The sequence below is a fragment of the Cherax quadricarinatus genome, chromosome 61, assembly GCF_038502225.1.
Source record: "Cherax quadricarinatus isolate ZL_2023a chromosome 61, ASM3850222v1, whole genome shotgun sequence".
NCBI classification, from domain to species: Eukaryota; Metazoa; Arthropoda; class Malacostraca; order Decapoda; family Parastacidae; genus Cherax; species Cherax quadricarinatus.
The window spans coordinates 5,202,450-5,274,538 of NC_091352.1; the positions used below are offsets into that span (position 1 = coordinate 5,202,450).

General features: G+C 40.9%; 4 protein-coding genes across 7 annotated transcripts in view; 2 read left to right on the forward strand and 2 right to left on the reverse strand.

Annotated features, from left to right (window-relative positions):
* Window positions 1-22,129: 22,129 nt before the first annotated feature.
* On the forward strand, window positions 22,130-29,721 carry LOC128699508 (apoptosis regulatory protein Siva). Its single transcript, XM_070098176.1, has 4 exons — window positions 22,130-22,359; window positions 23,915-24,087; window positions 25,891-26,057; window positions 26,717-29,721. Exons 1-4 carry the CDS (start codon window positions 22,242-22,244, stop codon window positions 26,757-26,759), a joined length of 501 nt encoding a protein of 166 aa, XP_069954277.1. The 5' UTR covers window positions 22,130-22,241; the 3' UTR covers window positions 26,760-29,721.
* Window positions 28,000-33,257, reverse strand: LOC128699419 (transmembrane reductase CYB561D2). The gene is made up of 2 exons (XM_053792112.2): window positions 32,794-33,257; window positions 28,000-30,682 (listed from the first exon to the last, which is right to left on the reverse strand). Exons 1-2 carry the CDS (start codon window positions 32,911-32,913, stop codon window positions 30,188-30,190), a joined length of 615 nt encoding a protein of 204 aa, XP_053648087.1. The 5' UTR covers window positions 32,914-33,257; the 3' UTR covers window positions 28,000-30,187.
* A 1,551-nt stretch (window positions 33,258-34,808) lies between these two features.
* Window positions 34,809-56,084, forward strand: LOC128699418 (ribosomal RNA-processing protein 7 homolog A). Its single transcript, XM_053792111.2, has 7 exons — window positions 34,809-34,862; window positions 36,627-36,766; window positions 37,932-38,057; window positions 38,623-38,746; window positions 49,764-49,920; window positions 51,050-51,174; window positions 55,770-56,084. Exons 1-7 carry the CDS (start codon window positions 34,826-34,828, stop codon window positions 55,853-55,855), a joined length of 795 nt encoding a protein of 264 aa, XP_053648086.2. The 5' UTR covers window positions 34,809-34,825; the 3' UTR covers window positions 55,856-56,084.
* Window positions 56,085-70,897: 14,813 nt separating this feature from the next.
* Window positions 70,898-72,089, reverse strand: part of LOC128699417 (uncharacterized) — a 162,160-nt gene continuing 160,968 nt past the window's right edge. For all 4 annotated transcript variants that reach the window (XM_053792106.2, XM_053792107.2, XM_053792108.2 and 1 more), the window contains exon 2: window positions 70,898-72,089. This exon is cut by the window's right edge and continues 5,308 nt beyond it. The gene's annotated coding sequence lies outside the window, so the exon portion shown is untranslated.

The window sequence follows — 72,089 nt, forward strand, 5'->3', positions numbered from 1 at the left end:
TCTACAACTCAGCAGTACCACTTATCAACAACTCAGCAGTACCACTTATCTACAACTCAGCAGTACCACTTATCAACAACTCAGCAGTACCACTTATCTACAACTCAGCAGTACCACTTATCAACAACTCAGCAGTACCACTTATCTACAACTCAGCAGTACCACTTATCTACAACCCAGCAGTACCACTTATCAACAACTCAGCAGTACCACTTATCAACAACTCAGCAGTACCACTTATCTACAACTCAGCAGTACCACTTATCTACAACTCAGCAGTACCACTTATCTACAACTCAGCAGTACCACTTATCTACAACTCAGCAGTACCACTTATCTACAACTCAGCAGTACCACTTATCAACAACTCAGCAGTACCACTTATCTACAACTCAGCAGTACCACTTATCAACAACTCAGCAGTACCACTTATCAACAACTCAGCAGTACCACTTATCAACAACTCAGCAGTACCACTTATCAACAACTCAGCAGTACCACTTATCTACAACTCTGCAGTACCACTTATCAACAACTCAGCAGTACCACTTATCAACAACTCAGCAGTACCACTTATCAACAACTCAGCAGTACCACTTATCAACAACTCAGCAGTACCACTTATCAACAACTCAGCAGTACCACTTATCTACAACTCCATTGCCAACTCATTGTGTTTATCTTCTTTAAATCTAAATTTCAGTCAATAAGATCAACCAAATATTAATCATCACAATTGATCTCGTGTACGTCTTAGATGACGGAATGATTTTCCAGTTAGAAATCAGATTTTCCAGTTAGAAATCAGATTTTCCAGTTAGAAATCAGATTTTCCAGTTAGAAATCAGATTTTCCAGTTAGAAATAAGATTTTCCAGTTAGAAATCAGATTTTCCAGTTAGAAATCAGATTTTCCAGTTAGAAAACAGATTTTCCAGTTAGAAATCAGATTTTCCAGTTAGAAATCAGATTTTCCAGTTAGAAATCAGATTTTCCAGTTAGAAATAAGATTTTCCAGTTAGAAATCAGATTTTCCAGTTAGAAATCAGATTTTCCAGTTAGAAAACAGATTTTCCAGTTAGAAATCAGATTTTCCAGTTAGAAATCAGATTTTCCAGTTAGAAATCAGATTTTCCAGTTAGAAATCAGATTTTCCAGTTAGAAATCAGATTTTCCAGTTAGAAATCAGATTTTCCAGTTAGAAATAAGATTTTCCAGTTAGAAATCAGATTTTCAAGTTAGAAATCAGATTTTCCAGTTAGAAATCAGATTTTCAAGTTAGAAATCAGATTTTCCAGTTAGAAATCAGATTTTCCAGTTAGAAATAAGATTTTCCAGTTAGAAATAAGATTTTCCAGTTAGAAATCAGATTTTCCAGTTAGAAATCAGATTTTCAAGTTAGAAATCAGATTTTCCAGTTAGAAATCAGATTTTCAAGTTAGAAATCAGATTTTCAAGTTACAAATCAGATTTTCCAGTTAGAAATAAGATTTTCCAGTTAGAAATCAGATTTTCCAGTTAGAAATCAGATTTTCAAGATAGAAATCCGATTTTCCAGTTAGAAATCCGATTTTCCAGTTAGAAATCCGATTTTCCAGTTAGAAATCAGATTTTCAAGTTAGAAATCAGATTTTCCAGTTAGAAATCAGATTTTCAATATAGAAATCCGATTTTCCAGTTAGAAATCCGATTTTCCAGTTAGAAATCAGATTTTCCGGTTAGAAATCAGATTTTCAAGTTAGAAATCAGATTTTCAAGTTAGAAATCAAATTTTCCAGTTAGAAATCAGATTTTCCAGTTAGAAATCAGATTTTCCAGTTAGAAATCAGATTTTCCAGTTAGAAATCAGATTTTCCAGTTAGAAATAAGATTTTCCAGTTAGAAATAAGATTTTCCATTTAGAAATCAGATTTTCCAGTTAGAAATCAGATTTTCAAGATAGAAATCCGATTTTCCAGTTAGAAATCCGATTTTCTAGTTAGAAATCCGATTTTTCCAGTTGGAAATTTTGTTTTTCTGTTAGAAATCTGGTTTTCCTGTTTAAAAACTAGTTTTTTCCTACTAGAAATCAGGTTTTCCTGATTATACAAGGCAGGGTGGAACAGGGATAGGTCACTCACCACCTCACTAAACCCACTCACTAAACCCACTCACTAAACCCACTCACTAAACCCACTCACTAAACCCACTCACTAAACCCACTCACTAAACCCACTCACTAAACCCGCACACTAAACCCACTCACTAAACCCACACACTAAACCCACTCACTAAACCCACTCACCCACTCACTAAACCCACTCACCCACTCACTAAACCCACTCACTAAACCCACTCACTAAACCCACTCACTAAACCCACACACTAAACCCACTCACTAAACCCACTCACCCACTCACTAAACCCACTCACTAAACCCACTCACCCACTCACTAAACCCACTCACTAAACCCACTCACTAAACCCACTCACTAAACCCACTCACTAAACCCACTCACTAAACCCACTCACTAAACCCACTCACTAAACCCACTCACTAAACCCACACACTAAACCCACTCACTAAACCCACTCACCCACTCACTAAACCCACTCACCCACTCACTAAACCCACTCACTAAACCCACTCACTAAACCCACTCACTAAACCCACTCACTAAACCCACACACTAAACCCACTCACTAAACCCACTCACCCACTCACTAAACCCACTCACTAAACCCACTCACTAAACCCACTCACTAAACCCACTCACTAAACCCACTCACTAAACCCACTCACTAAACCCACTCACTAAACCCACTCACTAAACCCACTCACTAAACCCACTCACTAAACCCACTCACTAAACCCACACACTAAACCCACTCACTAAACCCACTCACCCACTCACTAAACCCACTCACTAAACCCACTCACCCACTCACTAAACCCACTCACTAAACCCACTCACTAAACCCACTCACTAAACCCACTCACTAAACCCACTCACTAAACCCACTCACTAAACCCACTCACTAAACCCACTCACTAAACCCACTCACTAAACCCACTCACTAAACCCACACACTAAACCCACTCACTAAACCCACTCACCCACTCACTAAACCCACTCACTAAACCCACTCACCCACTCACTAAACCCACTCACTAAACCCACTCACTAAACCCACTCACTAAACCCACTCACTAAACCCACTCACTAAACCCACTCACTAAACCCACTCACTAAACCCACTCACTAAACCCACTCACTAAACCCACTCACTAAACCCACTCACTAAACCCACTCACCCACTCACTAAACCCACTCACTAAACCCACTCACTAAACCCACTCACTAAACCCACTCACTAAACCCACTCACTAAACCCACTCACTAAACCCACTCACTAAACCCACTCACTAAACCCACTCTACAACCCACACGGGCCCTCATGTACACACAGCAGATGGAACTATCTGAAGTCAGTGGAGTCATGTTTGTCGTTCAGTAAATTGTTTCAGTACTATCAGTAGATAAAAGGTTATGATAGTCAATGATAGTAACTGAAGTAGAGAGTTGTGATAGTCGTGGCTGAACCAGTGGTAACCAGAAGTAGGACTACTGTGAGTGACAGTAGTTAAGATAGTAACAGTAGCAATTAAAAGTGGTTGTAGCCCCGCACATCTACCATCCACTTCCATCCCTCCTTCAGTTCCACGATATTCTGCAATATGGTAGATTTTTACTGTTTTCATTCTGGCAGTGACGAGAGGGAGTGGAGGATGGGAAGAGAGTCTTCTGCTTTACTACCCTTGACTCATACAATGTAGATAGTACATGACAGCCCTAAATTTAGATAGAAGTAGATAGTTCCCAGTATAGAAAAGGACTTCCAGGTCTTCTGCTATCTGTTTCTCCCAAGTATTTCCATATACTCCCATGCACTCCCACGCATTCCCATGTACTCCCATGCACTTCCATGCCCTACCACGTACGTCCACGCACTCCCACGTACTCCCATGTATTCTGATCTACAACTGTTCCGTGGCACGTCATACCTTGTCCATCTCTAACGTCAGCCCAGAGACCTGTAGACTCCTTTAGTCCTCCGTAAAGCTTATTTCCACTGCCCAAATCAAGCCACTCAAATCGTGTTAGAATCTCTCTCCCTGACCACTCAAACTTCCACAGAACGTCTACCTAACCATCGAAATTTCCCTAGAACTCTTCTGTAACCCATAAACACTTTTCTCAGACCACTGACATCGTTTCAGAAATTTCCCTATCCAATAAACCCTTATAGACTCTCCCCAGTTACTGCAATATTCTCAGAAATATTTTCTCAGGTTCCAAAACCTCATTTAAACCTTTCTTTAGAACAACTAAACCCTCTCCTACTCCACCCTCAAAAAAAAAAAACTCAAATAACATGGGTCTTACGTTCTTTTTTTTTTTTGGAATTACTGCATGTTTTCAGCCCATGGTAACCTCCCCCAGCAGCTGTCTCCATCTCTTGGACCTGTGGTAATCTCCCCAAGGACTTCTCCCAAGATATATTCATCTCAGCCCATGGTAACCTCTCCAGCAACTCTCCCAGGGGCAAAAATCCCCACCTGTGTGCCGTGGGCTGGCCCACTAGGTCGTGTGTGTGGTCAGGATAGCGGTAAGTGGACGGGTCTGGCTAGGCTAAAGGGCCGCTAGCCATTCATCTGGATGTTGTCATCTTAGCGGCCACAAGAGCCGTCCAGGCGGCTGGACGAGCCTCGCTCCCTCAACAACATCCTCCATCCCTCCATCCCTCACTCCCACACATACACACTACAGACGACTCTACATAAGCTGTGAGATGGCCACTCCAGGCCGCCTTCAGGTAAGCCCAGCTCCTCCTTTGTGGGCCATGTTTCCAGCATATTTTTAACTCCTTTCCAGTGAGGATTTCTTACGAGGTGCACAACAGCGTCTTTAGTCCCCTACCTGTGACCTTTGCGAACTCTTGAAGCTCTTGATCGTAACTCCCCTTCGTTACAATAAACGTCTTCTCGGACCTTGCGTATGTAATGGTATAACGAAAGGAAAGAGTCCGTTTGTGACCTAGTCTGTTTGTGACCTAATAAAGTCCACACAGTGGACTTTATTAGGTCACAAACAGACTAGACCCCACCCTAACAGATATATAAGTTTATGATGCAATAAAGTCCTTTGCGTGAGCGAAACGTCGTCAGTAAAATGTTCCATATAACTGCATTTGCGTCTTTACTTTTCGCAGCCCTCGCTGTTTTTCCAGCAACCTGTGGCGATCTAATACTCTCTCTTCATTGTTTCTTCAAGAGTTTCCCAGGACTGGATGTTGTTCCAACAATATCTCAAGTGTCTGGTCCAAAACTCAATATTACTCTGGTGTTAAAGAAGTTTTCTATAATGCTTCCTTCTTTCTAGTAGATGTTTATTTAGTAAATAATTACTAGTACCTGCTAGTTAAAAGATTGGTAAAGAGGCAAGGGAAGAAGAATGTAAAGAAAAGAAGAAGGAGGAGGAGGAGGAGGAGGAGGAGAAGAAGAAGAAGAGGAAGAAGAAGAAGAAGAAGAAGAAGAAGAAGAAGAAGAAGAAGAAGAAGAAGAAGAAGAAGAAGAAGAAGAAGAGGGGAATCAGATTAAGAAGAGTTAGAAGCCGGCGGAAGAATAGGAGGAATGTGGAGGTGATGGTTAGTGTTGGTCCGAGTGATGGTAAACCTTGGTAATAGTGTTAACCAATCCTCTTATGTTCACCTCTCTCTCTCTCTCTCTCTCTCTCTCTCTCTCTCTCTCTCTCTCTCTCTCTCTCTCTCTCTCTCTCTCTCTCTCTCTCTCTCTCTCTCTCTCTCTCTCTCCAAGATCAACAATGTAAATCACTGTAACAGTTTACAAGGTAAGAGATGCTGTAATACCTCGGCTCATCTCAAAGTTGGTCTCTGTAATCTATTGAAGAGATAATGTGTACCTGCTTAATAAACGTTAATGTGTACCTGCTTAATAAACATTAATGTACCTGCTTAATAAACATTAATGTGTACCTGCTTAATAAACATTAATGTGTACCTGCTTAATAAACATTAATGTGTACCTGCTTAATAAACATTAATGTGTACCTGCTTAATAAACATTAATGTGTACCTGCTTAATAAACATTAATATGTACCTGCTTAATAAACATTAATGTGTACCTGCTTAATAAACATTAATGTGTACCTGCTTAATAAACATTAATGTGTACCTGCTTAATAAACATTAATGTGTACCTGCTTAATAAACATTAATGTGTACCTGCTTAATAAACATTAATGTACCTGCTTAATAAACATTAATGTGTACCTGCTTAATAAACATTAATGTACCTGCTTAATAAACATTAATGTGTACCTGCTTAATAAACATTAATGTACCTGCTTAATAAACATTAATGTGTACCTGCTTAATAAACATTAATGTACCTGCTTAATAAACATTAATGTGTACCTGCTTAATAAACATTAATGTACCTGCTTAATAAACATTAATGTGTACCTGCTTAATAAACATTAATGTACCTGCTTAATAAACATTAATGTACCTGCTTAATAAACATTAATGTACCTGCTTAATAAACATTAATGTACCTGCTTAATAAACATTAATGTACCTGCTTAATAAACATTAATGTGTACCTGCTTAATAAACATTAATGTACCTGCTTAATAAACATTAATGTGTACCTGCTTAATAAACATTAATGTACCTGCTTAATAAACATTAATGTGTACCTGCTTAATAAACATTAATGTACCTGCTTAATAAACATTAATGTACCTGCTTAATAAACATTAATGTGTACCTGCTTAATAAACATTAATGTGTACCTGCTTAATAAACATTAATGTACCTGCTTAATAAACATTAATGTACCTGCTTAATAAACATTAATGTACCTGCTTAATAAACATTAATGTACCTGCTTAATAAACATTAATGTACCTGCTTAATAAACATTAATGTACCTGCTTAATAAACATTAATGTACCTGCTTAATAAACATTAATGTACCTGCTTAATAAACATTAATGTACCTGCTTAATAAACATTAATGTACCTGCTTAATAAACATTAATGTACCTGCTTAATAAACATTAATGTACCTGCTTAATAAACATTAATGTACCTGCTTAATAAACATTAATGTACCTGCTTAATAAACATTAATGTACCTGCTTAATAAACATTAATGTACCTGCTTAATAAACATTAATGTACCTGCTTAATAAACATTAATGTACCTGCTTAATAAACATTAATGTACCTGCTTAATAAACATTAATGTACCTGCTTAATAAACATTAATGTACCTGCTTAATAAACATTAATGTACCTGCTTAATAAACATTAATGTACCTGCTTAATAAACATTAATGTACCTGCTTAATAAACATTAATGTACCTGCTTAATAAACATTAATGTACCTGCTTAATAAACATTAATGTACCTGCTTAATAAACATTAATGTACCTGCTTAATAAACATTAATGTACCTGCTTAATAAACATTAATGTACCTGCTTAATAAACATTAATGTACCTGCTTAATAAACATTAATGTACCTGCTTAATAAACATTAATGTACCTGCTTAATAAACATTAATGTACCTGCTTAATAAACATTAATGTACCTGCTTAATAAACATTAATGTACCTGCTTAATAAACATTAATGTACCTGCTTAATAAACATTAATGTACCTGCTTAATAAACATTAATGTACCTGCTTAATAAACATTAACCTGCTTAATAAACATTAATGTACCTGCTTAATAAACATTAATGTACCTGCTTAATAAACATTAATGTACCTGCTTAATAAACATTAATGTACCTGCTTAATAAACATTAATGTACCTGCTTAATAAACATTAATGTACCTGCTTAATAAACATTAATGTACCTGCTTAATAAACATTAATGTACCTGCTTAATAAACATTAATGTACCTGCTTAATAAACATTAATGTACCTGCTTAATAAACATTAATGTACCTGCTTAATAAACATTAATGTACCTGCTTAATAAACATTAATGTACCTGCTTAATAAACATTAATGTACCTGCTTAATAAACATTAATGTACCTGCTTAATAAACATTAATGTACCTGCTTAATAAACATTAATGTACCTGCTTAATAAACATTAATGTACCTGCTTAATAAACATTAATGTACCTGCTTAATAAACATTAATGTACCTGCTTAATAAACATTAATGTACCTGCTTAATAAACATTAATGTACCTGCTTAATAAACATTAATGTACCTGCTTAATAAACATTAATGTACCTGCTTAATAAACATTAATGTACCTGCTTAATAAACAAAGATGTTAGAAATATTTTATTTAACATTAGATTTCCATCTAATTAAAAGACATGAATATAAATATAAGACACAATAAACATTAATATAAATGGTAGTGAATATAAGCAAAGAATTTTATGCAGCTGCGACACACGTAGTGTATATTGCTAAGCTTTCGTGCTTACTGTGAAAGACATCAGCTTAAAGCTTTCAAGGATTATGTGTAGCTCGCTTAATGGGGTAATACTTCCACGGGTTCGTATTGAATACAAACGATATATTAATTCCACGTAGGTAAAAAGCTTGTTTAAGTGGATTAACTTGAACAACAAGTGACAGAATCATTGTGTGTGTTTTTAGGATTTATTAAAACGTGTGTATGAGTGAGCCGGGTCAGTAATGTATGATCCACTCGTTGGTATTACTTCCTGAGATATTACCTGTAACTTTTACTCCAGCTTGGCAGGCGAAAACAGCCAGTGTGGTGTATCAAATTTTGGTAATAGTAAAAAAGTTAAATCGTGATGTTATTGAGGTTTGAGAAGACGCTGGTGGCGCCTGGCGAGGCTTGGAGAAGCTCCTTGAAGAAGAGAGAGGTCACCCCTCCCTCCCTCCCTCATATAAAACCCTTCTTTATATGACTTGAGGATCTTTCATAGCGTTGGAACACGTCCTTGGGATCAGGTCGTGTCCGTGGGTGTAATCCGGGGCATGTAGGGAGAAATATGCGAGAGCAAAGGCGGCTGTGGCACACTTAAGTGTAGTGTTGTAGCATAAGCCGAGTGCGGCACTAGTCGTAATGGACGCATCCAGGCGACACCCTCCCAGACTATACATGTTAATAACCTCTGATTTCTTGTTACGTGAGTTCAACTGACCGGGAGGAGAATTAATGTCCTGCTTGAAGGTTGACGCGGCGTCTTGTCGGTTGTATAAGTCTGCTGAATGAGACTTTGGACTCAAGGAAAGAGTCATTGAGACGCCGTTCAGTAAATCACCTCACACACAGCGCCGCTTGCTACAGCCAGTCAAAAAATGTGCTTCCACGGTAATTTTTTTTTTTTACCTCTCTCGTTATCCATTTTGCATGGCGTTCCTGCTCATGAGTTGCCATGGCAGCAAATATGAAGTTAGTGTTTAGGAAGGTGTATGTATGTGTGTGTGTGTGTGTGTGTGTGTGTGTGTGTGTGTGGTAATAATGGTTGAGGACGCAGGAAGAAGGTCTGCAGGAAGGGATCTGGCGCACTACCCTTCAGGAAGGTCGTCTTGGTGCTAGTGAAGAACTGGTGTTCCAAGGACCGTGACCTACCCTTCCCTTCTCCAAATAAACTGTCACAATTCCCACCAGGCTCTATATGATTCTTACAGGTTTAGCGCTTCCCGATAATAATTCTGACTTAACACGAGGCTGTTATCCTGAGATTATTGGGGTAATCTTAGGATTCCCCCGAGTATACTAAAGGTATCCTAAGGACCTCTGCGGTACACTAGAGGTATCCTAAGCACCTCTAGAGTGCACTAGATGTATCCTAAGCACCTCTGGAGTACACTAGAGGTATCCTAAGCACCTCTGGAGTACACTAGAGGTATTCTAAGCACCTCTGGAGTACACTAGAGGTTCCTAAGCACCTCTGGAGTGCACTAGAGGTATCCTAAGCACCTCTGGAGTACACTAGAGGTATTCTAAGCACCTCTGGAGTACACTAGAGGTATCCTAAGCACCTCTGGAGTACAGTAGAGGTATTCTAAGCACCTCTAGAGTGCACTAGAGGTATCCTAAGCACCTCTGGAGTACACTAGAGGTATCCTAAGCACCTCTGGAGTACACTAGAGGTATCCTAAGCACCTCTGGAGTACAGTAGAGGTATTCTAAGCACCTCTGGAGTACACTAGAGGTATTCTAAGCACCTCTGGAGTACACTAGAGGTATTCTAAGCACCTCTAGAGTGCTCTGAGGAGGTTGATCGTGCCTCTGGCTTCCTCCCGAGGATTACACTTTCTCCACCCATCACCTCACAGGCTTGTGTGTGTACTCACCTATTTGTACTCACCTATTTGTGGTTGCAGGGGTCGAGTCACAGCTCCTGGCCCCGCCTCTTCGCTGATTGCTACTAGGTCCTCTCTCTCCCTGCCCCATGAGCTCTATCATACCTCACCTTAAAACTATGTATGGTTCCCGCCTCCACTACGTCACTTTCTAGGCTATTCCACGGCCTGACTACTAGAAGAGAGAGATAAGATTTCGTTCGGATTTTTAACCCCGGAGGGTTAGCCACCCAGGATAACCCAAGAAAGTCAGTGCGTCATCGAGGACTGTCTAACTTGTTTCCACTGGGGTCCTTAATCTTGTCCTCCAGGATGCGACCCACACCAGTCGACTAACACCCAGGTACCTATTTGCTGCTAGGTGAACAGGACAACAGGTGTAAGGAAACGTGTCGAAATGTTTCCACCCGCCGGGAATCGAACCCGGGCAATCCGTGTGTGAAGCGGAAGCTTTAGCCACCAGGTCAACGGGCCACCGGGCACCTACTCTATGACTGTGTGTGTGTGTGTGTGTGTGTGTGTGTACTCACCTATTTGTGGTTGCAGGGGTCGAGTCACAGCTCCTGGCCCCGCCTCTTCGCTGATTGCTACTAGGTCCTCTCTCTCCCTGCCCCATGAGCTCTATCATACCTCGCCTTAAAACTATGTATGGTTCCCGCCTCCACTACGTCACTTTCTAGGCTATTCCACGGCCTGACTACTCTATGACTGAAGAAATACTTCCTAACATCCCTTTGATTCATCTGAGTCTTCAACTTCCAATTGTGACCTCTTGTGTCTGTGTCCCATCTCTGGAACATCCCGTCTTTGTCCACCTTGTCTATTCCGCGCAGTATTTTATATGTCGTTATCATGTCTCCCCTGACCCTCCTGTCCTCCAGTGTCGTCAGGCCGATTTCCCTCAACCTTTCTTCGTAGGACAATCCCCGTAGCTCTGGGACTAGTCTTGTTGCAAACCTTTGCACTTTCTCTAATTTCTTGACGTGCTTGACTAGGTGTGGATTCCAAACTGGTGCTGCATACTCCAGTATGGGGCTGACGTAAATGGTATACAGAGTCTTGAACGACTCCTTACTGAGGTATCGGAACGCTATCCGTAGGTTTGCCAGGCGCCCGTATGCTGCAGCAGTTATCTGATTGATGTGCGCCTCAGGAGATATGCTCGGTGTTATACTCACCCCCAGGTCTTTTTCCTTGAGTGAGGTTTGCAGTCTTTGGCCATCTAAACTATATTGTGTCTGCGGTCTTCTTTGCCCTTCCCCAATCTTCATGACTTTGCATTTGGCGGGGTTAAACTCAAGGAGCCAGTTGCTGGACAAGGCTTGTAGCCTGTCCAGGTGTTCCTTCTTTCTTATGTAATGTTAAGTTAATAACATCAAAGTGGATCACCACCTTCCTGGATCACTGGATCACCACCTTCCTGGATCACTGGATCACCACCTTCCTGGATCACTGGATCACCACCCTCCTGGATCACTGGATCTCCACCCTCCTGGATCACTGGATCACCACCTTCCTGGATCACTGGATCACCACCTTCCTGAATCACTGGATCACCACCCTCCTGGATCACTGGATCACCACCTTCCTTGATCACTGGATCACTACCTTCCTGGATCATTGGATCACCACCTTCCTGGATCACTGGATCACCACCCTCCTAGATCACTGGATCACCACCTTCCTGGATCACTGGATCACCACCCTCCTGGAACACTGGATCACCACCCTCCTGGATCACTGGATCACCACCCTCCTGGATCACTGGATCACCACCTTCCTGGATCACTGGATCTCCACCCTCCTGGATCACTGGATCACCACCTTTGTGGATCACTGGATCACCACCCTCCTGGATCACCACCCTCCTGGATCACCACCTTCCTGGATCACTAGATCACCACCCTCCTGGATCACTGCATCACCACCTTCCTGGATCACTGAATCACCACCTTCCTGAATCACTGGATCACCACCCTCCTGGATCACTGGATCACCACCTTCCTGGATCACTGGATCACCACCTTCCTGGTTCACTGGATCATCACCTTCCTGGATCACTGGATCACTCCCTTCCTGGATCACTGGATCACCACCCTCCTGGATCACTGGATCACCACCCTCCTGGATCACTGGATCACCACCTTTGTGGATCACTGGATCACCACCTTCCTGAATCACTGGATCACTGGATCATCACCTTCCTGGATCACTGGATCACTACCTTCCTGGATCACTGGATCACCACCTTCCTGGATCACTGGATCACTCCCTTCCTGGATCACTGGATCACCACCCTCCTGGATCACTGGACCACCACCTTCCTGGATCACTGGATCACCACCTTCCTGGATCACTGGATCACCACCCTCCTGGATCACTGGATCACCACCTTCCTGGATCACTGGATCACCACTCTCCTGGATCACTGGATCACCACCTTCCTGGATCACTGGATCACCACCTTCCTGGATCACTGGATCACCACCTTCCTGGATCACTGGATCACCACCTTCCTGGATCACTGGATCACCACCTTCCTGGATCACTGGATCACCACCTTCCTGGATCACTGGATCACCACCTTCCTGGATCACTGGATCACCACCTTCCTGGATCACTGGATCACCACCTTCCTGGATCACTGGATCACCACCTTCCTGGATCACTGGATCACCACCTTCCTGGATCACTGGATCACCACCTTCCTGGATCACTGGATCACCACCTTCCTGGATCACTGGATCACCACCTTCCTGGATCACTGGATCACCACCTTCCTGGATCACTGGATCACCACCTTCCTGGATCACTGGATCACCACCTTCCTGGATCACTGGATCACTCCCTTCCTGGATCACTGGATCACTACCTTCCTGAATCACTGGATCACCACCTTCCTGGATCACTGGATCACTCCCTTCCTGGATCACTGGATCACCACCCTCCTGGATCACTGGACCACCACCTTCCTGGATCACTGGATCACCACCTTCCTGGATCACTGGATCACCACCCTCCTGGATCACTGGATCACCACCTTCCTGGATCACTGGATCACCACCCTCCTGGATCACTGGATCACCACCTTCCTGGATCACTGGATCACCACCTTCCTGGATCACTGGATCACCACCTTCCTGGATCACTGGATCACCACCTTCCTGGATCACTGGATCACCACCCTCCTGGATCACTGGATCACCATCTTCCTGGATCACTGGATCACCACCCTCCTGGATCACTGGATCACCACCCTCCTGGATCACTGGATCACCACCTTCCTGGATCACTGGATCACCACCTTCCTGGATCACTGAATCACCACCCTCCTGGATCACTGAATCACCACCTTCCTGGATCACTGGATCACTGTATCACCACCTTCCTGGATCACTGGATCACCACCTTCCTGGATCACTGGATCACCACCTTCCTAGATCACTGGATCACCACCTTCCTGGATCACTGGATCACCACCCTCCTGGATCACTGGATCACCACCTTCCTGGATCACTGGATCACCACCTTCCTGGATCACTGGATCACCACCTTCCTGGATCACTGGATCACCACCTTCCTGGATCACTGGATCACTGGTAACCTTCACTGATGGCTTCCATATTATTGGAACCTCCCTAAAATTCCTATTCCCACTTATTTTGACGTAGTCAACTGTCTTGTGACGTCCTATATAAAGTGTGAGTATAACAGATCGTCAGCAAATATTATTAATGTCCTTGATTTGTAATACACAGTGCCAGCAGCAGTTATCAGACTGCGTCTTGAAATATTTATATAGAGTCTTAGCCTACGGGGCGGGTGTGGTCCACGGGGCGGGTGTGGTCCTCGGGGCGGGTGTGGTCCACGGGGCGGGTGTGGTCCTCGGGGCGGGTGTTGTCCACTGGGCGGGTGTGGTCCACGGGGCGGGTGTGGTCCACGGGGCGGGTGTGGTCCACGGGGCGGGTGTAGTCCACGGGGCAGGTGTGGTCCACGCGGCGGGTGTAGTCCACGGGGCAGGTGTGGTCCACGGGGCGGGTGTAGTCCACGGGGCGGGTGTGGTCCACGGGGCGGGTGTAGTCCACGGGGCGGGGGGGGGCCACGGGGCGGGTGTAGTCCACGGGGCAGGTGTGGTCCACGGGGCGGGTGTAGTCCACGGGGCGGGTGTGGTCCACGGGGCGGGTGTAGTCCACGGGGCGGGTGTGGTCCACGGGGCGGGTGTAGTCCACGGGGCAGGTGTGGTCCACGGGGCGGGTGTTGTCCACGGGGCGGGTGTGGTCAACGGGGCGGGTGTTTTCCACGGGGCGGGTGTGGTCCACGGGGCGGGTGTCGTCCACGGGGCGGGTGTAGTCCACGGGGCGGGTGTGGTCCACGGGGCGGGTGTGGTCCACGGGGCGGGTGTGGTCCACGGGGCGGGTGTGGTCCACGGGGCGGGTGTAGTCCACGGGGCAGGTGTGGTCCACGGGGCGGGTGTGGTCCACGGGGCGGGTGTAGTCCACGGGGCAGGTGTGGCCCCCGGGGCGGGTGTGGTCCACGGGGCGGGTGTAGTCCACGGGGCGGGTGTGGTCCACGGGGCGGGTGTAGTCCACGGGGCGGGTGTGGTCCACGGGGCGGGTGTAGTCCACGGGGCGGGTGTAGTCCACGGGGCGGGTGTAGTCCACGGGGCAGGTGTGGTCCACGGGGCGGGTGTGGTCCACGGGGCGGGTATGGTCCCCGGGGCGGGTGTGGTCCACGGGGCGGGTGTAGTCCACGGGGCGGGTGTGGTCCACGGGGCGGTGTAGTCCACGGGGCGGGTGTGGTCCACGGGGCGGGTGTGGTCCACGTGGCGGGTTTGGTCCACGGGGCGGGTGTTGTCCACGGGGCGGGTGTGGTCCACGGGGCGGGTGTGACTCACGTGGCGGGTGTGGTCCACGGGGCGGGTGTGGTCCACGGGGTGGGTGTGACTCACGTGGCGGGTGTGGTCCACGGGGCGGGTGTAGTCCACGGGGCGGGTGTGGTCCACGGGGCGGGTGTGACTCACGTGGCGGGTTTGGTCCACGGGGCGGGTTTGGTCCACGGGGCGGGTGTGGTCCACGGGGCGGGTGTGGTCCACGGGGCGGGTGTGGTCCACGGGGCGGGTGTGGTCCACGGGGCGGGTGTGGTCCACGGGGCGGGTGTGGTCCACGGGGCGGGTGTGGTCCACGGGGCGGGTGTGGTCCACGTGCCGGGTTTGGACCAAGGGGCGCGAGTGGTCCACGGGGCGGGTGTGGTCCACGGGGCGGGTGTGGTCCACGGGGCGGGTGTGACTCACGTGGCGGGTTTGGTCCACGGGGCGGGTGTGGTCCACGGGGCGGGTGTGACCTACCTGCACCTGAGCGCTATAAAGGTACACGTGAAAGATTAACGAGAGTGTGACCTGTGAGGGAAATGATAGCTGGGTCACACAGGGGCAGCTGGGAGTGTCAGACAAGGTCAGCGTCAGGTTGTGACAGGAAGTGAGACTGGGTCAAGCAAGGTCAAGAAGGGTCAGACCGTGGCAAGAAGTGAGACAAGGTCAAGCAATGGTATTCCGAGGGACAGCGCCTCCGCGGCCCGGTCCATGACCAGGCGTCGCGATAGATCAGGGCTTGACCAATCATTCTGTTACTGCTGGTCGCACGCAAACCAACGTACGAACCACAGCCCGGCTGGTCAGGTACTGACTTTAAGTGTCTGTCCAGGTATACACAAATACAGTTACACAGATTATCATACATAGCAGCATATGTGTAGAGAACCTAGTATAACCCAGAAAAGTCAGAGTCACCCAAGAACCTACCTATTGAGGTCAGAGGAGGTCAGGACCTGGTCAGTACGTGACCTGGCCAGGTGTGAGGGGCGTCACCACCAAATAATGACCCGGATACAAAACATTATAATGTGTTTGTCGTATAGAGTAACATAGCATTTGTGGTGGCAGGACAGTAGGAGGCGTGGGGACCCATCCTGACCTCTCAGTTATCCTCCTCTGTCTCTCTCGACTACCTTCTTTATTGATACTCTTTTCTCCACCCTCTTTTGTGCGTCTCTTTCTTACATTTGTGTTAATGATGGAGGTGTCAAGCCCGTCTTTTTATTTAATTTTTTTTTGTTATACCAGTGTTAATGGGAGAAGTCCAGGTGTCATAGTTTAGTAGTAACAGCAGTAGTAGTACTAGTAGCAACAGTAGTAGTAGTAGGGTGGTGGCAGCGGTGGTGGTGGTGGTAACGGCGGTGGTGGTGGTGGTGGTGACGGCGGTGGTGGTGGTGGTGGATGTGGCGGTGGTGGTGGAGGTGGTGGTGGAACGGTGGTAGGTGGTGACGGCGGTGGTGGTGGTGGTGGTAACGGTGGTGGTGGTGGTGGAACGGCGGTGGTGGTGGTGGTGGTGGTGGACGGTGGTGGTGGTAAGGTGGTGGGAGTGGCGGTGGTGGTGGTGGTGGTGGTGGTGGTGGTGGTGACGGTGGAGGTGGTGGTGGTGGTGGTGACGGTGGTGACGGTGGTGGTGAATAGTGGTAACGGCGGTGGTGGAGGTGGTCAAGGCGTCGGTGGTGGTGGTGGAACGCGGTGGTGGTGGTGGTGGAACAGGTGGTGGTGGTGGTGGTACGGTGGTGGTGGTGGTGACGGTGGTGGTGGTGGTGAGGTGGTGGTGGTGGTGGCGGTGGTGGTGGTGGTGGTGGTGGAACGGTGGTGGTGGTGGCAGGTGGTAGGTGGTGGTGGTGACGGTGGTGGTGGTGGAACGGTGGTGGTGGTGGTGGTGGCGGTGGTGGTGGTGGTGGAAGGCAGGCGGTGGTGGTAACGGTGGTGGTGGTGGTGGTAACGGTGGTGGTGGTGGTGGTAACGGTGGTGGTGGTGGTAGGTGGTAGTAACAGGTGGTAGTAGTGGTGGTGGTAACGGCGGCGGAGTGGTGGTAACAGGCGGTGGTGGTGGTAGGTGGACGGCTGGTGGTAGTGTAGGTAGGCAGTGGTAGTGGTAACAGGCGGTGGTGGTGGTGGAGTAGTAAGGCAGCGGTGGTGGTAGTAGGTAACAGGTGGTGAGTGGTGGTGGTGGTGGTGGTAAGCGGCGGTGGGAGTGTGGTGGAACGGCGGCGGTGGTGGTGGTAACGGCGGTGGTGGTGGTGCAGCGGTGGTGGTGGTGTAACGGCGGTGGTGGTGGTAGTGAACGGCGGTGGTAGGTGGTAGTGGTGGCAGGCGGTGGTGGCTGTAGGTAGTAACAGCGTGGTAGGCAGTGGTAAGGCAGGCCGGTGGTGGTAGTGGTAAGCGGTGGTGGTGGTGTGACGGTGGTGGTGGTGGTGGTGGTAAGGCGGCGGTGGTGGTGGTAGGTGACGGCGGTGGTAGGTGGTAGTGGTGGTAACGGTGGTGGTGAATGGTAACGGCGGTGGTAGGTGGTGGTGGTGTATGGTGGCAAGGCGGCGGTGGTGGTGGTAGTAATGGCGGCAATGGTGGTGGTGGTAACGGTGGTGGTGGTGGTGGTGGTGGTGGTGGAACAGCCGGTGGTGGTGGTGATGGTGGTAAGCAGGCGGTGGTGGTGGTGGTGGAACAGGCGGTAGGTGGTAGTGGTAACGGTGGTGGTGGTAGGTGGTGGTAACGGCGGTGGTGCTGGTAGGTGGTGTGGCAGTGGTAATGGTGGTAGTAGGCTGCGGTGGTGGTGGTGGTGACAGGCGGTGGTGGTGGTGGTGGACGGTGGTGGTGGTGGTGGAGCGCGGTAATGGTGGTGGTGAACGGTGGTGGTGGTGGTGGTGGTGGGGTGGCAGCGGTGGTGGTGGTGGTGGTGGTGGTAACAGCCCGGTGGTGGTGGTGGTGGTGAACGGTGGTGGTGGTGGTGGTGGTAACGGTGGTGGTAGGTGGTGGTAACGGCAGGTGGTGGTGTAGGTGGCAGGCGGTGGTAGTGGTAGTGGACGGTGGTGGTGGTGGTGGTGGTGGTGGTGGCAGCGGTGGTGGTGGTGGTGGTGGTCAGCGGTGGTGGTGGTGGTGACGGCGGTGGTGGTGGTGGTGGCGGCGGTGGTGGTGGTGGTGGTGGCAGGCGGTGGTGCTGGTGGTGGTAACGGTGGTGGTGGCGGTGGTGGCTGCGGTGGTGGTGGTGGTGACAATGGCGGTGGTGGTGGTGGCGGTGGTCCGGTGGTGGTGGTGGTGATGGCAGGCTGGTGGTGGTGGTGGTGGTAGACGGCGGTGGTGGTGGTGGTGACGGTGGTGGTGGTGGGGTAGTAACAGCAGTAGTAGTAGTAACAGTAACAGTAGTAGCAGTAGTAGTTGTGGTGGTGGTAGTAACAGCAGTAGTAGTAGTAGTAGTAACAGTAGTAGCAGTGGTGGTGGTAGTAACAGCAGTAGTAGTAGTAGTAACAGTAGTAGCAGTAGTAGTAGTGGTGGTGGTAGTAACAGCAGTAGTAGTAACAGTAGTAGCAGTAGTAGTGGTGGTGGTGGTAGTAACAGTAGTAGTAGTAGTAGTAACAGTAGTAGCAGTAGTAGTAGTGGTGGTGGTAGTAACAGCAGTAGTAGTAGTAGTAACAGTAGTAGCAGTAGTAGTAGTGGTGGTGGTAGTAACAGTAGTAGTAGTAGTAGTAACAGTAGTAGCAGTAGTAGTACTGGTGGTGGTAGTAACAGCAGTAGTAATAGTAGTAACAGTAGTAGCAGTAGTAGTAGTGGTGGTGGTAGTAACAGTAGTAGTAGTAGTAGTAGTAACAGTAGTAGCAGTAGTAGTAGTGGTGGTGGTAGTAACAGTAGTAGTAGTAGTAGTAACAGTAGTAGCAGTAGTAGTAGTGGTGGTAGTAGTAACAGCAGTAGTAGCAGTAGTAGCAGTAGTAGTGGTGGTGGTAGTAACAGTAGTAGTAGTAGTAGTAACAGTAGTAGCAGTAGTAGTAGTGGTGGTGGTAGTAACAGTAGTAGTAGTAGTAGTAACAGTAGTAGCAGTAGTAGTAGTGGTGGTGGTAGTAACAGCAGTAGTAGTAGTAGTAACAGTAGTAGCAGTAGTAGTAGTGGTGGTGGTAGTAACAGCAGTAGTAGTAGTAGTAGTAGTAACAGTAGTAGTAGTGGTGGTAGTAGTAACAGCAGTAGTAGTAGTAGTAACAGTAGTAGCAGTAGTAGTAGTGGTGGTAGTAACAGCAGTAGTAGTAGTAGTAACAGTAGTAGCAGTAGTAGTAGTGGTGGTGGTAGTAACAGCAGTAGTAGTAGTAGTAACAGTAGTAGCAGTAGTAGTAGTGGTGGTGGTAGTAACAGCAGTAGTAGCAGTAGTAACAGTAGTAGCAGTAGTAGTAGTGGTGGTGGTAGTAACAGTAGTAGTAGTAGTAGTAACAGTAGTAGCAGTAGTAGTAGTGGTGGTGATAGTAACAGTAGTAGTAGTAGTAGTAACAGTAGTAGTAGTAGTAGTAGTGGTGGTGGTAGTAACAGTAGTAGTAGTAGTAGTAACAGTAGTAGTAGTGGTGGTGGTAGTAACAGCAGTAGCAATTATTATTATTATTATTATTAATATTATTAATATTATTATTATTATTATTATTATCATTATCATCATCATCATCATCATCATCATCAAATCATAGACAGACTGTATAAAACACAGTGCCTGGGGTAGCATCACTACTAAACGTTACATTACAACATCAATGTCTCCAACATTCTCTTCAAAACCCAAAATACCAACCAGAGAAAACGACGCTTAATATTTCACGGAGTAACTACTAAAAAATGTATTCAGCGTCAAAATTTTTGTATTTCGTCTAAACAATTAGTTACATTTATGATATAACCATGATAAACAAACAGCATGATACTAAAAACGAAGCCACAAGATATATATACAATGTGAAGTGTATATTTCTCAGCTAATATATGCTCAGTTTAATTTAATCCCTATTTTTGGATATTAAAGTTTTCTTGCCTGGTGGTAAACAGTATATGTGCAGCCTTAATGACCCTCGTGTGGTAGCTAGACTTTAAACCCAGTTATTACCAATCACTGGAGTCCTTGAAGAATGATTAACAGTGTCTAGGTGATTTCTCCGGTCCTCAATAGGTCCACTCTCTCTCCTTGAATTTTATCATACCTCTTCTTATACATGTATATATATATATATATATATATATATATATATATATATATATATATATATATCTATATCTATATATATATATATATATATATATATATATATATATATATATATATTTATTTATTTATTTATTTATTTATTTATTTATTTATTTATTTATTTATTTATTTATGTATTTATTTATTTATCACTACGACAAGGTCCTAAATGCACTAGAAGACAAAAAGAATGCAGATGTAATATATACAGACTTTGCAAAAGCCTTCGACAAGTGTGACCATGGCGTAATAGCGCACAAAATGCGCGCTAAAGGAATAACAGGAAAAGTCGGTCGATGGATCTATAATTTCCTCACTAACAGAACACAGAGAGTAGTCGTCAACAGAGTAAAGTCCGAGGCAGCTACGGTGAAAAGCTCTGTTCCACAAGGCACAGTACTAGCTCCCATCTTGTTCCTCATCCTCATATCCGACATAGACAAGGATGTCAGCCACAGCACCGTGTCTTCCTTTGCAGATGACACCCGAATCTGCATGACAGTGTCTTCCATTGCAGACACTGCAAGGCTCCAGGCGGACATCAACCAAATCTTTCAGTGGGCTGCAGAAAACAATATGAAGTTCAACGATGAGAAATTTCAATTACTCAGATATGGTAAACATGAGGAAATTAAATCTTCATCAGAGTACAAAACAAATTCTGGCCACAAAATAGAGCGAAACACCAACGTCAAAGACCTGGGAGTGATTATGTCGGAGGATCTCACCTTCAAGGACCATAACATTGTATCAATCGCATCTGCTAGTAAAATGACAGGATGGATAATGAGAACCTTCAAAACTAGGGAGGCCAAGCCCATGATGACACTCTTCAGGTCACTTGTTCTATCTAGGCTGGAATATTGCTGCACTCTAACAGCACCTTTCAAGGCAGGTGAAATTGCCGACCTAGAAAATGTACAGAGAACTTTCACGGCGCGCATAACGGAGATAAAACACCTCAATTACTGGGAGCGCTTGAGGTTCCTAAACCTGTATTCCCTGGAACGCAGGAGGGAAAGATATATGATTATATACACCTGGAAAATCCTAGAGGGACTAGTACCGAACTTGCACACGAAAATCACTCACTACGAAAGCAAAAGACTTGGCAGACGATGCACCATCCCCCCAATGAAAAGCAGGGGTGTCACTAGCACGTTAAGAGACCATACAATAAGTGTCAGGGGCCCGAGACTGTTCAACTGCCTCCCAGCACACATAAGGGGGATTACCAACAGACCCCTGGCAGTCTTCAAGCTGGCACTGGACAAGCACCTAAAGTCAGTTCCTGATCAGCCGGGCTGTGGCTCGTACGTTGGTTTGCGTGCAGCCAGCAGCAACAGCCTGGTTGATCAGGCGCTGATCCACCAGGAGGCCTGGTCACAGACCGGGCCGCGGGGGCGTTGACCCCCGAAACTCTCTCCAGGTAAACTCCAGGTAATAGAAAATTTGTGGTATATACGAAATACCTCAACAAAAACTTAATTATCGTTAGGTGTGTAGCCTGGAAATAAATAGTATAAAATAAATACATAAACAGTATAATGTGATACTTTATAAACAATGTTGATAAAGTCCAATGTGTGGGCGAAACGTTGTCAATAAAGGCTCACATTATACCACTTATGTGTTTATTTATGTAGGTGTGTAGCCTGGAGGATAGTTTAGGCAGGTAGTGTTAGTAAACACAGTTTTGGCGGGTGTGTGGAAGGTGTTGCTGGGATACAACAACTGTAACTAACAACTGCGACGGTCCTGCAGGTGATTCAAGATGCCCAAGAGATCCTGCCACTTCCAGGACACCTTCATGCCCCAGCTGAAGGTTCATATAGGAGAGAAACATGTTGATTCTGGCGTCATGAAGGAGGCCAAGATGAAGGCTGTGTATGGTAGGTGGTGAACGTCTCCACTCGTTGGCACTTCCAGGGTTTTGTTTTTTGAAATAACGGCATGCGTTAATTTGTGTGATCCATACGGATTTAGGGCTTCTTTCCGAGTATAGTCAGGGTTGATCAGTAATAGTTTGGTAGCGAATAAATGGGTTTGAAAACCGGGAGGTTGATTAGACATTACCTGGAGTTTACCTGGAGAGAGTTCCGGGGGTCAACGCCCCCGCGCATTGCGCAATATTTGGGTATCTATTTTGGTTTGCCAGAGGAAGGTGGAAGATGAGGAGGAGTTTGAAGTAATCAGTCCCTCAGACTGGAGTCGGTGTTCAGTCTGGTTATGAATGGTCAACCTCAGTGTTATCTTGCTTATGGGTGATCAGTCTATCTAGATTTTATTATGCTTATAGTGGACAAAACAAATTCGATTCTATTAGAGGAACTGATTACCTCAAACTCCTCTTCATCTTCCACTTTCCTCTGTATTGGACTGAAGAAGCCACCGGCAAAATGTTCCCACAATAAATATACCTAAATATTGCACAAGTGTCTCTTTTATCAGTTTGGTAGCGGCCTCAGCCCACTGAGAATGAGTGACTCTGGATGATTGACTTACATCTGGTGTCCCTGTTCACCTAGCAGTAAGTAGGTGCCTGGGTGTTAGGAAACTGTTGTGGGTTGCATCCTGAGGGAGAGGATTGAGACACCAGTGGAATTAAGCCAGACTGATGACATCCCTTTGTGTTATCCTCGGCTACTAACTCTCCAAGTTAATATTCCACACAAAATATGCTACCTTGATATAATACCTTATTAATTTCTTTGGTTAATATGGATAAAATTCCTCTAATAATCCCATCAACATTACACACAACATATCCATTACATAGATAACACATTTATCTGTTATGGAAATTGTTTTTGATGTATGAGCTATATTAATAATAATGTAATAATAATGATGTACTGAACAGTTACTTGGTTGATTGGGTCGCTGGTTTGTGGTGTTGCATCAACAGTAACACTGACCCATGTGCTACCACCCATTGTCTTTCATCATTTCCTCCTTCAAAATTTATTATTCTAGGTTAGGTTAGATGATGAAAGATAGTGGGGTGGACCAGGTGAACATTGGTGGTGAGACTTCAGCCAGTGACAATCTCCGAATCTCGTCATTGTTATTATTATTATTATTGTGGCTGATACATCAGTAAATAATTTCCATGAGGGAGAGTGTTTCCTGTGTAATGGATATGTTGCGGTAATCGTGTAATGCTGATGGGATTCTGTCTTGGGAATTTTATCAATAATATGTACCATTAATGTGTTTTTTGAGTTACTAACCCTCCATGTTAATAATTCACACAAAATCTTTTATCTTTATACATAACCTTATTATATGATTCCTTAATCCATGGAACCTGATTTTCTCTCATTCCCCAGGCAGTATGACCCCTGCAAGTCTAGCCATTCATCAATATAATATCTTAGTTTATTAAAAAGTTCTTTATTTTACCACCAACACATTACCAAAAATAAACAAATTCTTTATTTTCAGATCGCACATTAAATCTCTTATACTCCGGTGCTAAAAATTTAATGAATAACAATGCAGTGGAAAAGATGGATGCCACCCCTAATGTTCAGGCAAAGACCAGCAGTCACAGCACCCTCCACCAGATGGTTCTTACCAATACTGGAACTCTTGCTAGACCACAACCTATATCACAGGTTAGAAAGTAGAAGTTCATTCCCAAATGCTTCATCATGGTCATTTGTATTATGAGGAAAAATATTAAGATTCTTTACCAAAAACAAAATTTATAAAATTATTTTTATTTATTTTTTATTAACACATCAGCCAGCTCCCACCAAGGTAGGGTGGCCCAAAAAAGAAAAACTTTCATCATAATTCACTCCATCACTGTCTTGCTAGAGGGTTGCTTTATGCTACAGTTATAAAACTGCAACATTAACACCCCTCCTTCAGAGTGTTGACACTGTACTTCCTATCTCCAGGACTCAAGTCCAGCCTGCCAGTTTCCCTGAATCCCTTCATAAATGTTACTTTGCTTACACTCCAACAGCACGTCAAGTATTAAAAACCATTTGTTTCCATTCACTCCTATCAAATACGCTCATGCACGCTTGCTGGAAGTCCAAGTCTCTCACACACAAAACCTCCTTTACCCCCTCCCTCCACCCCTTCCTAGGCTGATCCCTACCCCGCCTTCCCTCCACTACAGATTTATACACTTGAAGTCATTCTGTTTTGTTCCATTCTCTACATGTTTGAACCACCTCAACAACCCCCCTCCCCTTCAGCCCTCTGGATAATAGTTTTGGTAATCCCACACCTCCTAATTTCCAAACCACGAATTCTCTGCATTATATTCACACCACACATTGCCCTCAGACATGACATCTCCATTGCCTCCAGCCTTCTCCTTGTTGCAACATTCACAACCCATGCCTCACACCCATACAAGAGCATTGGTATAACTATACTCTCATACATTCCCCTCTTTGTTTTCATGGATAGAGTTCTTTGTCTCCACAGACTCCTCAGTGCACCACTCACCGTTTTCCCCTCGTCAATTGTATGATTCACCTCGTCCTTCATCGACCCATCTGCTGACGTGTCCACTTCCAAATATCTAAACACATTCACCTCTTCCATACTCTCTCCCTCCAATCTGATATCCAGTCTTCCATTACCTAATTTTTTTGTTATCCTTATCACCTTACTTTTTCCTATATTCACTTTTAACTTCCTTCTTTTACATACCCTACCAAACTCATCAACCAACCTCTTCAGCTTCTCATCAGAATCTCATCAGCAAAGAGCAACTGTGACAACTTCCACTCTGTGTTAGATTCTTCATCTTTTAACCCCACACCTCTTGCCAACACCCAAGCATTCACTTCTCTTACTACTCTCACCATGGTGACATCACACATCCCTGTCTAAGGCCTACTTTTACTGGGAAATAATCCCCTCTTGCCTACATACTCTAACCTGAGACTCGCTATCCTCGTAAAAACTTTACACCGCTTTCAATAACCTACCTCCTATTCCATACATTTGCAACATATGCCACATTGTCCCCCTATCCAGCCTATTGTTTACCCTGCAGGATTTTAGTAAAGGTACTTTCTATTAAAAATATACAAAATGTTCTGTATATTGTGTGGCATGTAGAGAAATACCATTTAGTGACTAAGACTGCATCAGCCTACACTATTAAATTATATATAGTAGTTAAGAATACTGTCAGTGCTTTATGTCTTTGTAAAGGCAGTCATTTAAGCAATTGAGGTAGTTTTTTGGGTGCTAAAACTTTTATGATAAAAATACCGTACGTGTAGCATAATATATTTACTGTTTATACTGATTAGTTATCTTGGATTCCTAATATTTATAGTCTTCAACATGATTAAAATTTGGTCTTACAACAGTAGGGTTTTAAAATCTACTCAGATCTTAAATCTTGTAGCATCATTGTTAAACACCAGTAATTCTATCCAAAACAGAGATTGGCAGCCAAACCAGAGGCCACTACCTCGTGCATTACGTGCCGAACTGTAACGTCTCTTATACGGCCACCTTGTAACTACTGTGAATGCGAGCTTTGCGACTCGTGTGCAAGAGTCTGTCATTTCTGCGGAGGAAGCTTCTGCCAAAAATGCTCTCTTACTGTGTAAGCTGTTCACCTTGGTTATTTTATAACTCTATTCCTTACCTTCTCCATTATGACTTTTGAAGTTAAAACAGGAGCACCAGCAGTATACTACTATTTAACACCACTTATTGTCCTTTAGCACAGCCTCTCCTCACTTAGCAACGTACTAGTTTACCGACAACTTGGACTTACGACGGGTTCCCTGACCAGTATGCATACCTAAATAATGTATATTAGAGCTGATTTTCTCCATTCTGTTTATAATGCAGCGTCTCCTCACTTAGCAACGTACTTGTTTATTGACGACTCGGACTCACGATGGGCTCTGATCAGTGTGCATACCTAAATAATGTATATAAGAACTGATTTACTCTATTCTGTTTATTACAATGTACAGTAAACTGCTGTATAAACATTTAAAAATATACCAGAAATGTTATAAATGGTGCAAAGGTGACATTAAAACAATATCAAAGATGGTTGACACAAACCCACCGCCATTATAGTATGCTCCTCACTTAGCAACAAATTTGTTTACTGGCATGGTCTTAGGAACAGAACTCCGTCATTGAGTGAGGAGAGGCTGTACAGTATTTCAGTTTGCCTGGTAAAAATGTGAATTTTAAGGATAAAAATTATTTGTGTAAATAGTAAAATACTTTTTTTTTTTCTTTCAGGTATCTTCAAGATGAAAAAACTGTATGTTTAAGTTGCTGTTAAATATTAACATTTCCTTTTAAAAAACTGTGTACAGTGGTACCTCGAGTTCTGAACAGCTCCCTCCCAACTCGAACAATTGTGTAAGTGTATTTTTGTAAGTGCTTTTGTAAGTGTATTTTTGGGGCTCTGAAACGGACTAATCTAATTTACATTATTCCTTATGGGAACAAATTCGTTTGATATCAGCACTCGAACAGCCTTCTGGAACGAATTAAGTTTGTAACTCGAGGTACCACTGTATTTAGGTAAAAAATCTAAGGCATTACAGTACAGTGTACTGTAATGCCTTTTTAATAATTTGTACCTGGTTTTACCTTGATTAGGCTGTACAGTAATATGTACCTGAACTAGTAAATGATTATCTGATAAATTAGAAAAAGGATGTCTTTTTGTTTTATTCTTATATAAGCTGTAGAAAGGTTGCTTAGTACTAAATTCCAAGCCATTTAAGATTGTATGGATAATATTGTAAAAAAAAATTTGATTTACAGTATATTTGAATGCTGAATGTACAGCACTGTCTACTGTATATATAATACTGTGTGACTGACATTTTGTAATATTGCATATACAGTGGGAAGCTAATATGGTTACAAATAGATAAAAAATTATTACAGTATGTAACCCTTCCATTTTTATTTTTAACATTCTTGCAACAGTTTGTGAAAGTGTTAAGACCTTTATAGTGTTTGTAGTACATGCTAAAAATTACCCTAATTAGCGATAAATAATTTCTGTTTAGTATTGCTACTTTTCAAGTGACAATTGACAGTTCTTGCTGATAATGACATTGTACCTCAGTGATGAGGGAAGCTGCACTTTAGGGACTGCTGCAAGAGTAAAACTTTTAAAGTTGTTAATACATTTTGATGGTGAAAGAGTTTCTTTTTCGGGTCACTCTGCCTCAGTGGGAGACGGCCAGTGTATTAAAAAAAATTCTTAAATAGTTGATCTTATGTTTGTAATACAATCTTCCATATTTGTGAGTTTAGGTTTTATACATCAATTTGCCATTAAACTTTATAATGTACTGCTTCATCAGGTCTTGTAATGCATTCACAAGTTTACAGGTTGTCCTATGATAACTTCATAAGCTTTTATTTTGCCATACTATATGAAAGTGTTGAATGATGAAAGTTTTTTCTTTCTTTTTGGGTCACCCATCTCGGTGGGAAACAACCAATGTGTTAAAAAAAAAATCACACAAAATACTAGGGATATAAAGCATTTAAAAACAATCTGAGAATAGGGGCTAAAATTATATTTGTACACAAGTGCTAAACTCAAAGGAGTCAGTCAGAACACAAGATAAAATTCAAATATCATAACAAATTTGGTTTACAATCACACCAAAGGTTAAAACAACAGCTGTAACTAAATGCTGACTTTTCTTGTATAAAATCAGACTAATAAATGCACTTACGAAAAAGTATACACAGAACATTACTCTTCTGATAACTTATTCAATAAAAGGTCATTATATAACAGATGTAAGTAATGGACTTATCCTCCCCTTCCTTGGATCGAACCTGAATGATTCTTAACCCTTAAACGGTCCAACCAGATCAACGTTCAAATTCGTTGTGCTACAAAAGTAGATCTACTTTTTTTTACATATTTTCAAATATAACAAAAAAAAAATGTAGATAAAAGTTTTTTTACACGTTTTCACATGTAAAACAAAAAAAAAAAGATTACATTTTTTTACATACTTTCAGATCTTGAAAAAACGTATATATACGTTTGGACCATTTAAGGGTTAATCCACAGGCACTATATGACTCCCTACGGTTTATAGTAAGAATGTGATGAGGAACACTGCAGCAGGCCTAGTGGCCTATACTAGGCAAGTCCTTCACTTGATAGTGACGTCTATATTCATTACCTCTCAGTATATTACATTCATGGGAAGTGCTAAACCCATAAGGGTCATACAGTACCTGAGGCATCACGGGTAATCAGGTCTGATTGGGGTTTCCATTGATCTACAGGATTTCCATTATACTAATACATTATTTTTATGTCTTTCTTTCTTTCAACACACTGGCCGTATCCCACCAAGGCAGGGTGGCCTAAAAAGAAAAACAAAAGTTTCTCTTTTGAAATTAAGTAATTTATACGGGAGAAGGGGTTACTAGCCCCTTGCTCCCGGCATTTTAGTCGCCTCTTACAACACGCATGGCTTACGGAGGAAGAATTCTGTTCCACTTCCCCATGGAGATAAGAGGAAATAAACAAGAATAAGAAGTAGAAAGAAAACAGAAGAAAACCCAGAGGGGTGTGTATGTATATGCTTGTACATGTATATTGTATATTGGCAGTTTGGAGGGATATGTTGTGTATCTTTATATGTGTATGCTTCTAAACTGTTGTATTCTGAGCACCTCTGCAAAAACAGTGATAATGTGCGAGTGTGGTGAAAGTGTTGAATGATGATGAAAGTATTTTCTTTTTGGGGATTTTCTTTCTTTTTTGGGTCACCCTGCCTCGGTGGGAGACAGCCGACTTGTTGAAAAAAAAACAAAAAAAAACATGTATGTGTAGTGTGACCTAAGTGTAAGTAGAAGTAGCAAGACGTACCTGAAATCTTGTATGTTCGTGAGACAGAAAAAAGGACACCAGCAGTCTTACCATCATGTAAAACAATTACAGGCTTTCGTTTTACACTCACTTGGCAGGACGGTAGTACCTCCCTGGGCGGTTGCTGTCTACCAACCTACTACCCAGGATTATTTTTATGTATCTTAAAGTAATCTGGAAAATGTTTCGGGTGTCTGCTGTTACATGCATATTTACAATCTGGCATTAGTTTTCACATTTCCATCAAGCACCAATTACTGGTCATAGTTTAGGTGACAATTTACACCATCTAGGTCTGATACTCTACTACATGTTCCCAAGCATCAGCATTTACACTCGTAGACATTTACTACACTATACCTCTCAGACATTATTAAAATAACACTATACGTATAAGATAAATCATATGATATAAAACTACATTTAATGATGATGGTAAAGAGTAAAGCCTTGACAGCTCCAGTCAGCTGCTGAACTCGGTTTGACAGATTTCATTAACTCTCTGTATGGAGTATGACAGTAAAATCAATTCTACAAGATGGGTGTTAGGTAAATATATTTAACTCTTGCTCTAACATAATCAACACACACATGTAGGTAAGTATAGCTGCACAGCATAAATATATCCAATTTTGTTTTAGAATTTTTATAATAAAAGGAATAACCATAGTATTTTTTACATATAGTACAAAAATACAAAATAATGCCATATAACAGTATTTTTACTATTATTAAATTATATCCTTCAGGTATAATTGGAATAAATATTTAAATTACAGACGTAAGAACAATAATGATTTTTTTTTAAATTCTAGCTGTATATTATAACTCATAATTTTCAATACTGCTTATGAAGTTACCCAAGCATATTTCATAATAAGCTTCTGGCAAACTATAAACATCAACAAAATATGCAAGCAAAGCGCTGAATAAAAGATCAGCTGTGAAGTATTACTTTGAAACCATATGCTACATAGCCCAAGTGAAATTGTTACCATACCAGCTGTATAAGTTACCATACCAAACAGTCCATGATTGGCTTTCACAGTCTTAACATGCATGATACTTTTCAGGAGCTTTGGGTACTTAGCAAATACTCCAACACTCAGCTGGAGCCACAGTAGTGTAGATGCTGCAAGTCCTATGCACCCATGCCAGGATACATAATGAGGTTTACTGGCAAGCTCTTTGTTGTAGTATATGGCCGCAAAGCCGAGACCATGTGCAGCTGCTGTCAGTGATATTACTATCCAGTGAGCAGTTATCTTTGCACTATGAAGTTTTCCATCTGCTAGCCCAAACTTGGAGAACATAAATATTGCTTCTGTCATCAGACCTGTAAACTAAATATCACATTTCATTACATAATTTAAATATTTGGAAGAGTAGCTGGTTTGTAAATAGTATTGAAAAAAAGTGTGTAATTAAGACAGCTGCATTATGTCATCCTGTATTCTATTATTTATGCATGGTATAGTGAATGTAGAAATATTATTTTATGGAAATAATTACCACCTTGAAACTGGATGACCTTCATGTGGCAAGGATTCTCTTGCTTGTGGTTGAGTGACTTCCCTGCACACTCCATAAACAAGGAGGATATTTCTTTATTCATTCAAATTTCAGCACTAAGTTATGGTAGGAAAAATAGGAGATGCAGTTTCAAGTGGACAAGTGTACAGCCCTAGCCCTGGGAAATGACAATCACAAGCTTTAACTAACCAGTATGGGCATAACTTGCCCCTACTGGTTGTGAAAATGACTGAGCTCTTGGTTAGCAAAAATCTGAAACAACCAGCAGTGTCTGTGTGTATGCAATGAGGGTAACAGACTGCTTGGATTTGTATAAGCACTGGATTAGTAACAAGGGAGGGTTATTAAGGATAACCAAATAAATTAAAACAGTGTGGCTTGCTGTGGTAATTTCTGGCATTATTTAAAGCTAGGTAATGGGCAGTTGATGTTAGATTTTCTTAGGACCCTTTTGGGTTTAGTGCTTAGTTTGATTATATTATTAGACTTGCCTGCCTTACTTACCTGTTCCTATTTGACCCCAAATCCTCTAGATTTTTTTTAAGCAAAGTATACAGCTACTGCATTATAAGGTACTTTCAATATACAGTAATAAGTACCAGGGTTATATTGCACTTCAGTTCTACACATTATTAGCAAGATTTTACTATGCTTTGAGTAGATACTGTATGATCCTTGTAGGTTTAGCACTTATTTATGATTATAATAATTTGGGTAGATTACATAAAAAAAATATTTTTACCATATTCTTGAGAGCACAAAAATAAATTTTAGATTTAACCAAGGATAAGCCAATAGTCAAACAATGTAACTCATTTCCATTGGGGTCCACTGCTAGGGTCTTGCAGATAGATAAATCAGGGTGAAAAATTTGCACAATGACCAAAGTTCAAAATCTGAAACTACATTTCTCTTTTAGCTCAGATAAATTACAAGCCCTAATACTCATTTGATTTCCACTTCTTAGAAGTACTGCTATTGTATTAAGAAAATGCTGACTTATAACTAGTGACAGTAAGCCTGTTAAATTACAGTAACCTTATGAAATATATATATATATATATATATATATTTTTTTTTTTTGCAATTTATACACTGAATATTAAAATAAATTATTATTATATTTAGGGGGAAGTGCTAACTCTGTAGTGGCCATGTAGTGCCTAGGAAATAGGCAATTAGGTTTGATGTAAGGGAGGTCGTCTTATTCCTTAGATCAAGATTATTATAATCAAAGAAAGCGCTAAACCGACAAGGGTCCTCAGATCAAGAGCCTTTCACAAGCACCAAGGAATCTCAAGGGATATGAAAATTCCTTTCAAAACCTTGATTAACAGTTTATTCAGGTAAGTTGTATACGAAGTCATTATAGTGTAGTACACTTAAGTAATTTTCCATTTAATAATTGTACTGCACAACCAATATAGATACGTACATATTATAAACGGGGAAGCGCTAAACCCGTAGAATTATATTATTATTATCAAGGGGGAAGCGCTAAACCTGGAGGATTATACAGCGCCTGGGGGGGGATGTGGAAGGCATTCAGGCTTAATTCAGGGAACTGGAGCACAGATCGAATTCCCTTAATCAAGAGCCCCTCACCAACATCAAGGAACCTCCCTTGAGGGGCGTAGAATTATAGTACCTGTGGGGGGATGTGGAAGGTATTTAGGTTTAGTTCAGGGAACTGGAGTACAGATCCAATTCCCTAGATCAAGATCCCCTCACCAGTATCAAGGAACCTTCCTTGATGGGTATAGATACATAAAGTAACATTTTATGGTGACTTAACCTAGGTTATCCCTACATCTCTCTAAGAGGTTTTAAATGCAAACTACGGACATTTAATCATCCCTAGTTAAGAAAATTAAAGGCCAAGTTATTTTGTATTTAATCACATGCAAACTAGTGGTCTTACAGCGAGACTCATGAGGAAGGGATGGAAGGAGAAGAGGGAGGAGCCCAGCCTTGCCACACACGCCACGTAGATGATGAATATTGCCGCTCCTCCACGTACCCACACCTGAATATATCTCATCTTTACTGTTTATTACTCGTCCAGTGTCTGTGAATAACTCTTCTTCCCGTTCAGTGTTCTTAAATAACCACTATCCTTCCTTATTATGTGTTAAATGATTATAACAGCAGCGTACTTCAAGGTTCCTCCCTGTCTTCTAGTCTAGATCATTGTTTGTTAGTTTGTAGCCTTGTAGTGATTGTTAGTGACCATTTCTTATGTCATATTTATCTCCTGTTTCCCGATGTATGGGAAGTAAAGACTATCAACATTTTTGCCAATAAAGAACAAGGAACAAAACCCGAACTGTGAGATACCGCAGTAGAACTGATGACCGGCTTCCACCAGAAGCCGTTGAATTATTATTATTATTATTATTATAATCAAAAGAGCGCTAAGCCACAAGGACTATACATCGCAGAAGCCGTTGAAAATACACAGCACAAGTGAAAAATAATAATAATAATTATTATTATTATAATCACGGGGAAGCTCTAAACCCGTAGAATTATACAGCGCCTGTGGAGGGGTGTCCCCTCAAGGAAGGTTCCTTGATGTTGGTGAGGGGCTCTTGATTTAGGGAATTGGATCTGTGCTCCAGTTCCCCAAATTAAGCCTGAATGCCTTCCACATACCCCCCCAGGCGCTGTATAATCCTCCGGGTTTAGCGCTTCCCCCTTGATTGTAATAATAATAATAATGTGGAGGGGTGTAAGGTATTCAGGCTTAATTCAGGGAGTAAGCAGAGATCCAATTCCTTAGATCAAGAGCCCCTCATCAGCGTCAAGGAACCTTCTCTGAGGAGAATCATAATAATAATTATTATTTAGTTGCTAAATCACATGCAGAGACTACAAATAAGGAATGAGTCCCTAAAATAGGGAGTCACCATCACAATGTATTTACACTAAGCGGAAAACGTCAAACATGGAACAGTTTGCTGTGGAAAAGGACTTTGTGTAGCTAAGAGACTGTAAAGTAAGTTTATTTAGGTACAGGTACACGTAAATATAGTTACACAAATTATCATAGTAACGTAAATTACCTAGGATACCCCCCACCCCAAAAAAAAAGTCAGTGACATTTCATTGGACATAAATAAGTTTATTCAGGTATACAGTTACATAGATTATCATAAATAGCAGCATGTGTAGAGAAGCTAGGATATATAACCCAGAGGAGACTTCGCCACAAGTGGTTTCATGAATCCTAATAAAACCACTTAGCGAAACGTCTCTTATAATAAATGTCTTGAACTATACTCCCCTCAAGGAAGGTTCCTTGATATTGGTGAGGGGCTCTTGATTTAGGGAATTGGATCTGTACTCCAGTTCCCCGAATTAAGCCTGAATGCCTTCTACATCCCCCCCCCAGGCGCTGTATAATCCTCCGGGTTTAGCGCTTCCCCCTTGATTATAATAATAATAATGTATAATCCTCCGGGTTTAGCGCTTCCCCCTTGATTATAATAATAATAATAATGTATAATCCTCCGGGTTTAGCACTTCCCCCTTGATCATAACAATAATAATAATGTATAATCCTCCGGGTTTAGCGCTTCCCCCTTGATTATAATAATAATAATTGAACTATACTGGAGTGTCTTCTTCCACAGTGTTATTATCACCACAACAGTGACAACCATTGGGTTATTCTAGGTTCTCTACACATATGCTGCTATGTATGATAATCTATGTAACTGTATACCTGATAAACTTACTTGACTTCTGGACTGCATCAATTATTCACTGGCTTTCATACATGTAAAATTTTTAACGTTTACTAGAAAAAAAATAAATACCAGTAAATCTATAAAATTTCTCGTAATATTTTAACGGATAAAATATTTAAATAATAGTATTGTGTGTCAATAAATTAATATTTTAAATAATATTGGTTAACATTGAATGTTGAGTGTTGTATGTAAACAAAGATGGCGAACGTTACCAGCCTCGTGCAGGGCTTTAAAGGTATTTTGTCCTACTCGCATGTATCCTACATAATTATTTACAATGCTGGTGCGTCTGATATTAACCTTGTCAACGGATAACCACAAGTGGTTTAAAAGGATGCGAGAACAATCACCAGGACATCTTAGGAAACGTTTCGGCTGTGGGATCTTGATCACTTAACCTTCTTAGGGTTACGAATAGCAGTATATATATGGGCATAAAGTGATATGTAAATGACTGGTACTAGCAAAGTATTTGTGACTCCCGTTTATTAGAGAGTTTAGAAGCTTGTTTTTAACTTTTCCTTCAGTGCTCTACTTGCTCAATCTGTCCAGTCTGACAGTGCCACCCAGTGCTGTTGCTGGGGTTGGTGTCGCCCCATGAAATCCAAGGTCGGGGGGATGTGGGGGAGTAAACTCCAGTTAGGTCACTACTGCATGACCAGTGATGTGGGGGAGTAAACTCCAGTTAGGTCACTACTGCATGACCAGTGATGTGGGGGAGTAAACTCCAGTTAGGTCACTACTGCATGACCAGTGATGTGGGGGAGTAAACTCCAGTTAGGTCACTACTGCATGACCAGTGATGTGGGGGAGTAAACTCCAGTTAGGTCACTACTGCATGACCAGTGATGTGGGGGAGTAAACTCCAGTTAGGTCACTACTGCATGACCAGTGATGTGGGGGAGTAAACTCCAGTTAGGTCACTACTGCATGACCAGTGATGTGGGGGAGTAAACTCCAGTTAGGTCACTACTGCATGACCAGTGATGTGGGGGAGTAAACTCCAGTTAGGTCACTACTGCATGACCAATGACTAATGTTTAGCAATGAGAAAGTTTAAGGGCCATAAACTGAGCAGAATACGTACTTCTCAACTTTATTAATGATAAATAATCGTAGTACTATTAAGGAAACATAAACTCAAATACCACTTTGAGTACAGGCAACAGATCCTACATTTATCTTCAGCAATGCAAAAAAAAAAAAAAAATAAAGAAAAACATTGCAATAGAAGAGAAACACTAGTTCCAAATTAACCTTGAGTACAGGTAACATCTCAGTGAATCTGATCTTACATTTCCTTGCCTTCAATCCTGCAAAATCATCTATCACATCATCAAAATCAATGATTTTCCACATATAGGTCTATTTGTACTCTGTAATCATATAAGAGGCTTTATAGAAATGAAGAATTTTTCTTTTATGTTGCTGCAGCACTGTTTTTGGCATTAGTGTCACCTTCTTTAGAGGCTCTATGGTGTCACCCCTTGATGGTGTCACCTGGGGCTGCCTGAGTGACACCTTTAATTCAAACAAATGATTTGTTAACCCAAACTGATTTACTACTCTGTGGCCACCTCTTTTTGCCCTTGTGCTCACTTTCGCACATTATACCTCTTTCTCTACTGTCTCCATCCTTGTCATGCAGCACCGAAAAGTCCATATGGATTTAGTGCTTATCATAGTTATGAATACAAGCTATGGTATAGGAATCAGTGTGATGGTGATAACGATGTATATATAAAAATCAAGATATTTCAGGAAAATTTTGTTAGGTGTGTTCAGTATTGTAAGGTATTTACTATTAATATGCCATCCCTGCAGCCTCAATTATATATAATTTTTTTTATAGCTTGTAGCAGTATAAATGATTGATTGTTGTACTATTTTACTGTGTTGAGATTCATGTAGCCAGACTGCAATGCTGGTTGCCCTTAGATTTTCAGGTTAAACTTTAGCTTTTCATCATCCCTCTAAAACAACATTATTTACCTTTCAGTTGTGGGACTCAAATTTTGTGAGGAGAGTAAAGGAGTTCATCAGTTATTATGGAAGAAGCACACAGTTCGTATTCACAGTGAATGCAAGCCTCCTGACAGAACTCTTTTTGTTGTAAACGTTCCACCCTATTGCACAGAGGTGAGTTATTCAAAGGAGAGATGAGTTTACACCTTTCCCATACGTTTTTTTTGTTATATTTGTTTCTGTATGTTAAATATGTTTGTGAATGCTTAAAATAATTTATGTGCCAACTTTTTTTGTAGCCTGGAAGGGATAAAAATTAAGACGTGTTCCATGAAGCATTATGTACTGATTGTGTCTCACGAGGACATAACCAAAAGTTCTTTGCAGCATGAACGTATCACATGACCACATATTGAACACACTGGACTCTTGCATAGTAATATCATGGAGAGGCACCGAGTGCCACTCTTTGGGGATTGTCGGTCCAGCATTGTTGGATAAATACTCCTGTCATTAAAGAAAACATCACTGTCATTTTTTATTGCTTCTTCAGTGCCCTAACATTTTTTTTTTTTTTTTGAGTGTCCCACTTTTAATAAATGCTGATTTACAATATAACTTATTAACTGAAACTGATTTACTGCACCAACTAAGACTTTCAGCCTTCAGTTCACCCTCCAGTCTTTCACTGTCTAATATTACTCCTTTGTCATGTAGTGATGAATGGTTCTCATAGATTTAGTGCTTTCTTTGTATAGTATTACTGTATATGTTGTAGCTGTGGCAAAAAAAGACTGTGCTTATAATTGCTTGTTCACTTAAAATAAGATTAATTTTACTTTTAAGGATTGCTGATTTTTGAAATCTGAAAATAATGTTGGTTTGATTATGTTGCTTTTCATGCCTGCCTTGTATTTACTTGCTTTAGTTGTTATATAAAATTAATAAACAAATCCTCGTGTAAAGAGTTGACAGATTGTTTAGATTGTTTCAGATATAATAAGGTCAGTTGTTATAGAGAAATTGTGTTTTCTTTATGCCATTCTTCACATTTGAGCACCTTCAAGTAGAGAGGGAGGGTATCCTTAAGTTTTCTTGATCTCTGGAATTGGAACTACCCTGTTCCCTGAGTCAAGCTATATTATCTCCCATTTTGCAAGCACTGTATGACTCCTATGGGTTTAGTATTTCCCCCTTGAATGTAAAAGTATTGATGATTGTCTCCCATTCCACAAGCACAGTATGATCTCTGTGGGTGTAGCACTTCCCCATCATTATAATAATAATCCACATTTGACACTTGAGCAATATGATATTTGTAGCTCTTATTTATTTGCAGGAGGCATTCCAACGGTTATTTTCAGAATATGGAAAAGTTCAGAATGTATATTTTCACAAAAAACCCACCTCAGGTCCACCACAGTCAGCAAAGTACCCACACTTCTCCATCGTGACACCTGTCCTGGTAAGTATCCAGCACTGCAGTAAATAAAGAATTTGTAACTAAGGATAATTTTCTTGTAACCTATTTGTTTGTTCATTTATTTGCCATGCACTGTTAGTAATTCCTCAGAAAGCATTATTTTGGCTCCATGCTCCATGTGTAAATCTTTAAAGTAAATAGAGCAGTAATATTTTTTGTCACTAAATGTGTTTGACTTATATCCTGTCCTGTTAAATTTCAGCATATACTGTACATTAATTTATTTTATATTAAAAGTAATTTGTAACTTGCTATCTGAGTTTAATTTAAAGTTTGTTTTATCTTGTACATAACCAATTTTTTTTTTTAAACACTTCGGCCATTTCCCACTGAAGCAGGGTGTCCCAAAAAGAAAGAAAAAACTTTAATCATCATTCAACACTTTCACCATCACTCTCACATAATCACTGTCTTTGCAGAGGTGCTCAGACACAACAGATTTTATAGCTAAAAAATCCAAACTGCCTAATTCTTTATTGAAATAGAAGCAGTCTTATGATTTATGTGTTTATGTTTTAATTGAATGCTCTGTAATCCATATTTTCAGGGTTTTAAAGTGGCTTATATCGTATTTACTCATTCATCTGCTGTCAAAAAAGCCATGGCAGTACCGCCCTCCACTGTCCTGGTGTTATCAACAAAGGAACACCCAGTGCTAACGGGAGTAAAGAGTAAGTACAATATTGGTGACCATCATTTTGTTCTTCAGATAATATTACAGTCACAAGTAATACATCTAGGTAGTAGGTTGGTAGACAACAATCACTCAGGGAGATACTACCACACTCCCAACTGAGTGTAAAATGGAAGCCTGTACGTAATTGCTTTACACGATGGTAGGATTGCTGGTCTCTTTTTTTTCTGTCTCATAAACATGCAAGATTTCAGGTACATCTTGCTACTTCTACTTACACTTAGGTCACACTGCACCTGCATGTACAAGCAAATATATACACACCCCTCTGTGTTTTCTTGTATTTTCTTACTAGTTATTGTTCTGGTTTATTTCCTCTTATCTCCATGGGAAAGTGGAACAGAATTCTTCCTCTGTAAGTTATGCATGTTGTAAGAGGTGACTAAAATGCCAGGAGCAAGGGGCTAGTAACCCCTTCTCCTGTATATATTACTAAAGTTAAAAAGAGAAACTTTTGTTTTTTTCTTTTTGGGCCACCCTGCTTCAGTGGGTTATGTCTGATTTGTTGAAAGAAGTAATACACACAAATTAGTAATGAAACTAGACTTCAGTGCAGTCTTGACCATTGTCATATGAGTGAAACATCATCTGGTTTTCATTTCCACTGGGCTAGTAGTGAATTCTTGCCACCATTTTTAACATTTTTTTTTCCAACTTTGTCAGGTGGAATACAGCCTCTCCTCACTTAGTGACATAGTACTCATTTACCAACCTCTTGAACTTACGACCAGCACTCCAACCAGTATGGAAACCTAAATAATGTACGTATATTAGAGCTGATTTCCTCTTATTCTGTTTATTACAGTATATAGTACACTACTGTATAAACATTTAAAAATATACTAGAAATGTTATAGACGGTGCAAAGGTGATATTAAAAAATTATCTAAAAATGGTTGACACAGACCCACTACCAGCATAGTATGCTTCTCGCTTAACCCTTTGGGGGTCGCCAGGGTTGCCAAAATTTAAAAAAAAAAAATTATTTTATAATTATTATCACACTGGCCGATTTCCACCAAGGCAGGGTGGCCCGAAAAAGAAAAACTTTCACCATCATTCACTCCATCACTGTCTTGCCAGAAGGGTGCTTTACACTACAGTTTTTAAACTGCAACATTAACACCCCTCCTTCAGAGTGCAGGCACTGTACTTCCCATCTCCAGGACTCAAGTCCGGCCTGCCGGTTTCCCTGAATCCCTTCATAAATGTTACTTTGCTCACACTCCAACAGCACGTCAAGTATTAAAAACCATTTGTCTCCATTCACTCCTATCAAACACGCTCACGCATGCCTGCTGGAAGTCCAAGCCCCTCGCACACAAAACCTCCTTTACCCCCTCCCTCCAACCCTTCCTAGGCCGACCCCTACCCCGCCTTCCTTCCACTACAGACTGATACACTCTTGAAGTTATTCTGTTTCGCTCCATTCTCTCTACATGTCCGAACCACCTCAACAACCCTTCCTCAGCCCTCTGGACAACAGTTTTGGTAATCCCGCACCTCCTCCTAACTTCCAAACTACGAATTCTCTGCATTATATTCACACCACACATTGCCCTCAGACATGACATCTCCACTGCCTCCAGCCTTCTCCTCGCTGCAACATTCATCACCCATGCTTCACACCCATATAAGAGCGTTGGTAAAACTATACTCTCATACATTCCCCTCTTTGCCTCCAAGGACAAAGTTCTCTGTCTCCACAGACTCCTAAGTGCACCACTCACTCTTTTTCCCTCATCAATTCTATGATTCACCTCATCTTTCATAGACCCATCCGCTGACACGTCCACTCCCAAATATCTGAATACGTTCACCTCCTCCATACTCTCTCCCTCCAATCTGATATTCAATCTTTCATCACCTAATCTTTTTGTTATCCTCATAACCTTACTCTTTCCTGTATTCACCTTTAATTTTCTTCTTTTGCACACCCTACCAAATTCATCCACCAATCTCTGCAACTTCTCTTCAGAATCTCCCAAGAGCACAGTGTCATCAGCAAAGAGCAGCTGTGACAACTCCCACTTTGTGTGTGATTCTTTATCTTTTAACTCCACTCCTCTTGCCAAGACCCTCGCATTTACTTCTCTTACAACCCCATCTATAAATATATTAAACAACCACGGTGACATCACACATCCTTGTCTAAGGCCTACTTTTACTGGGAAAAAATTTCCCTCTTTCCTACATACTCTAACTTGAGCCTCACTATCCTCGTAAAAACTCTTCACTGCTTTCAGTAACCTACCTCCTACACCATACACTTGCAACATCTGCCACATTGCCCCCCTATCCACCCTGTCATACGCCTTTTCCAAATCCATAAATGCCACAAAGACCTCTTTAGCCTTATCTAAATACTGTTCACTTATATGTTTCACTGTAAACACCTGGTCCACACACCCCCTACCTTTCCTAAAGCCTCCTTGTTCATCTGCTATCCTATTCTCCGTCTTACTCTTAATTCTTTCAATTATAACTCTACCATACACTTTACCAGGTACACTCAACAGACTTATCCCCCTATAATTTTTGCACTCTCTTTTATCCCCTTTGCCTTTATACAAAGGAACTATGCATGCTCTCTGCCAATCCCTAGGTACCTTACCCTCTTCCATACATTTATTAAATAATTACACCAACCACTCCAAAACTATATCCCCACCTGCTTTTAACATTTCTATCTTTATCCCATCAATCCCGGCTGCCTTACCCCCTTTCATTTTACCTACTGCCTCACGAACTTCCCCCACACTCACAACTGGCTCTTCCTCACTCCTACAAGATGTTATTCCTCCTTGCCCTATACACGAAATCACAGCTTCCCTATCTTCATCAACATTTAACAATTCCTCAAAATATTCCTTCCATCTTCCCAATACCTCTAACTCTCCATTTAATAACTCTCCTCTCCTATTTTTAACTGACAAATCCATTTGTTCTCTAGGCTTTCTTAACTTGTTAATCTCACTCCAAAACTTTTTCTTATTTTCAACAAAATTTGTTGATAACATCTCACCCACTCTCTCATTTGCTCTCTTTTTACATTGCTTCACCACTCTCTTAACTTCTCTCTTTTTCTCCATATACTCTTCCCTCCTTGCATCACTTCTACTTTGTAAAAACTTCTCATATGCTAACTTTTTCTCCCTTACTACTCTCTTTACATCATCATTCCACCAATCGCTCCTCTTCCCTCCTGCACCCACTTTCCTGTAACCACAAACTTCTGCTGAACACTCTAACACTACATTTTTAAACCTACCCCATACCTCTTCGACCCCATTGCCTATGCTCTCATTAGCCCATCTATCCTCCAATAGCTGTTTATATCTTACCCTAACTGCCTCCTCTTTTAGTTTATAAACCTTCACCTCTCTCTTCCCTGATGCTTCTATTCTCCTTGTATCCCATCTACCTTTTACTCTCAGTGTAGCTACAACTAGAAAGTGATCTGATATATCTGTGGCCCCTCTATAAACATGTACATCCTGAAGTCTACTCACAGTCTTTTATCTACCAATACATAATCCAACAAACTACTGTCATTTCGCCCTACATCATATCGTGTATACTTATTTATCCTCTTTTTCTTAAAATATGTATTACCTATAACTAAACCCCTTTCTATACAAAGTTCAATCAAAGGGCTCCCATTATCATTTACACCTGGCACCCCAAACTTACCTACCACACCCTCTCTAAAAGTTTCTCCTACTTTAGCATTCAAGTCCCCTACCACAATTACTCTCTCACTTGGTTCAAAGGCTCCTATACATTCACTTAACATCTCCCAAACTCTCTCTCTCTCCTCTGCATTCCTCTCTTCTCCAGGTGCATACACGCTTATTATGACCCACTTCTCGCATCCAACCTTTACTTTAATCCACATAATTCTTGAATTTACACATTCATATTCTCTTTTCTCCTTCCATAACTGATCATTTAACATTACTGCTACCCCTTCCTTTGCTCTAACTCTCTCAGATACTCCAGATTTAATCCCATTTATTTCCCCCCACTGAAACTCTCCTACCCCCTTCAGCTTTGTTTCGCTTAGGGCCAGGACATCCAACTTCTTTTCATTCATAACATCAGCAATCATCTGTTTCTTGTCATCCGCACTACATCCACGCACATTTAAGCAACCCAGTTTTATAAAGTTTTTCTTCTTCTCTTTTTTAGTAATTGTATACAGGAGAAGGGGTTACTAGCCCATTGCTCCCGGCATTTTAGTCGCCTCATACGACACGCATGGCTTACGGAGGAAAGATTCTTTTCCACTTCCCCATGGACAATAGAAGAAATAAAAAAGAACAAGAGCTATTTAGAAAAAGGAGAAAAACCTAGATGTATGTATATATATATATGCATGTGTGTGTCTGTGAAGTGTGACCAAAGTGTAAGTAGGAGTAGCAAGATATCCCTGTTATCTTAGCGTGTTTATGAGACAGAAAAAGAAACCAGCAATCCTACCATCATGCAAAACAGTTACAGGTTTTTGTTTCACAGTCATCTGGCAGGACGGTAGTACTTCCCTGGGTGGTTGCTGTCTACCAACCTACTACCTACTTTCCTGTATTCACCTTTAATTTTCTTCTTTTGCACACCCTACCAAATTCATCCACCAATCTCTGCAGCTTCTCTTCAGAATCTCCCAAGAGCACAGTGTCATCAGCAAAGAGCAGCTGTGACAACTCCCACCCTGTGTGTGATTCTTTATCTTTTAACTCCACGCCTCTTGCCAAGACCCTCGCATTTACTTCTCTTACAACCCCATCTATAAATATATTAAACAACCACGGTGACATCACACATCCTTGTCTAAGGCCTACTTTTACTGGGAAAAAATTTCCCTCTTTTCTACATACTCTAACTTGAGCCTCACTATCCTCGTAAAAACTCTTCACTGCTTTCAGTAACCTACCTCCTACACCATACACTTGCAACATCTGCCACATTGCCCCCCTATCCACCCTGTCATACGCCTTTTCCAAATCCATAAATGCCACAAAGACCTCTTTAGCCTTATCTAAATACTGTTCACTTATATGTTTCACTGTAAACACCTGGTCCACACACCCCCTACCTTTCCTAAAGCCTCCTTGTTCATCTGCTATCCTATTCTCCGTCTTACTCTTAATTCTTCCAATTATAACTCTACCATACACTTTACCAGGTACACTCAACAGACTTATCCCCCTATAATTTTTGCACTCTCTTTTATCCCCTTTGCCTTTATACAAAGGAACTATGCATGCTCTCTGCCAATCCCTAGGTACCTTACCCTCTTCCATACATTTATTAAATAATTGCACCAACCACTCCAAAACTATATCCCCACCTGCTTTTAACATTTCTATCTTTATCCCATCAATCCCGGCTGCCTTACCCCCTTTCATTTTACCTACTGCCTCACGAACTTCCCCCACACTCACAACTGGCTCTTCCTCACTCCTACAAGATGTTATTCCTCCTTGCCCTATACACGAAATCACAGCTTCCCTATCTTCATCAACATTTAACAATTCCTCAAAATATTCCCTCCATCTTCCCAATACCTCTAACTCTCCATTTAATAACTCTCCTCTCCTATTTTTAACTGACAAATCCATTTGTTCTCTAGGCTTCCTTAACTTGTTAATCTCACTCCAAAACTTTTTCTTATTTTCAACAAAATTTGTTGATAACAGCTCACCCACTCTCTCATTTGCTCTCTTTTTACATTGCTTCACCACTCTCTTAACCTCTCTCTTTTTCTCCATATACTCTTCCCTCCTTGCATCACTTCTACTTTGTAAAAACTTCTCATATGCTAACTTTTTCTCCCTTACTACTCTCTTTACATCATCATTCCACCAATCGCTCCTCTTCCCTCCTGCACCCACTTTCCTGTAACCACAAACTTCTGCTGAACACTCTAACACTACATTTTTAAACCTACCCCATTCCTCTTCGACCCCATTGCCTATGCTCTCATTAGCCCATCTATCCTCCAATAGCTGTTTATATCTTACCCTAACTGCCTCCTCTTTTAGCTTATAAACCTTCACCTCTCTCTTCCCTGATGCTTCTATTCTCCTTGTATCCCATCTACCTTTTACTCTCAGTGTAGCTACAACTAGAAAGTGATCTGATATATCTGTGGCCCCTCGATAGACATGTACATCCTGAAGTCTACTCAACAGTCTTTTATCTACTAATACATAATCCAACAAACTACTGTCATTTCGCCCTACATCATATCGTGTATACTTATTTATCCTCTTTTTCTTAAAATATGTATTACCTATAACTAAACCCCTTTCTATACAAAGTTCAATCAAAGGGCTCCCATTATCATTTACACCTGGCACCCCAAACTTACCTACCACACCCTCTCTAAAAGTTTCTCCTACTTTAGCATTCAGGTCCCCTACCACAATTACTCTCTCACTTGGTTCAAAGGCTCCTATACATTCACTTAACATCTCCCAAAATCTCTCTCTCTCCTCTGCATTCCTCTCTTCTCCAGGTGCATACACGCTTATTATGACCCACTTCTCGCATCCAACCTTTACTTTAATTTTTCCTTATGAAAAGATAGAGAATCTTTTCCCAATCATAATGACACCAAAAGTATGAAATTTGATGGAAAACTTACGGAATTATGCTCTCGTGATGTTAGCGGTCTCGACGATGTTTACGCATTGGAGATTTTACCCACTTTGAGCCCTATTTTCGGCCAATTCCAGTGTACTAGTCAACAAAAATCATAACTATTTCGCTAGGACTCCATTTTTTCTATCGAATGAGTACAAGAAACCGCCCATTTACCGATTTCAGCTATGCAATAAAGTGGTCAGAATTTAGCAATTTTGCCAATTTCACACAAATTTCAAAAGATGCCAATTTCCAAATAGGGTCCAGAATAAACAAGAAAGACATTCCTGGCACTAAAATAACATTTCCTCTGTTCATTAGTCACGTCCCCAGGCCCCTCTTCCATTTCTTTTGCTTTCCACTTTGATTTTTTATTCTCACAAAAAAAAAAAATAAGATTTACTGTTATGCAGACTACTGCATTAGTGTAGAAATGGTATAAATAATATTGGCGCACTTGTGAAAGAATGTTAGACTCACTAGTTGATGTGTATTGGATGCTTAGCATGATTTGTTTACTTTTGAACTTTGGTAAAAATCAAACATTTCTGCTACTTTGAGCTCAATTTCAAGGTAGTTTTCATTGTAAAAGCAGTCAAAATCATCTCAATTTTTGTAATATGTCTTCCATTCTATACAATGAGACCAGGAAAATTAGAATACAACAATAAATACCATATGAAAATACAGTGCAAAGTCGCTGTTTTAAACCAAAAACACAGTCAAAGTTTTTTTTTTCTCATTACTCACTGTGTGCTGCAGGATTTTCTTTATACTGCGCACACTGACCACATAGACCCATTCTTTCATATGTAGGCCTACCAGCTTTCTGTTGCTGGATTTGAGGGCGCTAGAATTTATGCGTACTAGTACATGTACGTCAAAAACCCTGGAGCGTAAGCCGTACTAGTATGGCCGAAACCCCAAAAGGGTTAACAACTAATTCGCTTACCAACCTACTTTTAGGAATGGAGCCCTGTCAATAAGTGAGGAGAGGCTGTATACAGTGGACCCCCGGTTAATGATATTTTTTCATTCCAGAAGTATGTTCAGGTGCCAGTACTGACCGAATTTGTTCCCATAAGGAATATTGTGAAGTAGATTAGTCCATTTCAGACCCCCAAACATACACATACAAACGCACTTACATAATTGGTCGCATTGGGAGGTGATCGTTAAGCAGGGGTCCACTGTACTTTTAATGTTGATAAGGTAAACCCAGTACAGTACAATATATATGTATCAATCATTAGAACCAGTTTTTCTTAATTCCTAAATAGTCTTGGTACTGTAGTTAATAGCAGCAGCTTTCTTTGTGTATTTTTCTCCAACTCGGCAACTTGCTGTTGTTTTCACCAACTTAGTAATTCATTGTTTCTCAGCATAGCATATATAATTTGTGTATATAAGGTCTTTAGTGCTGAGTTAAATGTAGGAGAAATAGTAATTTTTTTTTTCTACTATGTAGCAGTCTCTCTTAATCAGTGTACAATATAATTTATACAGTCGGGCGCCGTTGTATAGCGCTTTGCTTTATGGCGATTTGCAAATACGGACATGTAAAATTATAACCAAAAATTTGTTTATATGGCTCCCTGATTCACTATTACTGTGTCTGTGCACCACTATCTTTACATCCCCTGTGATGTTTGTAAACTTTCCAAAATTTCAAGTGTTTTAAAGTTATTGCATATTTTATATATGCAATAACTTTACTTTACTTTTATATATGCAATAACTTTACTTTACTTTTATATATGCAATAACTTTACTTTGTACTTATGTGTACCTGTACCTAAATAAACTTACACACTGTGCTAACATGCAGGCACACATTAAAATCACTAAGAGTCTCACTAGTGTTATAAACACAATAATAATAATGATAATAATCACTCTGGGGCACTTTAAATGTCATATATTACATTATTATAGACATTTTCATTAATTTATCTATATTTTTTAAAAATTATATAAGAAACATACTATAAATCATATAAACATAATGCATACAACCATAGTAGAACAAATTAACATAAACATGAAATGTGGGAGCCGGGCTGCTTGTAGGAGTGATGGCAAGAATTCCATTTTTTCTAGTCCAACACCAGATAAGCTGTGTATGGTACAGTATTACTGGGGAAACTCTAGAAAAATATTCCTTTCACATGCCTTCATTCATAGCATCATTCACTCTAAAAATGGCGTGTTTCATGAGAATGGGAGTGTTGCTGTTATGTATTCTACTGCAGTATCATGAAGACAACTTGTACATAATATAAAGTATTTGTATTATTGGGAAAACACTTCACAATCATATGCATAATGTGAAATGAATGCATATCAACAGCCAGTGGACACAAGTGAATTACGTGTAAATCCAACTGCCTACCCACAACACTGACACCATAAGATGCATTTATAGAGCACCCTCCCCACAGTATTTTATATTAATAATAATTTTTATTTCTACAAGTGAATGTGGGCGTGTTGCCGTGTGCTCAGCATCTCTCGGTTCCGTCTAAAAACTTTCCAAATTTTTTCAGTGTTTTAAAGTTACTACATATATTATGTATACAGTAGGTCTCCTGTTCCAAGGACCTGCCATGGATGCTGAAACTGCAGATAATAGCAAACCCTGTATATAAGTATGCACTGTACATACCTATTATAAAATTTAATTGACTAATTATGCACAGTCAGTGAAACTGATAATTCTCCACTTATTGGCTATAATTTATCAATTAAGCTTTATAATAGGTATGTTTTCATTGTTGAAAGAAGAGATACCTATTATAAAGTTTAATTGATAAATTATGCACAGTAAGTGGAGAATTATCACTTTTTCACTGATGATAAGCACTTCACTGCTTCTCTTAATCTTTGAAGAACTTCCATCACTACTTTTACACCTTAAGGTCATTATTAAGCAAATTAAAGGTTACTTTTGGGCTATGAAACTGCAGATACCAGACCTGCAGATGTGGGGATCCTACTGTACTATTTTTTGTTATGATGGCATCTAAGGAGAAAGTGTTGAAGGAAATTAAAAGTGCTACACTAGTGAACACTAAAGTTATAATATATGATAGTGTAAAAATGTTATCTGGCATTTATAGAGATTTAACCCTTTCAGGGTCCAAGGCCCAAATCTGGAGTCATGCACCAGTGTCCAAGAATTTTCAAAAAAAAAAATTGTTATTTTTTCTTATGAAATCGTAGAGAATCTTTTTGTGAAGGTAATAAAACAAAAAGTACGAAATTTGGTGGAAAATTGACGAAATTATGCTCTAGCGAATTTTGATGTGTCAGCGATATTTACGAATCGGCAATTTTGCCGACTTTGACTCCCATTTTAGGCCAATTACATTATTCCAATCAACCAAATTCTTAGCTATTTCACTAGTATTACTTCTATTCTATCGATTGAGCACAAGAAATCGCCAAGTCAACTGTTTCAACTACAAAATAAAGTGATTGGAAATTGTTAATTTGGCCAATTTAACACAAAGTTCAAAATATTCCAATTTCAAAATAGGCTCCAGAATAAACAATGCAGGTATTCCTGGCACTAAACTAACATTTCCTCTGTTCATTAGTTATGTTTTGAGGCTTTACAAATAAATTCAATTTTGATTTTTTATTCACATAATGAAATTTTATTCACACCAAAAAATAGAAGATTTACTGTTATGCAATACTGTAATAATTGTATAAATATCATCACCATATTTGTGAATGTATATTAGACCCACCAGCTGACGTGTATTAGACGTGTGAGGTCGTTTGTTTACTCTTGAATATCGGCAAAAATTTAACATTTCTGCTACTTTGAGCTCAGTTTCAAGCCATTTCCAGTGCTAAAACCAATCAAAATCATCTCTATTTCTGTAATATGTCTTCCATTCTATCAAATGAGACCAAGAAATCGCAAATACAACTATAAAAAACATACGAAAAAACACTGCAAAGTTGCTGTTTTAATCGAAAAATCATGATTTCATTTTTTTTCTCTCATTATACACAGTGTGCTGCAGGATCTGTTTTATGTGGTGCACACATACCACATAGATGTATTCTCTCATATCTAGGCCCAAATGTACCACTCACAGTTTATCAGAGTGAGCTGAGCTCATGGCGTAGATCTACGGTTTGGACCCTGAACGTAAAGCCGTAGATCTACGGGACGGACCCTGAAAGGGTTAAAAATGAAAATAATGGTGATTCGCTTTATGGCATTATCCTGGAACCTAACCTGCCATATAAACAGGGCCTTCATGTAATCTATCTCTTAGGTTTTTCTACTCTTAAACAATGCTGTATTGTAGGATAATTTTTTTTTCCAGAATGGCATCAGCAGTACAATCAGCAGTTCATCAGCAGAATAACACTGAACAAAGAAATAAAGGCTCTGATCTCGGAATATGATAAGAAAAAAGAACAAGAACAAGCAGCTAGCAAGCAGGAGCCAGACAATGAAGGCTGGGTCACAGTTACTTCAGTGTGAGTACTCATGTGATGTTTTCTTCAAGGCACAATAAATGTTCATCTTGGATTTCAAAAACAGCTGGGTTTTTTTTAACCATTAAAATCAAATCAAATGCTAGTTGGAGATAATTACAAAAAACGTGTTTCACCTTGTTAACAGTTTTTGAAGTTACATTAATACTATGTAAAGATATTTTGATGAGTATTTTTTAAATACAATTTACAGAAAAATCAGTTGCCATCCCCACGAGTCCTTTGGGGCAGGGCAGATGGCAGACCAGAGGCCTAGCTTCTCCCTATGAGCCCCGTGAGGGCAGGGACTGTGGCTAGGCCTGGGGACAGTTGGTCCCAAAGATGAGGGGGTACATGTACCTCCTCCCATGGGAGACTTAGGTCTCGAGATACTCCCCAGACAGGGAGCCAAGGCCGGGTCACCACTATTGGAAAAGACCCCTGGCTGGGAGAGTACCGGCGAATAAAAAAAAAAAAAAGTTTAGGACACTAGTGAATAAATTTTTTTATAGCTATCCTTACAAAGTGAAATACTCAGATCTTGCTTATACTCTTATCATTAAAAAAAAAAAAACTTTTCTTAAGCCTTCTGTTTATAATTTTGTAACTATATTTTAAACAATATTATTTTTATTATATAGTAATTCAACCTAATATATTGATGACTTAATTTAAAAAATTATCTAAATGTTTATGAAACTAGTTTGGTCCAACAGATAGATGTCTGTCTATCATGTTTTTAAATATACAGTGGTACCTCGGGATATGAGCAGCTCAAAACTCGAGCAATTATGCAAGTGTATTTATGTAAATGCTTTTGTAAGTGTATTTTTGGGGGTCTGAAACGAATTAATCTGATTTACATTATTCCTTAAGGGAACAAATTCGTTCTGTATCGGCACTCGAACAGCCTTCTGGAATGAAAAAAATTCATATCCCGAGGTACCACTGTACAGTGGTAAAAGTGGTAAAAGAAGTGCATAATTTATTTAAAGAGTAGTATAGTATCTAATAAAAAATGTGTAAATGCACTGTACGGTTTGTACATCACTTCATTTAAAATTTGACGTATGAAATTTCTGGTACAATTCTTCATTTAAGGATTACTATCTAATAACTATTTTTCCATTAGGAAGAAGAAAAAAACACACATGAAAAAGATAGATGAACTAAAAAACAAGAAGAATAAAAAGAAAAAGAAGAAGCATCAATTAGTTAATTTTTACACCTTCCAGCACAGGCAAACCAAGATAGATCGTAAGTGCCACAAGGTTTTTTTTTTTTTATTTTAAATAATTTTTTCCTTCTTTAACAGCCATAATGTATTCATTTTATGCATGATAAATTTGCGACGATACTCCAGCTCCTAAGTAATCATTTTTATATTTCATTGGTTCCTGATGTGACAAGTTCCAACAAGTTTTCCATAATGTTTTCTCTGTGTATCTAGTTTTCATATACTATTCATATAATGCTAATCCTCAATAGTTCTTTGGAAAAATTTATTAAAATATAGTGGACTGTCAGTTAACATGAAACCTGATAACATTTGATTGCACTAATGCAGTTGTAAAATTTCAGTTTTATTAACCAGTTTACAAGGTGGCATAAATGTAGGAGAAAATGTGGCATGTGTCAGGTTGTTTCCTGTCTTGCAGTGAGCCTATGAGGGGGATGGGCATCATAATGTACACAACCTTCCTTGCCTCCCTGTTGGTATACATCCAATATGTACGTGGTCTGTGTTAGTAATTTTTTTTTTTTCCCAACAAGTCGGTCATCTCCCACCGAGGCAGGGTGACCCAAAAAAGAAAGAAAATCCCCAAAAAGAAAATACTTTCATCATCATTCAACACTTTCACCACACTCACATATTATCTCTGTTTTTGCAGAGGTGCTCAAAACACAACAGTTTTGAAGCATACACATATAAAGATACACAACATATCCCTCTAAACTGCCAATATCCCAAACCCCTCCTTTAAAGTGCAGGCATTGTACTTCCCATTTCCAGGACTCAAGTCCGACTATATGAAAATAACCGGTTTCCCTGAATCCCTTCACTAAATATTACCCTGCTCACACTCCAACAGATCGTCAGGTCCCAAGTACCATTTGTCTCCATTCACTCCTATCTAACACGCTCACGCACGCTTGCTGGAAGTCCAAGCCCCTCGCCCACAAAACCTCCTTTACCCCCTCTCTTCAACCCTTTCGAGGACGACCCCTACCCCGCCTTCCTTCCCCTATAGATTTATATGCTTTCCATGTCATTCTACTTTGATCCATTCTCTCTAAATGACCAAACTTATTTTTTATCTTTTCATTATTCCATCTCGTCTTGATGGTAACCATAGCACCCAACAGGAATAAGAGTGGTTCTGGAAGTGTAAATAGAAGCATGAGCGTAAAAGTCTTGGTGCTTTGAGGAAAATTGAGATATTTGATAAGCTTAACCCTTTCAGGGTCCGTCCCGTAGATCTACGGCTTTACGTTCAGGGTCCAAACCGTAGATCTACGTCATGAGCTCAGCTCACTCTGATAAACTGTGAGTGGTAAATTTGGGCCTAGATATGAGAGAATACATCTATGTGGTATGTGTGCACCACATAAAACAAATCCTGCAGCACACTGTGTATAATGAGAGAAAAAAAACTGAGACCGTGATTTTCGATTAAAACAGCGACTTTGCAGTGTTTTCTCGTATGTTTTTTATAGTTGTATTTGTGATTTCTTGGTCTCATTTGATAGAATGGAAGACATACCACAGAAATAGAGATAATTTTGATTGGTGTTAGCACTGGAAATGGCTTGAAACTGAGCTCAAAGTGGCGGAAATGTTAAATTTTTGCCGATGTTCAAGAGTAAACAAACGACCTCACACGTCTTATACACGCCAGCTGGTGGGTCTAATATACATTCACAAATGTGGTGATGATATTTATACAATTATTACAATATTGCATAACAGTAAATCTTCTATTTTTTGGTGTGAATAAAAATTCATTATGTGAATAAAAATTCAAAATGGAATTTATTTGTAAAGCCTCAAAACATAACTAATGAACAGAGGAAATGTTAGTTTAGTGCCAGGAATACCTACATTGTTTATTCTGGACCCTATTTTGAAATTGGAATATTTTGAACTTTGTGTTAAATTGGCCAAATTACCAATTTCCGGTCACTTTATTTTGTAGTTGAAATGGTTGACTTGGCGATTTCTTGTGCTCAATCGATAGAATAGAAGTAATACTAGTGAAATAGCTAGGAATTTGGTCGACTGGAATAATGTAATTGGCCTAAAATGGGAGTCAAAGTCGGCAAAATCGCCGATTCGTAAATATCGTTGACACATCAAAATTCACGAGAGCATAATTTCGTCAATTTTCCATCAAATTTCGTACTTTTTGTTTTATTACTTTCACAAAAAGATTCTCTACCATTTCATAAGAAAAAATAACAATTTTTTTTTTTTTAAATTCTTGGACACTGGGGCACCACTTCAGATTTTGGCCTTGGACCCTGAAAGGGTTAAGGTTGATACACGTGATGGTGATGGCATGAGCCTGTGGCTTGAATAAGGCATCAATTTGCACATTTAGAAAAAGTGAGGTAAAGATGCAAGCTTGTGCAAAGAATAACCCGGGTTATGACCTTAAAAGAGTGACAAATAAGTCATAACAGCTATATAATATGGAAAGTTATTGAGTGAGTGAACTGATCAAAAAACCAAGAAAGATTCACCATTTAAGTCATCTTAAAGGAAAAAAACCTTAAGAGTACATACTATAAAACAGTGCATGATGAGGAAGAAGAGCTGCACAACTGCTTATTTAATAAAGTTGGTTAAACAATTTCAAATTATGCAGTCAGTTGCATAATATTAAATTTCCTGGCAGAAGTGCTTCTGTTGACTACACTCCTGCAGGGAATTTTCCTGCTGAATTACAGGAAATGATTTCTTAGGGGTGGCTGGGAGCCACACCAAGTGTTTAATGCTAATAACAACAGTCTTATTTTCATATAGTCAGACTTGAGTCCTGGAAATGGGAAGTAGAATGCCTGCACTTTAAAGGAGGGGTTTGGGATATTGGCAGTTTGGAGGGATATGTTGTGTATCTTTATATGTGTATGCTTCTAGACTGTTGTATTCTGAGCACCTCTGCAAAAACAGTGATAATGTGCGAGTGTGGTGAAAGTGTTGAATGATGATGAAAGTATTTTCTTTTTGGAGATTTTCTTTCTTTTTTTGGGTCACCCTGCCTCGGTGGGAGACGGCCGACTTGTTAAAAAAAAAAAACAAAAAAAAAACAACAGTCTTTGGAAGGTACAGATAAAACCACATTACTAGTTATTTGGAGGTCAAACCAGTCAGTATGGATGACAGATAAATTATTTTTTGACTGGTTTAAGCATTATTTTATTCCTCCTCCAGCACTCAAATCCAGCAAACTGGTTTCTCTGAATCCCTTCATAATGTTACTTTGCTCGCACTCCAACGGCATGTCAAATCATAAAAATCATTTGTCTCCACTTGCTTCTATCTAACACACTTACACATACACACTTGCAGGAAGTCCAAGCCCTGAACAGTCATCATTGAATTTTCTTTCTTTCAACACACCGGCCGTATCCCACCAAGGCAGGGTGGCCCAAAAAGAAAAACTAAAGTTTCTCTTTTAAATTTAGTAATTTATACGGGAGAAGGGGTTACTAGCCCCTTGCTCCCGGCATTTTAGTCGCCTCTTACAACACGCATGGCTTACGGAGGAAGAATTCTGTTCCACTTCCCCATGGAGATAAGAGGAAATAAACAAGAACAAGAACTAGAAAGAAAATAGAAGAATACCCAGAGGGGTGTGTGTATATATATGCTTGTACATGTATGTGTAGTGTGACCTAAGTGCAAGTAGAAGTAGCAAGACATAACTGAAATCTTGCATGTTTATGAGACAGACAAAAGACACCAGCAATCCTACCATCTTGTAAAACAGTTACAGGTTTTTGTTGTACACTCACTTGGCAGGACGGTAGTACCTCCCTGGGTGGTTGCTGTTTACCAACCTACTACCTAGGTCATCATTGAAATATCCAATTTTTTTTTCTGACATTGTGACTTACTCATGCCCAGATTTCTTTTTATTCTGGCCATTATTTCTTAGAAATATCAATATTAATCAGATTAGAGTGATATATTATAGAGATGTTGTCTCATAAATACAACATGAATCTGGAAATGAAAAAAAAATCATAAATACTTACACTTTATTGTGGTTTCTACTTTTGTGGAGAAAGAGTGGGGATGATTTTTTTTTTATTTTCCCAAAGAGATGGAGGAAAAGATAACAAAGGATTCTGTAGAAAGCACAGTATGGTATAGAGGGGCTGTAGCTGCCAAGTCAAAGATATATTGCCTGGAAGAGGATCTAAGGGAGAAAGAAGGGAACTGGAAGAGATAAAGGAATGGTGGAATGCAACAGGGGTAGGGTCTCTAGGAGCATAACCTCCAGATTTATAGGCACATCTGTACACGTGAATTTGTGAATGTTTATTTTGTATTAAATTTTTATTATTATTATTATAATTACTATTATTATTTTGATTATTCTGATTTCATTACTTAAAAGCAACTTTATGGAGTTTGAGAAGTTTCTGCATGAATCTTCATAGAATATTGTAAATACATTTTTTTTTTTTTTTTTTTTTTTTTTTTTTTTTTTTTTTTTTTTTTGGAAGAAGAAGAAGAAGAAGAATTGTGAGATCTTGGTATTCTTTTTGGAAGTTCTACATAAATCATATTTTAGTCTTTATAGTACAGTGAGACCACTAATTTTATATTTTGTAATTTCTAGAGCTTGCTCAGCTACGGAAGAAATTTGAGGAGGACAAGAGGAGGATAAACTTAATGAAGGAATCCAGAAAGTTCCGGCCATATTAATAACTCCATTGCAAGAATCACATTGAAAAGTTAATAAATATTCTGCCTGTGGTTTAATAATAAAGTTACAAAAAAGAGGTTTAAATTTAAACAAAGAATTGTTTTAATCTCTGTGACTGCCTCAAACTAAACATTTTATGGTAAATTGCTCCTATTCATCTTTGCAATAGTATTTAAAAATTCTTATGATAATATTTTGTAAATAAAAAATAAAGTTACATTGATTTAACTATTGTGAAATGTGTTTAAACCAAAATCTCATGATGTGAATAATTTAAGTTGAATTAATAGGCTGCTAGTTAATCTATGAATTTATATTGAGTGATTTTTACTGTAAATCAATGCAGTATTTATAAATCTTTTATTTTTTTCAATGTACATAATAATGTTGCATTTGTTTTCAATGCAGATATTTAATTAGTTATGACACTTCTAATTCAGTATTTACAAAATTTATAGTTCTTAGATTTTTAAAAGCTGACCCATACAAATTGTGAAATTTTGAAAGATCAAGTAAATTTAAGGTCCAGAAGTGGCTAGCATCATACCCTCAGATTATGGGCAGCTCTGCCTATCCCTCTTCGGGGGCCCTTGGCGGGGGTAAAGGGGCTTTTGGTCTGGGGGTTTTGGGGCCTGTGGTCCCCTTCCTCAGAGGGGCCTCTCCCCCAAAATCCCCTTTCCCTTTCTCCCCCCCCCTTTTCCTTTCCCCCCTCCTCCCCCCACCCCTCCTTTTTGCCTTCCTTTTTTTTTTTTTTTTTTTTTTTTTTTCCCACAGGACGCTGGTTCCTAGGTGGGAAAAAGGGTACCAGGGTCCACCCCATTCCGTTGGGGTTCTTGGTGGTGGCGGGGGTTTCGTGGAATCGGGTTTTTGGGGGTTTCCCCTTTTCCCCCCGGTTGATGGGGGGTTTTGGGGTCCCCGGGGGGCGGGGGTTCTCCAAACCACCTTCCCAGGGTGGGGGCCCGGGAAGGTATGCTTTGTGGCGGTTCCCTGGCCCCCCTTTTTTTCCCCCCGGGGGGTGTTTTGGGCCGTTTGGTTTTCCCCCGGATTCCCCGGTTTTACCCCGGGGGTGGGGGGTAGGGGTTTCCATTGAAATCTGCACTCTTGCGGTGCTGAGGTCCTCTTGGGGCGGGGGGAATTTCTCCCCTTTTTCCCTTCCTGGGAACTATCCCCCCCGGGCCCCCCTTTTTATTTTTTTTTATTTTTTTTTTTCTTTTTTTTTTTCTTAAAAAAAAAAAAAATTAAAATATGGCACCCCAAACCCCCAAAACCCTACTCCCGGGGCCCCCTTCTTGATCCGCCCCCCGTTCTCCCCCCTTGGTTTTTGGCCCCTCTTGGACCCCCTCGTCTGTACCTCTTGGGTGCTGTTTCCCCCCCGCTTCGGGTACAAAACCTCGACTGATTTTTTGATTTATCGGCCTTTTTGCTCCTCTGACTCGTTTCCCGGCCTCCCCCTCTGGGTTGGAATTTTGGTGCTGGCCCCTTCCACTCGGACCAACTCTGGTCCCCCCCCTTTTAAACGACAATTACCTGCTGATGATTTTCCCCCCTTCGTTCTTCTCAAAAAGGTTACCACGCCCTTCCTCCCTTTTCCCACGCTCAGTTTCGTTCCCCAAGGGATTTTTTTCCCACTTTCGACCGTTTCCCTCTCTGTTCTTTCTGAACAGTTTGGGGCCCCCTACCCATGTTGGTAGATATTTCTTTTCGCTCAAAAGGGTCCGCTTTCCCCAACCCAGAATGCCCCCGGGCCCTCTAGGGGTTTTCCCGTTTTCCCCATAAAAAATCTTTTTCCTGTCACTTTAAAAAACATAAATTTCCCTAAATTTCTTGAAATTGGTACCGGGTTTCTGCCTCATCCATGGTTCAACAAAATTTCCAGACATGTAACGACTTTCGAACAGCTGGGTTTAAATTCCCAATCCTAAAGGTAAAACCCCGGGGTTCCTTACCCTGGGGGCCGGGGACTATACCCTAGAATGTGGCTCGTTTAATTTTTGACTGCCGGGGGCTCCTTCCTCAGTTTAGGGCAAAACCCTGGTTTTACAAGTTAAGGTGACCCCTACAAAAAAGTGTGAAATTGGGATTTGGCCATCCAGGTTTCCCGGATTTTGCGAATCCCCAGTCTGTGGTGCCGATGACCATTCTTCCCCACCCCCCGACCCCCCTTTTGGCCAATTGTCGGGGGCTCCTGTCCCCCAACTTTTGTAAAGTCTCTTAAGCGGGGCGGGTGCCTAAAAGAGGCAGGCTCCCTTATGCCATGGCAGTTTTCCCCCCTGCCTAAAGGGAACTACCTTGTGTTTCTTATTCCGTGTTTCCCCCCCCACTTCGGGGACCCCATCTTCTCAACCCCCCTCTGGGGTTTTTAACCCCATAGTCCCCCTGTATCAAAAATTTTTTTTGCTGTCCTAGGCTCAGGGGGTCCTTATTTTAGCCCCTCAGTCGGGTCCTTTTTCCCGTGTTCCCCCCCCAAAAATTCATTTATGGCCCTCTATGACCCTCCCTTTCCCTCATTTTAAAAAATTAAAAAAAAGACCCGTTCATCCCCCCATTTTCCCACCCCCTCATTTTTATTCCCTTCCTGTACCTGGTTTTTTCCCCCTCCCCATGGTTGTTAAAGTGTGGGTTCCCCCCTCCCCTTTTTCCCTTTTTCCCCCCTTTTTCCTCCCAATTTTTCTTTTTTCTTACCTCTCAGGTTTCTGCCTCTTCTGCCCTTCCCTTTAATTCCCCTCCCCCTTTTAGCCCCCCTTGGTGTCCATTCGGTTCCAATCTTTCTCATCCCCCCCTTTTCCCAAATTTGTTAATCCCCTTCTAAATTGAAACACTTAAACAATCTCTGAATATATTGCAGGACCAAACCATCAATGGACCCCTGATCTACCCTCCGTTCCCCTTCTCCTCTGCCCCATCTCCCCTCCTTTCTTCACAGCCCTTTGTTCCTTTTCCCAGGGGGTTCCCCCTCCCTCCCCCTTGGTTTTCCAACCTCTAGCCCGTGGAACCCTTACCTAAAATTTTTAAGGTATCCTTTATCTTTGCCAATCAGGGCCCTATTTTGATGGAATAAAATTAAATAGAGGGTAAAATTGACCAGATGTTCTCTCGTTTTCCCCTGTTGGTTGTTTCACGGGGCCAAGGGCCACTCTGCTGTTATCTCCCCCATCTCGGGCTAAAATTTATTTTTATTCTTCAGACCCTTTTCCTGAGGGTTTCCTTTAATGAAAGTCCCTTCCCTTTTAAAATATTCTGAAATCAGGTTTTTTTCCTCGCCCATTACACAGCACCCCGTATCCACTTGCATGGTGGTATGCTTTTCTTTTTTCCTTCCCCCGGGCATTATCGCCCCGGATATTACCTTTCCTTTGTTTTGTCTTTAAAGCCCCGATTCTTTTTACTTGCGTTTTAATGCCCCCCTTTCTGGGTCTCCTGTGTTTCCCAGTGGCATTCAGTTAAAGTTTTTTCTTCCCGCCACCCCCTCCATTTTTAAAATCGGTCTCACCCCATTTTGATCCCCGGACTCGCCCTCTCTTGCTTCGATCCTCAGTCTGCTCTTCCTCCCCCCGCTTAAACTTCACTTGGTTTTTTCCCCGGACTTCCCTGACAGCGATCTTTTTGGTTTCTTCCCCTTCCCCATATTCCCCCTTTTACCGCATCTGCTGGCAATTTGATGGGAAAATTTGGGGCCCTTTCCTAAAACCCCAAACTTTTTTTAGGGGCCCCGTCCTCCATCGATGAGTTTTTACACCTTTTCTAATTCCTTTTTAACCCCGGGCTTCTAATTGTATACCCCTTCGGGGCGGGCATTCACGAAACCGTGCCGGAAATCTCCGTTTGTGGTGCATCGTTTGAACCCGGCTGCATGGGGCGTGAGCCCCTAGAACCACGGAAAAGATGGTTTTTTAAGCAGGCGTCGGTCCGTGTAAAATATAAAGCAAAGCGCCTTGCTGGGGATTGTCCCCCTTCACCTCGGGCCCTCTAGGGAAGGCAGTCGGGAAAAAAAATCAAAACTGAGTGGAAAATATTCTCCGCCCCGCCCCTGTTCTCCCGGGTTGGGGTTGTTGAAAAGAAAACCCCACTAGATGTTCCCCGGACTTTATCCAAGCTGAAGGTGTCCCCCAGGGATGTGTTCTGAGCACAACACTTTTTCTCCTTGCTATTAATGATTTGGCCTCTAGTCTTCCATCACATATTTGGTCATCACTCTGTTGATGACTTCGCTATTGCCTGTGCAGGGGCTGACTGTCACCTCATTACAGTTTCTCTCCAGCATGCAGTCGACCATGTTTCCAATTGGGCCACCGCACATGGGTTTAAATTTTCCAGCACTAAAACCCACCAAATTACTTTCACTAGACGCTCTGTCATCTCCGATCATCCTTTGTACCTCTATGGCTCCCGTATCCCTGAACGTGATACAGTCAAGTTTCTGGGCCTCCTCTTTGACCGTAGGTTATCCTGGAAACCTCACATTACCTCTCTGAAGGCAACTTATCACAGCCGGCTGAACCTTAAAACCCTTGCTCATCTTTTGTGGGGAGCTGATCATCGAACCCTCCTTTGCCTACATTCCACCCTCATTTTATCGAAACTTGATTATGGTGACCAGATCTATTCAGCGGCATCTCCTGCTACTCTCTCTAGCCTTAACCCCATTCATCACCAAGGATTACGTTTATGCCTTGGTGCTTTTCGCTCTTTCCCTGTCGAGAGCCTCTGCAGAAGCGAACGTTCCATCCTTATCCGATCGCCGTGATGCCCATTGCCTTCGCTACTATGTACGCTCTCATGATCTCCGCAATCCTTCCATTAATAGAATGGTCACTGATATTAGTAGACATTCTTTATTTGTTCGCCGCCCCTGTTTACTCCGTCCCTTCTCTCTTCGCCTTCATTCTCTCTTGTCTTCTCTTCAATTACCACCTTTTTATGTTCATGTAGCATCTCACTTTTCCCTACCCCCCTGGGAAGTTCCAGCTGTTTGAGTCTGTTCTTTCTCTCTCCCTTGCTCGAAAGCCCAACTGTCTACGGTCGCTTCCCGCTCTCTTTTTCTTGACCACTTCCACTCTCATTCTCATGCCATTGCTGTGTACACAGATGGCTCTAAGTCTTCTGACGGTGTAGGATTCGCAGCACTGTTTCCGGACAGCGTCGTATGAGGGCATTTACTATCTTCGGCTAGTATTTTTACTGCTGAATTGTATGCCATCCTTGCAGCACTTATCCATATTGCATCTATGCCTGTGTCATCATTTGTGGTTGTCTCAGACTCCCTTAGTGCTTTACAGATGGCTCTAAGTCTTCTGACGGTGTAGGATTCGCAGCACTGTTTCCGGACAGCGTCGTACGAGGGCATTTACTATCTTCGGCTAGTATTTTTACTGCTGAATTGTATGCCATCCTTGCAGCACTTATCCATATTGCATCTATGCCTGTGTCATCATTTGTGGTTGTCTCAGACTCCCTTAGTGCTTTACAGATGGCTCTAAGTCTTCTGACGGTGTAGGATTCACAGCACTGTTTCCGGACAGCGTCGTACGAGGGCATTTACTATCTTCGGCTAGTATTTTTACTGCTGAATTGTATGCCATCCTTGCAGCACTTATCCATATTGCATCTATGCTTGTGTCATCATTTGTGGTTGTCTCAGACTCCCTTAGTGCTTTACAGATGGCTCTAAGTCTTCTGACGGTGTAGGATTCGCAGCACTGTTTCCGGACAGCGTCGTACGAGGGCATTTACTATCTTCGGCTAGTATTTTTACTGCTGAATTGTATGCCATCCTTGCAGCACTTATCCATATTACATCTATGCCTGTGTCATCATTTGTGGTTGTCTCAGACTCCCTTAGTGCTTTACAGGCTATACAGAAATTTGATACACCTCACCCCTTAGTACTCCGTATCCAACTTTGGCTACGCCGCATCTTTACCAAGCATAAAGATATTGTTTTTTGTTGGGTCCCTGGTCATGTTGACGTACAGGGCAATGAACAGGCAGACACTGCTGCGCGGTCAGCAGTACATGACCTACCAGTTTCATATAGAGGTATTCCATTTACGGACTATTTTGCTGCAATATCTTCCCACCTTCACACCCGTTGGCAACAACGTTGGTCTACTATGCTCGGCAACAAACTTCAATCTATTAAACCAAGTACAGTGGACCCCCGGTTAACGATTTTAATCCGTGCAAGAGGGGTAATTGTTATGCGAAATAATCGTTATGTGAATGAATTTTCCCCATAAGAAATAATGGAAATAAAATTAATCCGTGCAAGACACCCAAAAGTATGAAAAAAAAAAATTTACTACATGAAATATACATTTTCCCACACACAAAGAGAAGGATACATGCACAATAGTAGAGTAGTACATGCACAGTATATATTGTGCATGTACTAGTCTACTAAATGAAGAATAAATGACACTTACCTTTATTGAAGATGCAGCAATGACTGATGAGACACTGTGTCCTGGGAGTGCCTTTTCCTGCTGAGTACTGTAGGTCCTGTTTGGCATTTTCTTCCAGAACAGGCCTTATCACACTGTGTATGCCACTACGATTCTTAAATCTCTCAAACCAACCTTTGCTGGCTTTAAATTCACCAATATGAGCACTAGTTCCAGGCATTTTTCCCTGTTCACCTGGGTGTTAGTCGACTTGTGTGGGTTGCATCCTGGGAGACAAGATTAAGGACCCCAATGGAAATAAGTTAGACAGTCTTCGATGACACTGACTTTTTTGGGTTATCCTGGGTGGCAAATCCTCTGGGGTTAATTGTTTCTTGGTATTCTCAATAAGCCACACCAACAACGGTGCTACAGCAGCAGCAGCAGCTGACAGTGCAGCAGCTGACAGTGCAGCAGCAGCAGCAGCTGTACCACCAATAGTAGCGATGGTTGATTGGGGTTTATTATACAACCTGGCCAGCTCGGAGACATGCACTCCACTTTCATACTTATCAATGATCTTTTTCTTCATCTCTATTGTAATTCTCACCCTTATTGCTGTAGGGTTGGCACTAGAAGCTTTCTTGGGGCCCATGGTCACTTATTTTCCAGAAAAAGCACCGAAAACACTGTAATAATACGAAATATTCCGATTGTATGCTTGGATGTTACCGCGGAGGCTGGCTGGTAAACAATGCCACCGGCGGAACATATGAGCGTGGCTCAGGCCGCACATTGGACGCGTCTCGGACGAAAATCGGTAAGCGGGTTTTTAAGCGGTATGTGAGGCAAAATTTTTGCGATTAAAGTAAGCGGTATGCAAAATAATCGCTATGTGATGCCATCGTTATGCGGGGGTCCACTGTATAGGTTACTGGCTGTCTTGTTATCACCAGTGTCAAGGTTGGGAGACTACTCTCTCCCGTCTTCACATTGGCCATACTCGTCTTACTCATGGATATCTCATGGAGAGGCGCCCTGCTCCCCTGTGTGAGAATTGCCAAGCTCCATTATCAGTCAGCCACATTCTGTTGGACTGCCCACTTTATCAACGAGCACGCAGAATTTACCTCCGTCGTCGTCTTCGCTCCGCTGCTCTCTCTTTACCTTCCCTTCTCGCTGATGGACCACCTTTCATCCGGACTCTCTCATTGACTTTTTGACAACAACTGACTAACTTCACAAATTCTGATACCTTCAGCCCTTTCTACTTCAATCTCTTGCTACCCTCTACCCCCGTACTATCCCCTGCCCCGCTGTTTTCTGTAACCTGCTGATCATCCCTCCTCCCTTCTGCCGCCCAATACCCTCGCTTCCTTCCCTACCCTGCAGCGCTGTATAGCCCTTGTGGCTTAGTGCTTCTTTTTTATTATAATAATAATAATTTAATATTAAAAACTTTATAACTGTTAATGATATTACAAATGTGGCAAGAGGATTTCAAGCTCTTGAGACATCAAGATGAGGAAGAGTCAGACAATCTTTGGCTTGCAAGATTTTATAGCATTCAAAACAGTTTTTTCTCTTTCTAAATGTCATCATACTTACATTATTATTATTATTCTTATTATTACTAGATTTAGGGAAAGTGCTCCCCTCAAGGAAGATTCCTTGATGTTGGTGAGGGGCTCTTGATTTAGGGAATTGGATCTGTGCTCCAGTTCCCCGAATTAAGCCTGAATGCCTTCCACATTCCCCCCCCCCCCCAGGCGCTGTATAATCCTCCGGGTTTAGTGCTTCCCCCTTGATTATAAAAATAATAGGAAAAGTGCTAAACCAGTTAGTCATACAGAGCTTGGGGACTGGGAAGTATTCAGCTTTAATTCAAGGAAGGGGACAAAGTCATATTCCTCTTAGAGCAAACATTTATTAACCATTGCCAGTGACAAAATATCTGAAAAAAATTAAGCTGTTCATATGAAATTTTGCCTTTTTTACATTCTACAGCCTCTCCCATCTATCATCAGCAGCTTTTTGCTCCTCTCCTGTCAAGAGCCTATATGCAGAGACAAATGTTCCATCCTTGAATGATCTCTGTGATGCCCATTGCCTCCGTTATTTTGTCTGCTCACGACTTGAACAATCCTACATACAGGATAGTAATGGACGTTAGTAGAGGTCCATTATTTATTCACCTCCCATTTACTCTGTCCCTTTTCTTTTCATCTTCACTTACTCTTGACTTCTCTTCAGTTGCCCCCTTTATATGTACATCTAACAGCTAACTTTTCTCTTACCCCCTGCGAGGTTCCGATAGTTCATATCTGTTCTTCTCCACTGCTGTGCATGAAAGATTAAATACCTACAGTTGCTTCTTGCTACCTTGTTTTCAACCACTTCCAGTCTCATTCTCATGCCATTGCCATTGCAGTGTACACTGATGGTTCTAAATCCTCTGATGGTGTTGGGTTTTCAGCAGTGTTCCCTGACTGCATTGTGCGAGGGCATTTATTAGACTCGGCTAGCATTTTTACACCTGAACTGAATGCAGTTCTTACTGTAATTATTCATAGTGCATCTATGCCTACCTCAACATTTGTTGTAGTCTCAGACTCCTTTAGTGCTTTGCAAGCTATTAAAAAATTTAATTGCCTCATCCCCTAGTTCTTTGTAAACAACTTTGGTTGTGCTACATTTCTAGCAAAAACAAAGAAATAATTTTCTGCTGGGTCCTTGGTCATATTGTTATTCAGGGCAATAAGCAGGCAGACTCTGCTATGTAGTCAGCAGTACATGACCTCTCAGTTTCATATAGAAGCATTCCATTCTCAGACTATTTTGCTGTCATCTTTGACTGCCTTCGCAACTGTTGGCAACACCGTTGGTTTGATATGACACGTAGCAAATTATATTCCATCAAGCCAAGTTTAAGTTTCTGGTCTTATCATCAATGCTGAGGTTGGGAGACTACACTCTCCCGTCTTCGCATCAGGCACACCCTTCTTACTGACGGGTATCTCATGGAGAGGTGCCCTGTTCCACTGTGAGAATTGTCAGGTCCCAATGTCAGTTTGCCCTTTTCTATCAGACTGTTCTGTCTTTCAGCGAGCTTTCAGAATTTACCTCTGTCACCGCTCTAACACCCTTACTTTATCTTTCCTCCTTGCTGATAACCCCACCTTTGACTCCCATTCCCTCTGACTTTTTGACAGCAATGAATTTATTACACGAACTTTGATAATACTTTCTTCAGCACTCCTCATGGCCCTTTCTAACTCTACCTCTGTTATCCTCTACACCCCTGGCTACTCTCTGCTCCATCAGTACCCCACTGCACTGCAGTGCTGTATGACCCTAGTGGGTTTAGCACTTGGTTCTCATTATAATATTAATTGCCTTTTTTTTCATAAGAAATGATAAGGTTTCTTTGACACTTATTTTCCCCAAAATCCCTATTTGATAGTTAAAATACTTTTTAGTTTAGTTTTGTGTTATATGAAATTATAATATTTTTTGTGTAAGATGTGATGTTTACCCAAAAAAAACCAAGACCCTGTGGGTTTAGCACTTAGTTTTGATTATAATAAATACCCCCCAAAAATTATATTCAATAAAACTCATGCTTTAGGATTGTGATTTAACATACAAGCTGTTATCCAGACAAAGTTCAGAAACAATGGACAAGGTCCAATAAATCCAGAATTGTTAGTTATAGTTATGGTCTACTGGCTAAATTAATTTTGAATTTAACATGAAATCTGTTACTTCCAGAATTTCATATTTTTTGTTATGGTCTGCCTGGGAAAATGATTTCAGATTTAACAAAGAAAGTCTGCTATTGTTATAGTTCACTGGGTAAATTGTCCATTATTGTTATGATCATGGAAAAACAATTTTGTCATTTTGATTTAACATACAGTTGGTATTGCTGGACACACTATCTCCTCTATTAGTCTGTTAAGTTTAGGTTTCACTGTAGCCCAAAAACCACCACGTCTTGCAGGTCTCCATTAATTGTGAAACACAAACTTTTTCCTCTTCCTTGGATCAATTTTGATAGCAAATCATTTCTCCAGGTTCTGTATGACCACTGTGGGTTTAGCACTTCCCCATGAATAATAATAATAATAATATACATGATTATAAAGAAATGGCTAAAATAATAACAGTTTGAAAGTGAAGAGGCACTTTAGTAATAAAAATGTAATTGTAGGTGATGTTAATGGAGGCTTAGTTGTGGCGGTGTCCTCACTTAACATGGTGAGGCTAATAAAAAAAATTGTCAGTTCGTGGGAAAATGGATGTCGGTGTAAGTTAAGATTCGTGTTGATGTGTATTTTCTCCATGGGGAAGTGGAACAGAATTCTTCCTCCATAAGCCATGTGTGCCATAAGAGGCAACTAAAATGCCGGGAGCAAGGGGCTAGTAACCCCTTCTGTATATATTACTAAATGTAAAAGGAGAAACTTTCGTTTTTCCTTTTGGGCCACCCCACCTCGGTGAGATACGGCCGGTGTGTTGAAAGAAAGTGTATTTACAAAAGGGAAAAAGAAGTGCCTTTATGCTAATGAACAGCGTTGTATGACCCTTGTGGGTTTAATGCTTAGTTATGATTATAATAATTATAATGCTGGTGAAAGGCTCATGATCCGAGGAAGTGGAGATACCCTCCTCTTCCTTAGACCAAATCTGACCACTGTACCTCCATCTCTCCAGGTACTGTACTATATAATATCAAATACTATGTATTTGATATTATAATATCAAATACGATGTATTTGATATTATAATATTGCTCGGTGTATACACCCCCCTCAAGGGGTTTTATAAACCCCTCAAGGGAGGTTCCTTGATGCTTGTGAGGGGCTCTTGATCTAAGGAATTGGATCTGCTCTACTTCCCTGAATTAAGCCTGAATATCTTCACCCCCCCACATGACCTGTATAATCCTTTGGGATTGCACTCCCCCATGAAAATAATAATAATTGGTGTATACACCAGTGTATACTAACACTTTACCTGTGTGTACAGTGTTAGATACCTACACCTCACCAACACATACAATAATACTAATTAATGTATAGAAAAATAGTGTTGGTGTTGTGTAAGTTGAGAAGTGGAGCTAAAAAGTATAGTTTGCCCCTCATACTGGATTAATTAATTTGGCTCCTTGTCCCACGACTTGTTTTCCTCAAGATGCTCTTGACATATACGAATTGAGATTTTAATGAATCTTATGGTTTTTAAAAGTCACAAGAAGGTGGGTACACATAAACAAAAGGAACTTTATCTGTTTAAAATATATTTTAATGACTCTCACAAGAGAGGAATATATTTTAAACCATTTTGTCGGTTTAGCGCTTTATTTGATTATAGTAATTTTATACCATATGAACATATTATTATCTGAAAATAATAAACCTTGCCTACAGGTCTTGAGTATTGTCTTGCCCAGTGGTTATAAAGCCTTGAAGACAAACAGGTTACAGGACAAGCTTTTATTGGGGCAACAGTCCCCTCAAGGAAGGTTCCTTGATGTTGGTGAGGGGCTCTTGATTTAGGGAATTGGATCTGTGCTCCAGTTCCCCGAATTAAGCCTGAATGCCTTCCACATCCCCCCCCAGGCGCTGTATAATCCTCCGGGTTTAGCGCTTCCCCCTTGATTATAATAATAATAATAATTGGGGCAACATTTCATGCTGTGTAGAGCTTTATCAATTCATGTTTCACTTTAGAGCTTAATCCAGCCATGTTTTGCTGTATGATCCTTGTGGGTTTAACACTTAGTGATGATTACGATAATAAGCCATGTTTTATTCTAGAAATTTATCAAGTTGTGATTTGCTTTGTGTAGAGCATTATCAAGTAATGTTTTGCAAGTAAAAGATGGGTGTCCTTGACCAGGTTCCTCTCAACACTAAATTAAAGTTTTATTGAATGGTTTGCCCCTGACATCATTCACATATGAAAAACTTTTCTTTTGCTCCGACTAATTTGTGATAGGCTCATGACTATACATGTCAATGTTGATCACTAGCCCATATGTAGACAAGAAACTAATTCATGTTGATGACTTGATAAAACTCTTGAGTACATTTTGCTCTGTATATTTCAAGAAAATTGTGAGAAATTAATAGCAACCTGTCATGTGTAGGATGTAATATGAGCCCGGCCTGTAATGTGGTGAGAGGATGTGAAGGAGCAAAAGCCTCTCCTGATTATAGCCAAATTAAACTTAATAATTATTATTAATAATTTATTTATCCCGTTCTATTAAAATTGCACCAGGTGCTGTATGAACCCTATGGGTTTATATTATTATGATCAAAACTCCCCTCAAGGGATGTTTCTTGATGCTGGTGAAGGGCTCTTGATCTAGGGAATTAGATCTGTGCTCCAGTTCCCTGAACTGAGCCTGAATATTTTCCACCCCCCCCCCCCCCCCCCGACATCACCCATTATGTACCTCTGTGCTGTATAGCCCTTGTGGCTTAGCTCTTCTTTTTAATTATAATAGTATGTACCTCTGTAATCTTTTGACTGCCGCCCACAAGATGGGTATGGGGTGCATAATAAACATATTAAACTAATAACCCCCGACATGCGGGGCTCCCAATGATTATATAATCAAAACTAAGTGCTAAACCCACTAGGGGTTTTATAGACCCCTCAAGGGAGGTTCCTTGATGCTGGTGAGGGGCTCTTGATCTAAGGAACTGGATGTGTGCCCTATTTCTCTGATTTCCATCCCCCACCCTCCGCAAGCGCTATATAATCTAATCCTTATGGGTTTATAGACTATTTTAAGCAAAATTTTATGATTTTTTTTGCTTGTGTATACGTTTACTGCACATAAATAAAATATGTGAATGTACTAAAAGCTATCGTTTTATTAGTAATAAATTTAATACTCAACAACGGTACTATTTGTGATGCATTGCATTCATAGGGGAAGCGCTTAACCTGAAGGGGTCATACTCCGCCTGGGGATAAGAGAGGGAGCCAATTAAGTTCAATCCAAAGGGGATGTGAAATTCGTTCCTTGGATCAAGAGCTCCTCGTCAGCAACAAGGCATAGTTAGGTTAGGTAAGACTGGTCAGGAAACAGGAAAGTAAGTATTTCCTGACGTGGGTCTTATTTTATTCATCATAATTTTAATTAATTAATTGCCTGCCCTGCCACTGCAACTTTTTCGTCATCCATCAGACTTGGTACTGTCGCCGAGTTACAACAGCAACTCATAAGACGTGTAGCTGTGCCGAACACAGCTGACGTCATCAAGGGGGCGGAGCTTTGAAAGAAGTCAATTACTAAATACTGAGTTCCCATTGGCTAGATCTAATGTTTACATCATACATCAAATCACCGTCCTTGTTACAAACCTGGTAGGAAAAAATTCTGCCCTACATTACGCTTCCTCTGATTGGTTATAACGAATGTTAATACACCGAGTTTCTACCAATGAAATGTGAGCGCGGGAAAGGAATCTTCAGCACAGCAACTCGTCTTATATGTTGCTGTTGACAGGCTCTTCATCTCTCTAGAAAATTTAATTAAATGCAGTTGCAGAAAAAAATCTCCCTGGCAGATCAGGCAACTCAGACAGACAGACGTAGTAATAAACAGAAAGAAGACTTTTTTCATCAACGAATTAATTAGTACAACTTGTATTGATGCCGGTACTTTCTGCGTATCTATATAAAAGAAGATTTGTAAATGCAAATGTAAATTAATTGCCGTTTCGATATTACATCCAACATTATAAAAACCATAACAAATATTTATTTTAAAGGAAGGGTAACGATTAATAACAGGTCCTTACAACAGTCCTACCTACTAATGTGAAGCATAATTTTGATAGATAAGTTGGGTGAAGCGATATATATATATATATATATATATATATATATATATATATATATATATATATATATATATATATATATATATATATATATATATACTTGGAACCCTCATCCTCAGAGAAGACGATAAACGTACCTCAGGGTAAACTCAAGGTTCTCCCCGGAGCTGTTTGAATATTTTCTTTTCCTACCACCCCCTGTATTTTATATTCTATGTGAACTTTATTAGTAGACAGAATACACTGACCGATAACACAAACATGAATATATTGGTACAATATATCAAAGATTATGAATCTCCTTCAGCTCCTCCGAAGCTGGACGTGAGCCCAATATGCAGCAAGCATTTCCCCTCTGGATGGCCACGCTGAGCGGCTGGAACATGAAAGTCGTGCCAAGTAAAACAGGTCAATTAGCAAGAACTCATTTAAAATTAAGTCCTTATATAGGTTTACAGTAACTTAATAATAAACAAACACATTGAATTTTTTTTTAGTTAGCTTTAGAATGATTTTTGCGAAATTATCGCATACACAAATTTTCGTTTGACTTATTCGGCAAGAAGAGCGTTGCCATTTAAGCCAACACCGCGTCATTGGTCTAATCCGGGGGGGGGGGGGGGGGCACGGATCTGCTCCGCATGGGTCAGTAGGCCTGTTGCAGTGTTCCTTCTTTCTTATCTTAACTCTCGTCCTGGAGGTAAAACATGAACTATTTTGATTATATTCACTCATTTAAAACATTACACTACATACAAAAGTGCGTATTTCAGGAACTGAGGAGAAATAACAAAAGTTTTTCATAATTATTTCTTTATATTTCTCGTCTATTACATATTTAGGATTGATTTTTTTAACATTAAATGATATGCATCTACTATGATACCAGAAATACAAGTTAACAATACTATCAAACTTGATATCAAAACTCTGACTCAAAACTCAAAGTGTATATTGCCAACACAGAAAACATGAATTGGCACACCAGACAGCCCTGAAATTGGGTGTAGGAGCTGACAAGGACCAGCAGCATTTACATAGGATATGACTTGACCATCGGCAAAAGTAGATTCTTAGAGTAGAAAGTAATCAAAAGATGTTTCAGTAAGAAAAAAAAAACATTAGTTGTACAGTCCAAAGATTCCAAGACGATGTCCACTCAAGGGAGGTTCCTTGACGCTGGCGAGGGGCTCTTGATCCAAGGAATTGGACCTGACCTACCATTCCTTGGATAGGGCCTGATTGCTTCCCATTCCCCAGTAGCTGTATGATCCCTACGGGTTTTGCGTTCCACCCCTTCCCCCAAACTTTGTTTCTGTTTTCTACCACTTGTGATTGTAGGAAGACAGCCACAGAACAGTTTTTAATGTTTACGTATGTTTCTGTAACAATAACAACACAGACTGAGGTGTTTTGCCACTATCAAGAACAATGCCATGTATGAACATCTCGAGAGTCAATAAGTCTGCAATGCCTATCGCCAAGAGTTATACATACGAAAAAATTATCAGGCCTTTGAAAGGAAAAACACGATATAATCTTTAGATTTTGAAACGACAGAGGTCTTTTAGAATTATTGTAGGAGACTTGAGATAGAAGAGGCATGTCAATTGAATTATATGAATCTTGTTGAAGACCTCACCAGCGATGACTGCTCCAGCTGAGCAAGCGTTATGTACCACTGATCATTAAGAAAAGTGTAAAACCCGTACTGTGGTAGTCACTGAAGAGTTTTAGTTACCTATGATTATGACAAGTTTAACCTACCCCTACTGATTGTAAAACTAAATTACAAAAGTTCAATTACAGTATTTACTATATAACAACTTAGGAGGGAATACATTTTCAGTCAGCTACCACAAGTAATCCCACTAATCACTCAAAGAAGTCGCTTTCGTCCTCGGCCGATGAAAAATCCTGTCCCGTTCATCCAATCTGACATTTGGTAGTATGTACTATCTCAAAATTTAAAATAAAATTTTTATGCG

Coding starts and splice junctions, on each gene's coding strand:
- LOC128699508 (XM_070098176.1), top strand. CDS start 22,242: ATGCCCAAGAGATCCTGCCACTTCCAGGACACCTTCATGCCCCAGCTG. Junction 22,360..23,914: donor CAAGATGAAGGCTGTGTATG/GTAGGTGGTGAA, acceptor CTTTATTTTCAG/ATCGCACATTAAATCTCTTA. Junction 26,058..26,716: donor CAAAAATGCTCTCTTACTGT/GTAAGCTGTTCA, acceptor TTTTTCTTTCAG/GTATCTTCAAGATGAAAAAA.
- LOC128699418 (XM_053792111.2), top strand. CDS start 34,826: ATGGCGAACGTTACCAGCCTCGTGCAGGGCTTTAAAG. Junction 38,058..38,622: donor CCATCGTGACACCTGTCCTG/GTAAGTATCCAG, acceptor CCATATTTTCAG/GGTTTTAAAGTGGCTTATAT. Junction 51,175..55,769: donor CAGGCAAACCAAGATAGATC/GTAAGTGCCACA, acceptor TGTAATTTCTAG/AGCTTGCTCAGCTACGGAAG.
- LOC128699419 (XM_053792112.2), bottom strand. CDS start 32,913: ATGAGATATATTCAGGTGTGGGTACGTGGAGGAGCGGCAATATTCATC. Junction 30,683..32,793: donor CCTTCCTCATGAGTCTCGCT/GTAAGACCACTA, acceptor TGTGATATTTAG/TTTACAGGTCTGATGACAGA.